This window comes from Humulus lupulus, chromosome 3 (assembly GCF_963169125.1).
Source record: "Humulus lupulus chromosome 3, drHumLupu1.1, whole genome shotgun sequence".
NCBI classification, from domain to species: domain Eukaryota; kingdom Viridiplantae; phylum Streptophyta; class Magnoliopsida; order Rosales; family Cannabaceae; genus Humulus; species Humulus lupulus.
The window spans coordinates 275,334,763-275,406,851 of record NC_084795.1 but is presented as its reverse complement, the minus strand read 5'-3'; the positions used below and the strand labels follow the sequence as shown (position 1 = coordinate 275,406,851).

Sequence of the window (72,089 nt, the reverse complement as noted above, 5' to 3'; positions counted from 1 at the left end):
TGATTCTTTATTTTGCTATGAGACATTTGTGTGAGACATTAACAAAGTTTCAAAATGAACTTGTTAAAATAATAGGTAAGTGTGTAGACCTATTGTTTCATAATGTGATTATTTGTTTGAGAAATTCTCACATTACACTTGTTTTCACATTTTATTTTGTGAAATATATAAAAGAAAACAACCAAGTGAAAGTTACTTTCAAATAAGTGTGCCTTGCTTTAGCAAGTAAATGAATCAAGACAAACATTGCGGTTTTTTATCTTGATCTATTGAGTGTTTATCATGAAGCTTAAGGACTCATCATGAACTTTGAGAATCATAGGTCTAGATTTATCTTGGAGAATAAATGACTTATTAGAAATGAGAGATTTCTATTTTTAAGTGATATTTTATTGTCACTATATGAGAAATGTGGGGGTGATGCTCCAAAGTTAATCAATTTATTTTGTTGTTAATTAATTGATTAATTTGGTCATTCTATCAAATAGGTGATTTGGAATTCCACATTCTAAATCACATTGGCTATATATGTATAGAATGGATAAACTAGACATGATTGGTGTCTAAAGTTACTGTTTGTAATATTTTGATTCAAGAAGGAATCAATTTAAAACATAAAGGAGAATTTTAGAAACAAAGAGATTTCTAGAATTAATATTCAAATGTTTATCTTGGATATTAAACTATAAAATAGTGGGGGTGTTGACTATGGTCAAAATCACTATTTTAAAGGGGTAACTATTTTAATCAAACTATGGCTAGCAGCAAAGTTTGAATAAAATAATGAGAGTGTCTAAGTATGCATACATGAGAAAAGAAATGATTCAAATGGAATCATTTCTACATCTCAAGGGGTGGGACTTACACTCCCTAAAGAGATTCACGGTTGATGGTAACCTATCTTAATACTAGTCACCAAACTAGTATTAGGTTCAATAGGTAATAACAAGTCAATCAAGTGAATAGATAGTAGTACTCAAATTTTTTACCATCTGAGATATGAGTACTAGTGTGTTACCAAAATGAGGGTTAAAACCGAAAAGTTTTTTAATAGAACTCAGTCTTGAAAAGACAAGTATTTTAGGGTAACAAAATATTGTAAGAGTTCTACCTATATAGACCTAGGGGTGGTGCCGCCCCTCATGAGAATTGGGAGTCATTCTCAAGAAAAGTCTATGAATGGAATGTGCACATGGCCATTAACGGTGCAAAAGCGAGACATTGAGGTCTCAAGTGAACATAGCAAAGGTGTGTGTGTTATCACCGGTTTGTTATCAAGGGATAATGGTTCAATGCTTCGGCAACCAAAATTTCAACAAACTTTGTGATAATTACACTAAGGTAAAATTCAAGTCGAAAGACATTTTACTTTATGCACCAATGCAAAGGTTTCTATAGAGAGTCATTATTTAATCAAGTGGGGGAATATTATATTTTAATATAATGTTTTGATTGATTAAATAAGTGTTACAAAAAGTGATTATTTAATCTAAGTGGGGGAATGTTATATTATTTTAAATAATATAATGTTAGATTAAATAATGTGACATAATGTGATTTGTCACACCTTGTAACATATTATTGAGAGTCACAAAATTGGACACATGTATGTGCCCAAATGTGACATATTTTGGAGTTACAAACTTGTAACTCCCAAATATTACCCAATAATGTGTAGATTTGATATTACACATTTTGATTTGAATTTCTTAAAGATATATGTGAAATATGGATGTTAGAGATGTGATTTTAACTCCCATAATGTGTATGGAAGTTACAAAATCAAGTGGGAATGAATTTGGAACGTTTTGGCAAATTTGGAAAATTGTTTGCTGAAAAAACGACTTAGGCCGCTGCCTATGTTTTTCAGGCCGCGGCCTAAGAGGCAAAAATAGGCTAAATCACACCGTAGGCCGCGGCTCGTGTTTTTCAGGCCGCGGCCTGAGCGGCTGACAGCATTTTCCAACTTCGGTTTTTATCCAATTTTGAACGTTTCCAACAGCCAAGTAACTCCCAAATCTCTATTTTAATTCCATAAAACATCCAATTAATCATTGGTAACAGCCATGGGGGTTGGTGGAATTTGAAATTCAAAGGGTGTCTCTAAACTCTATAAATAGGAGCCTAATACTCACTTGTAAGACACACCATTTTTTCATCCACAAAGCACTTGGCTGAAAAATACACCAAAAGGCTTGATAATTCGAGAGAGTTATTTCCTAGAGAGATCCCTTAGTGCTTAGAGAATAGGGGGAAATAAGCTTTTGGACAAAGGTCTTGAACCTTGTTCAAGTTGGTGATCCCCACTGCTCTACACTTTGGTTGTGTGAGAGTTTGTTTGTGTTTTTCATTCTTGTGTTCTTCTTATTTACTTGTATTGTTATAGTATTGAGTTTGTAATCTTCTTCTTCTACATCTTTTTATTTACTTGTATTTTGAGCAATTGAGTTGTAATACTTATTTAATAAATATTATCTTGTCCATTGTATTTTTGCATAGAGTTGTAATTGGTTTTTCCATATTTCCATTGAGCAATAATATATATTCTCTAACAGGTTATACCGAGGCTGGGAATTACAGCCATGGTTTGAGTTCTTCACCTGCTCCTTAAAATTTCCAACAGGTGTTTATAGATATGCAATTAAGATTGCAGAGTCAAGAGGAAGAGATTAGGTGTTTGAAACAGTAGCATAATCTATCAAGGAACACCTCTTCCTTTGCTATGCCAGGAGTGGCACCAGTATTGGTTCAGCCTAGGGATGAGAACAGGTGGGAATTTCTTTGTGGGAGATTCTAGGAGTATTACCCTCCAGTTTTTTAGGGAGGCCTAGATCCATTCAGAGCTGAGCAATGGATGGGCATGATCAGTTCCATCCTCGATAGTATAGGGGTGGTAGGTCACAATAGGGTGGTCTGTGCCACATTTGTATTGCGGGATGATGCCCGGATATGGTGGGAAGTAGTATCCCAGACACGAGATATAACAGTGATGGACTGGAAATAATTTAGGCACCTATTTAATGAAAGATATTACTGTAATGCAGTCAAGACTGCTAAGATGAATGAGTTTCTGAACCTCGTTCAGGGAAATGCAACGGTAACCGAGTATGTTAACATATTCGATGGGTTGGCCAAATTTGCTTTTGATATGGTACCCACGAATGTAGCTCGAAAGGAAAGGTTTATCCAAGATTGAATCCTAGAATAGCTCAAGGCATTAGAGTTGCCCCAGTGCATGAAATCTCTACCTACGCTTAGGTGGTAGGGAAGGCTCTTGTTGTTGAGAGCACAGTAAATGAGATTATAAAGTAGAGTGCCGGAGAGCACAGGGCTTAGACAGTGATACCTCCATTTGTTGGATCGAGCAAGAACAAGGATTGGAAAGTTTACCTAGAATGCACTCAGTGTATGCGGCATCATCTGGGAGAATGCCGAGCAAGGGCATGTTTCGTTTGTGGAATGGTTGGGCACCGTAAGAGGAATTTCCCAAGGCGAAGGAAGGATGAGCAAAAGGGGGTGGATAGCTCCACTCCAGCTCGAGTGTTCGCTCCGATGCAGTCTGAGACTGAGGCTGGTTCCTCAGTGGTGGCAGGTCAGCTTTCTAGTTCTGATTTTTTGTATTGTGCTGACCGGTTTTGGTGCCATGTTGTTCTTTGCTTGTTGCATGTAGAGAGGTATAGACTTGTTCTGCAGATTACATGGTTATGATGTGATGAGAATGTGATACTATATTGGTAATTTGAAGAGATGGGTTAGGTTATGGTGAAAAAGGACTCATCAGTTGGTTTAATAAGGTTGGTTATGACTGACTTCGATATAATCCTGGATATAGATTGGTTAGCCAAGTATGGGGCAATAATAGACTACAAGGAAAGGATAGTAACTCTTGGGATTGAGAGTGGGAGACCCTTGTAGTAGTTGGCACTGCACATATGACGACTGGAATTCGAGCTAGAGATCTATTACAGGAGGATGCATAGAACTCCTAGCTAGTGTGGTAGATACCACTTAGGTTGTGCCAGTGGGATCAAGACAGACTGGATTAGTCTGTGAGTTTCTAGATGTATCTCCAAGGGATTTGTTAGGATTATCATTTACACAAAGATATAGAATGGTAATTGGAATGGTGCCAGGGACGGAACCAAGTCTAGGGCACTTTATTAAACAGCTTCAGCAGAATTGTAAGAACTAAAGGCTCAGTTATTGAGTAAGATGGTATTCTCCAAAGTGGATCTTCGATCTGATTATTATCAGCTAAAGATCAAGAGGAGGGACAAGTAGAAGGTTACCTTTTATATTAGTTATGGGCACTGGGAGTGTCGAGTTATGTTTTGAGGATTTGATTAATGCTGAGTTGTTTTGATGGATTAGATGAACAAGGTATTTAAAGACTATCTGAATTGGATTTATGACTGTCATGATCGAAGATATTGTGGAATACTCTCAGTTGAAGATTTACCGAGTTCAAGGAACGCCTTAGAGGGAAGGAATTTCCTTGGATAGGCAGGATATTACATGTGCTTTGTGGAAGAGTTCTGAATCTTCTTACAGATCAGAACCAGTTTGTAGGTTATTATGACACCTCATTGACAGGAAAAAAAGGTGAATGCCCAAGCAACATGTTAGTTGAGGGGTGTGACCAGAACTAGAGCAGAGTTACTAGTGGGCCAGGTGGCCAACATTATGTTTGAGTTACTCTTTTAGAGAGGATCAAAAGGGAAAAACAGTTAAGTGAACCCATAAATGGGAAGAGCTGAGGGGAATGGCTTCGCTGGATTAGCTAAGGATTATGCAGTGTTAGGTATGATTTATTGTGGTATAAGGATTGGATTTGGAATCCGATGGAAACTGGGAATAAATGGGAGATTCTGGATGAATCTCATATTACCTCTTATTCTCTTCATCCAGGCATCATGAAGATGTATCAGAATTTCAAAGCTTTTTATATAGGTGGCTTGGGATGGAGAGGGACGTAATTGAATATGTGGTAAAGTTCTTAACCTGTTAGCAGGTCAAGACAGAATATCAGAAACCAGTAAGGTCATTACAGCCTTTGTGTAGTCCATAGTGGAAGTAAGGAAACATCACGATATATTTTGCGGTGGGGTTGCCCAGAATAGTGGGCCAGCATGAATTGGTTCGGGTCATTATTGACCAGTATATAAAGTCAGCTCCCTTCTGTTAGTAAGGACAAGTAATACAGTTGATCAGTATATAGACCTCTATGTGAGAGAGGTAGAACGCCTTCATGGAATTCAAGATATATCTTATTGGATGAGGACCCTGTTATTACTTCCAAGTCTTGAGGAAGATTGCAAAAGGCGATGAGTATATAGTTGGAGTTTAGTACAATTTATTATCCTCAGATTGATGGTAAATCAGAGAGAGGGAGTTATCCAGTTATTGGAAGGGCACTTTATGAGATGTTGTATGGTAGAGAATGTATATCGCCCAGTCATTGGGATGAGATGGGTAAGATGTTATATTTGGATTCTGAGGTAGTTTAGAGAACCATTGAGGTTATTGAAAGGTTAGAGCTTGGATGCTCACTTCTAAGAGTAAATGGAAAAGTTATGTTAATTTGAAATGTAGGAACATGGAGTTCCAGGTGGAAGACTGTATCTCCTTAGAATGTCACCATGGAAAGGGTGACGAAATAAGGGCAAGTTGAGCTCTAGATTAGTAAGGACTGTTTGAATCCTGGATAGGATTGGTCAGGTTGCCTATGGATTGGCTTTATCTTTGGCACTGTCAGCAATACACAATGTATTTCATATTTCCATGTTGAGAAAACGTGTGTTAGATGAGACTCATGTGTTGAGTTATGAGGATCTAAAATTGGAGGCTAAGTTATCCTGTGAGGAATAGCCAGTCCAGATATGAGACAAAAAGAATAGAGTTCTGAGGAACAAAGTTGTACCTTGGTTTAAGGTATTATAAGGAAACAGTAGGGTCGAGGGAGCGACCTGGAAGCTGGAATCAGATATGCGGAATTTATATTCTGGGCTGTTCAGATGATCATATACAAACAGATCTTAATCCTGAAGTTACTATGAACTCTTTTTTATGTTATATGAGTTCTTTGATTCACTCGTTAGGGTTTTTCAGAATGATCAGGCTAGAAACTTTTGTTTTGGGAACTCATTAATGTAAATGGCTAAGGACATAGTGTAACGACCTGAATTCGCTAATAGGGCTTAGGGCCTTGATTAGCGTGCCCGGAGGGCAATAAATGAGTTAATATGTGAATTTATGTGAATATATGATAATGATTCATGTTTAGTTGAGTAAAATGTGCATGTGGGCCCTGTTTGGATAGTAGGGGTATAACTGTGATAAATGCGATATGTATGTGATTTATCTGTGTAACACGGCCTGAGACAGTCCTAGGGAGCGGTTAGCCTGAAAGTGACAACGGGGTTGAGAATCCAACTCGGGGCGAGTCAAGGGGTAATTAGGGCATTAACTATTGTATGGGGTTATCGGGTTATGGAAATAAATATCTGGAGATATATTTGAGGTTAGAATGTCTAGGAGGGAATATTGGGGAAATTTACCATTTTGCCCTCGGGGACGTTTTGGTACCCCGAGCCTTGAGGTAACTGTTGGTTTTTATTGATCAAATCAGAGATTATGCGCAGCGGAACAACAATCAAATTGTCAGATTAATCCCATAAGATTTCTAGATCTACTTCTTCACACTCATATATGTATTGAATCAAGGACAAGAATAGAAAAATTACCTCAGGTCCTTCCTTGCTGCTATCTTTTCGTATGGCTGAATCCTTGAGATCTCACACCAAGATCTTCCAAAATGGTCTCAGTCACACAAAGAACGAGTGTGGGCTCGCTATACAAATAATAGGCAATAACTATTTATCAGATGTTCTCAACACATGAGATCTGATAAAGTTTGGACCTAGGTTTTGTGAAGAACAATAACCTTTATTTTTGTCACTGTTCTCTTTTCTCTGAGAGAATCCTAGATATTTTTCTATCCCTGAAAACTTACGTTCTGTGAAAACTGATATCCAATATTTAATAATATATAATATATTAAAATATTTGTTGTTTTAAACAAATTCAAAATAACTGATCAGTTATCAGATTTTTGTTTAAATAATAATATTTAATCATATTAAAATATCTCATTATTTATTTAATATTTAAATAACTAAAATTGTGGAATTAAGAGACTAAGTCCATCTCTTATGCGTGTAGCACAGTGCTTGTGCACTGTGCCACACGTGTACCACATGCCTGTGGAGGCATGTGATTTTTCCCAATTTTTATTATTATTTAAATACCAAAAATCCCAAAAATAAATTAATTCAAAATTAATTATATTTTTGATAAATCAAATAATTAATTAATTAATTACACATAATTAAATAATAATTATGTTTGATACATAGAAAAATATTTTACTTATCACATAAGTCCTTTTTGCCCATTTTTGTATTTGCCTTTGACAGTGATTGTTTGAGCCATTTTAGGGACCATGGACCTATAACATTAAGCTCCAATAAATTGAAACTAAATAATTAAACTCTTGTAGAGTCCAAGAATTTTACTTAGCTAAGATAGATAATAGTATGATAGTACTTATAGCATTATCTTTGTTACTATGGATTTTTGGTTCAGACCGGGAATTATTTGGACACTCATAGTAGTACTTATAGATTTTCTAAGTTTAATCTATAGTTTAAGAATATTAAGTATAACCTAAGGTTTGATTAAAGTGACTGATATTAAGGATTATATTTATTATATTATAAGGTTTAGACATCAACCAATAGGATTTTAAACACATGTTATGAATGGTGATTAAGGATTAAGTATTTTTGGGGATTAAATCTAATAAGGAGTAAAGTTTGAATGTTATAGGGTCAGTCAGCAGCTTTGAATACGTTGAGGGCTTAGTCAAGGCTGTTTACCCCATTCAAACTTAGCTAAAATTTGTGTAATTTCGTGTTTAAATATTCAGCGTATGCCGATATATCGCAGCTATAGGGGGCGATATATCGCAGCACGTAGATACGGAAAACACGAATCAATGCACGGTCGCCTCGGGAACAGTGGTCCAGGCGATATATCGCCTATAGGGGGCGATATATCGCCTCCACCAGCATGTTTTCAAACACTTTTGAATTCTTTTCCTTTCAGCCATTCAAACTTCTTCAAAAGTCTAGCATCTTTTGAACGAGTCTTCAGCCTCTGCTGAACGATTATTCAAATGATTTTCACCTAAAAAGCCATTATTTTTATTCAAGTAAAATCAAGATACTTTCATTCCCAAACTCTATAAATAGGACCTAGTACCCAGCCATTATTCACCTTTTGCTCTAAGTTCAGAAGCTGCTAGTGTTAAGTGAGTGTGAGAGTGTAAACACCTGGTTTGGGAAAAACTATAAGCTTAAACATCATAAGCTTATCAAACACTTTGGGAAGTGAGTTCTATAGTATTTCGGTGGAGGTGTAGATTGGTCTTTCAAGTCTTTGAGGTAACCAAAACTATAGTTCCTTTCTGTATTATGTTATTTTCTTTCCCATAGTCTTCTACTCAATCTCTAACCTTAATCTTCATTTTGGTTAGGGAATCTAAGTTCTTGAGCACTTAAGTTTGGTAAGTGTGACTTTCAATGGTTTAGCCTTCCTATTCAGTTTCATTTCTTCTTCTTCATAAGACTCACTCTTTCTCATATGGTTTTAGGAGTGTTCCAAAAGTCCCAACTCAGTCCATTATAACCAGGTAACTTTGGTAAGGAAAATAGGCTAGAATCAATATGTTATGTGCTTATGTTATCTATATGTTTTATGTTATTAATGTGTTATGATATGTATATGTGTATGTTTGTAGGCTTGGGCATATGACCCATATGACTAACAAGACCCCAAAAGGGTTATGGGCATATGACCTACTTAGCTAGTAGGACCCCACTAATCCCATGGGCATATGCTTGTTTAGTCTATGGGACCCCAAGTAATAATGGCCATTATAATAAGTGTATGTTATATGTATTATGTTAAGTCTTTATGTTTCTTATGAAATTATGTATATGATTAAGTGTTAGATTTTTCCTTGCTGGGCATTAGGCTCATTCCTTTCTGTTTATGTGCAGGAAATAAGCTTTAGAGGTGGAAAGATTCGTGACGCTTAGAGGATGTGTATCGATGGTGAATGGAGTCAAGGAGCCGAGCGTTATTCGATTCGAGGATGTAGTCTTGTTTATGTTTTTTTATGGTTTTAAATGTATTTTCCGCATTTTCTATGTAACTCTTTTCACTTTAAGTTATTTTTGTTTTAAAGACAATGGGTACCCATATCCTACTTATTTTTATGAAAGTAACCTTTGTTTCTACAAGTTTATAATAAATTATGGTATTTTCGCAAATGTATGTTTTAGTAAGAATTTGTATGTATAGTTCGATAATGGTCCAAGAGTCTAGATTAGTGGGTCATTACAACTCTTTAATTATAATAGTTAATTTATTAATTCTGATATTACTCCACTATGAATTCAGAATTGCACTCTTTATGTTATAGATATACTTTTACAGAAATCTTTTTCTTAAGTCGTCCATTGATATAACCATCTTACAATAGTTCAACCCTCTAATTAATTAGTTCATAAATTAGAATGGGAGAATTACCATTTAACCTTTCTAATTTACTTATTATTCCTTAAGTACCATTAATTCACTAGTGAATAATTAATCTATAATCTAATTATAGATTTGAGCTCAAAATCATTCAGTTCCAGAATTAACCCTTAAGGGAACTAATATACGATCCGTTAGAAAAGATTAGATTCCGTATTGTTGATACATGTTCCCAGCCATCCATGATATTAAATCTCCAAAACAAAAGTCATTAGCCTCATTCTTTGAAGAGACCTTAACGAATGAATCAAAAGATTTAATAAACATGAACAGGAGTTCATGAACACTCAGGATTTAGGTTGATCTATAAATGATCATCAGTTGTGATATGAATTACAAGTCTTTATTATTAAATGGTTTTTGGATAAAGACTTTAATTCATATTGGTCCATGTCATATATAATCATATTATATAAAAACACATTTACTAAGATGTCTTACCACATCAATAATCTGAATCTAGATTATTTGTATCATTATGATACTCAGTAAACCGTACTTACAACTCCAATTAAAGAATCCCATAACTTTAATTTGTTGTTGTTGACTATTTTTATTCATTCATGTGATCTTAATTCTCTCGTACTAATACAAGATCACATCCTCAATAATGAATATGGAATTTTTCTGATATTTACAAAATTATTCAAACAATAATTTAACAATCTAAATATAACAATAATAATAAACTATTGTATTTATTTATTCATAGAAAATCAAATGTCTTTACATGCTTTTAGGACACACTCCTAACAATCTCCCACTTTTACTTAAAGCAAGTGAGGCATTTCTCTCAATCCCATATTACGTACATGACCCTCGAATTGCTTTGCTGGAAGCGTCTTCGTAAACGGGTCTGCGAGGTTGTGTTCTGATGCAATTTTCAGAATGATCACATCTCCTCTATGTACGATTTCTCTGACTAAGTGATATTTGCGCTCTATATGCTTTCCCCTCTTGTGGCTTCTTGGTTCTTTAGAATTGGCCACTGCTCCACTGTTGTCACAGTAAATAACAATTGGTTTCTCCACTTCTGGAATTACTTCCAGATCTGTGTAGAACTTTTTCAGCCAAACTGCTTCCTTAGCTGCTTCACAAGCTGCTATGTATTCAGCTTCCATGGTTGAATCAGCTATACTGGATTGCTTAATGCTTCTCCAGACAACTGCTCCACCACCAAGAGTGAACACTGACCCAGAAGTAGACTTTCTACTATCCTTGTCAGATTGAAAATCTGAGTCAGTGTATCCAGTAGGTTCGAGGTCACTACCCGAATATACTAGCATATAGTCTCTCGTTCTCCTGAGATACTTGAGAATATGTTTCACCGCAATCCAGTGTTCCAAACCTGGATTTGATTGATAACGACTGACAATTCCTACTGCATAACATATGTCAGGTCTAGTACATAACATTGCATACATTAGGCTCCCTACAGCTGATGCATAGGGATACTTTCTCATGTCCTCTTGCTCTTGTAGTGTCTTTGGACACTGATCTTTGCAAAGAGAAATTCCATGTCTGGTCGGCAATTGACCCTTTTTGGAATTCTCCATAGAGAATATTTCAAGCACTTTATCAATATAATTTTCTTGTGAAAGTGCTAGGAGCTTGTTCTTTCTATCTCTTAGAATTTTAATGCCTAGAACATAGCTCGCTTCTCCCAAATCTTTCATTTGGAATTTGTCAGCCAACCATTTCTTTACATTTGATAATGTCTCTACATCATTCCCAATGAGTAGGATATCATCAACGTAAAGAACTAAGAAAACCACAATTTTTCCTTTGATGTATTTATAAACACATGCTTCGTCTACATTTTTTTCGAAACCATATGTTTTAATAGTCTCATCAAATGTTAAGTTCCAAGATCTTGATGCTTGTTTCAATCCATATATGGATTTCAACAATTTGCATACCTTTTGATCTTGATCCTTCTTTATAAACCCTTCTGGTTGTTCCATATAAATGGTTTCATCAAGGTGGCCATTCAGAAAAGCTGTCTTGACGTCCATTTGCCATATCTCATAATTATAAATGGCAGCTATGGATAAGAGTATGCGAATGGACTTAAGCATGGCCACAGGAGAAAATGTTTCTTCATAGTCCACACCCTCTCTCTGTGTGTAGCCTTTGGCCACAAGCCTTGCTTTATAGGTTTCTACCTTTCCATCTGCACCCCTTTTCTTCTTGTAGATCCATTTGCATCCAATGGCATTAACATTGTCAGGCAAATCTACAAGTTCCCAGACTGAATTGGAATACATTGATTCCATTTCTTGATTCATGGCTTCTTGCCACTTATCAACATCAGGGTCTTCCATTGCTTCTTTAAAAGTCAATGGATCGTCTTTTTTAGTATCTGATACAAGAACGTGTGCCTCATGTTCGTAGCGAATAGGTTGTCTCACAATCCTCCCACTACGATGTTGCACCGGTTTTTCCTTTTCAAGAATTGTGGTTTCTTTGGTTGTTTTATCATTAATTTTTGCTGGTGACTTTGTGATTTTATTTGAGACCATCTCCTCCAGTACAACCTTACTGCGAGGTTTGTGGTTATTAACATAGTCATATTCAAGAAAAGTTGCATTTGTCAATACAAATGTTTTATTTTCTTTTGGACTATAGAAAACTCCACCACTAGTCTCTTTGGAATATCCCACAAACATACACACTTCATAGCATGTTTCCAACTTCTCGGTCTTTCCTTTAAGCACACGTGCAGGACACCCCTAAATTTGAAGATGGTGTAAACTAGGTTTACAACCATTCCATAATTCTATGGGTGTCTTTTGGATAGACTTAGATGGAACATCATTCAATATGTATAGAACACATTGAATCGCATATCCCCTGAATGACAGTGGTAATGATGAGAAGCTCATCATTCATCTAATCATATCTAATAACGTTCTATTCCGTCTTTCTGAAACACCATTTTACTATGGCATTTCAAGTGTAGTGAGTTGGAATTGAATGCCATGCTCACGTTGATGGTTCTTGAATTCACAGTCCAAGTACTCTCTTCCTCGATCAGATCGAAGTGCTTTTTAGTGATTTACCTAATTGCTTTTAGCCTTTGCTTGAAATTCTTTGGACTTTCCAAAAGTCTAAGATTTTCATTGCATTAAGTATAGGTAACCATATCTTGAATAATCGTCAATGTAAGTGACGAAATATTCACAACCTCCTCTTGCTTGTACATTAAGTGGATTGCAAAATCCATATGTATTAGCTGAAGTGGTTCTGTGGCTCTTGAACCTTTAGTAAAGAAAGGTCTCTTGGTCATTTTGTTTTCTAGACAGGATTTACAAACAGGGAGAGATCCAATAGATGGTTCTCTTAAAGGACTATCCTTTAGTAGCCTATTTATTCTGTCCAGACCAATATGGCCCAATCTCAAGTGCTACAGGTATGTTTCACTATTGGAATCAGTTTAATAGATTTAGAATTAGCTGTTTTTAAATAATTCAAAATTATAAAAATTTGTCATTCATTATAAGTATGTAAACTTTGTTTATCCCAAAGCATTTGCATAACAAGTAAATAAATAATTTCTTTAAATAATAACTACTTTATTAATAAAAGAAATAAATGTTATGCAAAATTAGAAATAAGTTTCCAAACATTAATAATTAAAATTATTAACAATAAACTGAATTTCTAGACTGTAGTTTTCTTTGTTTAAAGAAATCTAAAATTTCTAAAACAAAATAAAGAAATTTAAATTGTTCAACTAACAATAAAATTACTAAATAAAACTACTGCTCTCCAACTTCTCCAGCTCCTTACTTGCTACCAAAATCCTCATCAGTCTCTTCTTCCTTTTCAGGGTTCTGATTCTGCAAAAGGAAAGACAAAAGAAAAATAGATTAGTGGCATATATTTTTGAATCTACTATCCAAAAATTTGAATATGATATTCATAGTCTTTGAATCTATTATTCAAAGTTGAAAAATATATATAAATCTTATTTACCTTTTTCGTTTGATATAAACGATGACTCTCAGCATAGACTTCCTCTGTCATTGCTCGCCACATCTCATGGGCTGAGTCATATTGTATATATTTTTCCTTTGTTTCGTCAGGCATGGTGGAAAGCATGCAATAACGTGCCATACGATCGGATTTCATCCAATCTGCATATTTTTCTTCTGCTTCGTAGCTAGTAGCCAGAGGTGGTTCTGTTGGAGGTTTTTCACAGACAGTTGATATCATCTTCTTATAAGAAAAAATAGTCAACATGGCTCAAAACCAGTATTTCATATTTCCAGGTTCAAAAACCAAGGATTTGAGAAAGACATCGGTGTGTGATTCACCAATAGACATTTTGCTGGTAATAAATAAGTACAAATAAATATTATTATTATATTTAGAAAAATAAATATCAAGGTTTCAGAAATTAAACGTGATGCATGAGCACAATCAAAACACATAAAATAAAGATTAATTTCCACGATAAAATTTTCTAACAATTAAAGTGCCGCCTTAGGGTCGGTCAAATTAATTTTAGAGAATTTATAAGACATTCTTATCTTTATTGTTTAATACTTAAAATAACTCTTTATTTTCTCTTTTAAACATTAAAGTACCGCTTAGTTTGGTCAAGTTATGATTATCCACTCTCAAGCTTAATCATAACTTTGTGAGTATAACCCATTATTTCGGAGTTCATGACTTAACTTAGGACATGCCGCCTTAGGGTCGGTCAAGCCTAAAATACATCATTAGTTCCTATCTATGTAAGAAATATAACCTTGCTATTGATATGTCCAGACACCTTCCTTAGGGGGACGAAAACAAAGCCGTCGCGAGGCGCTATTCATATTTCACGGTGTCATATTAATAATGGAGACCATGGGTTATGTTTGAGATATCAACCCTCTCCCACTCACTATTTTGAAATAAGTGTTTTTAACCTAATTAATTCCAAATTAATTATAGTTTCTTTAAACTTTATGAACACAATTAAAATTGGAAAGAAAGCGAGTTTCTAGGTCCATATCCAATTTTAAATTACCAATCATGTTCATCTAAACTTTACTAAAACACTTTTAAAATAAAGTTAGTTTAAAGAAATTAAGTCATAAAGACTTAAAAATTGGTGTGATATTTTACCAAGTTTTCAAAATAAAACTAAGTAATTTACATGCAATTGATTTCACAAAACAATTCATATAAACATATAGGACAATCCTAATAATTATGTTTCTACTAATGAGATGCATGATTATGATTGTGTGGGTTTTCATGTATGGCATACAATGCATGAACATGTTATCAATCACATTAACCACATGAAAATAATTATTTAAATAAATAAATAAACAATAAATGTTGAACCGGGTGCTTTTGGGTATTTCTAATTTTACAACTACTTTATAAAATTAAAATAAATAAAATAAAATGCCTTGATCTCCATCGGGCTTCTTTACTTTACTGTCGGTAGGATTTGTGGCATTGTTGGTCCAGAACAATAATAAGAAAACAATTTTCAAATTATTTTTGATTAATTAAAATAAACTTTTAAATAATCATTATTTTTATTTTTCTTTTTAATTAAAACAACTTTTAATTAAAACTGAAATGAATTTAAATTAAAATCTGTTATTTTGAAAAAAATAAATTTTAAATAAGATATTCAAAAAAGTTTGTTAAGACAACAAAAATATCTCATTATTTGAATATAAAATTTCAAAAATAGGATATTTAAACATTTAAAATTTTAAAAAAAATAACAGATTAATTTCAGAAAAAAATAAAAAAATAAAAAAAAAATCTGGACCGTCAGGCGGGGCCACACGACGTCAAAACGGGGCCGCCGGGGCCAGACCGTACGGCCGTCCGTACGGCGTCCGTACGACGTCGGGCAGTGGCTCGGAGGTTGGCCTCGGAGGTGCGGTGACTGATTTCTGAATTCCGGGCTCCGTTCTGACTTTTGTGTGATCAGAATTACAATTTTATGGTATCGAAAACCAAATAAAATTACATAAATCCTATGCCCTTTACTGGCTTACACAATGATCTAATCATAAACAAATCCTAACCCAAAAACACCATACAATTAACGATTCAACATTCACACGCATTCAATCACATTAAGCCATCCATTCATAAATAAATGCATAAAATTAAACCCACACAGATTCAATACATATATATGTGAAGATGTCTCTGATACCATTTGTTGGTTTTTATTGATCAAATCAGAGATTATGCGCAGCGGAACAACAATCAAATTGTCAGATTAATCCCATAAGATTTCTAGATCTACTTCTTCACACTCATATATGTATTGAATCAAGGACAAGAATAGAAAAATTACCTCAAGTCCTTCCTTGCTGCTATCTTTTCGTATGGCTGAATCCTTGAGATCTCACACCAAGATCTTCCAAAATGTTCTCAGTCACACAAAGAAAGAGTGTGGGCTCGCTATACAAATAATAGGCAATAGCTATTTATCAGATGTTCTCAACACATGAGATCTGATAAAGTTTGGACCTAGGTTTTGTGAAGAACTATGACCTTTATTTTTGTCACTGTTCTCTTTTCTCTGAGAGAATCCTAGATATTTTTCTATCCCTGAAAACTTGCGTTCTGTGAAAACTGATATCCAATATTTAATAATATATAATATATTAAAATATTTGTTGTTTTAAACAAATTCAAAATAACTGATCAGTTATCAGATTTTTGTTTAAATAATAATATTTTAATCATATTAAAATATCTCATTATTTATTTAATATTTAAATAACTAAAATTGTGGAATTAAGAGACTAAGTCCATCTCTTATGCGTGTAGCACAGTGCCTGTGCACTGTGCCACACGTGTACCACATGCCTGTAGAGGCATGTGATTTTTCCCAATTTTTATTATTATTTAAATACCAAAAATCCCAAAAATAAATTAATTCAAAATTAATTATATTTTTGATAAATCAAATAATTAATTAATTCTTAATTAATTAATTACACATAATTAAATAATAATTATGTTTGATACATAGAAAAATATTTTACTTATCACATAAGTCCTTTTTGCCCATTTTTGTATTTGCCTTTGACAGTGATTGTTTGAGCCATTTCGGGGACCATGGACCTATAACATTAAGCTCTAATAAATTGAAACTAAATAATTAAACTCTTTAATTATAATAGTTAATTTATTAATTCTGATATTACTCCACTATAAATTCAGAATTGCACTCTTTATGTTATAGATATACTTTTACAGAAATCTTTTTCTTAAGTCGTCCATTGATATAACCATCTTACAATAGTTCAACCCTCTAATTAATTAGTTCATAAATTAGAATGGGAGAATTACCATTTAACCTTTCTAATTTACTTCTTATTCCTTAAGTACCATTAATTCACTAGTGAATAATTAATCTATAATCTAATTATAGATTTGAGCTTAAAATCATTCAGTTCCAGAATTCACCATTAAGGGAACTAATATGCGATCCGTTAGGAAAGATTAGTGTTGACGCCGTTTTTCGTCAAACAGTGAAAGAAGAGCACAAAAACAATAATAGATAATGGCCAAATACAATAAAACAAATCAAACACACGATTTTTACGTGGTTCAGCAGTTAAATCTGCCTAGTCCATGAGTCTCTGTTATTAATCTCAAGATTATCTCTGAAAATTCTTAAGCATTAATTCTTCAGAGTTTTCTCTCCAGGATCAGAATTTCAGTCCTTTACAATGGTGCATGGCCTCTCTATTTATAGAGAAGGCTGCAGAATACTATCCCACATATTTTGGGTAGTTACTCTTTTTGTGTAAATAAAATAAATGGCTTTAAATGCCTATAATCAGATATAAAAGGAAACGTCCCTGAAGACCAGGAAACGCATAACTGATCAAATAATATCCCACGATTCCAGGGGATTTACATTAATAAATGAGGATTACATCTCATATTTATAATACTTGTAGATATTCAAGATGGTGATCGCGTATCTCTGAGGCTTTAGCTTCCCAGGTTTCCCGTCATCTGTCGAGCTGAAGATATCTTTCGAGTTCACGTGGTTTTCGAGATCGCACGTTCATCGAGCTCGCGACCCCTGATCCGAAGTCGTCCCTGAAGATGAGGGTGTTCTCAGAGCTACCTCCCGATATCGCGATCGTTTCGAGGTCACCATATTCGAGGTCATATATCGTACTTTTCAGGCTCGATATACAATCCTGGAGCATACTCTAATCCTTACGAGACCGTTTGTTGCGAATCCAACTTTCGAGGTCACATTTTCCATGGCTCGAAATCTGGGTATAACATCTTGCCCCCTCAAAAGTATTTGTTCGAATCCTAAGAGAAGGAAACTTTTGAACTACTTTCTTCGAGAACTGTATCGTCATACACTCTTGAAAATGGACACGCGTCAGCTGGGCATTGCTCACTCTAGGTACTTGAGTACCTGGGAAACACGCCCACGATCGTCCGTCTGACAACTTTTCGGCGCCTTCTTGTCATTGATCCCCATCCGTTCGATCTAGTGAGAATTTCATCCGACGCTCCTGATTAATTCCTTTTCCCCACCTATATATACAAGCCCCCACTCTTCATCTTCTTCTTCACTTTTACCTTCATTCGCCATAAGCAAGAAAAGAAGAAATACAAACCCAGAGACCCCTTTGCAAAGTTCCTATTCTGTGCATGTTTTCTCGACCAAAGAAACAAAGGAATCCTGGTCTGTTCGAGTCAGTGAGTTCTTTCCTGCAACCTCTTCTTCAATCAACAATCTCTCTGCAATCGCCATTACTGTGTAAGTATGCCATTTTTGTTTTTCATTTTGCCAGTTTTTATTTAAACTGTTCTTGATGTGTATCTGTTTATACTGGTTTGCATCCACGATAGGAAGTTTTAACCCGATAGGTTTCCATGCCTTTTAGACTTTCATTCTGGATTTTCGTCTCTGGTTCATACCCCGTTTTGACGTTTGAGTGTGGTTCCCATTTTCTGGGTTTTGAAATTTTTAGGCAACGTTTCTTGTGCACTAAGCTTTCGGATAAAAACGTGGGTCTTGATAAATGCACAAAACCCAAAGACGCCTTTCCTGGTTAACCACCACTCTTCTTTCCCTTGAATTTCGGGGTTTTCAAAAAATTATCCACGCTCCTTTTCTTTTTCGTGGAATACACGCCCCTGACTCTTCAATAAGGATCTTAGTATTTAGTGTCTCGTTCCTAAATTTCCGAGCTCATTCCATCGAGCTCGTGATTCTTGCATGCATGGCCCTCACCATATTTTCTTTCTCGTTAGATGTCATAGAATCTGGAAAGACGGTGGGGGTCATTGCTGGCAATCCCTTACGAGCCAAAATCTCCGAGCCCAGAATCGCTCTTCGCCCGGAACCAACGTCGGATAAGAGAATACGAGCTTGCACGCGAGCAGGAAGACATTCGAGCCCACTATCGCCGCCAGATAGACGAGGTCATTGAAAAGAAGAGGAGAGTTCTTCGGGAGGGCCTCTATCCGGAGCTCAATTCAGGACCTAGGCCAATTCCCCTCGACCCTGCGTTAAGAGTCACTATTGCATATCATCCAGGGGAACTCCAGTTTTCCTTAATGGGGGAACCTTCCTCCTCACAGCCGAGGAGAGAGATGTTCGAGGCCGAGCTCTACTGGAGCACGGTTACCACAACCAGCCAAATATCTGAAATCCTGGCCTTCCATGGCCTTCATTTGTCAGGCACCTTGAAGTGTCGAGCTCCGACTGGTCAAGAACGGAGCTTCTTCGCCCCTGGCGACCGTGACGCCACAGTGAAATATGCGGCATGGAGCCAAGAACATATGAGGGCAGGAGCATTGCTGCCCTTGAAGTCTTTTTTCAAAGACTTTACTGATTTCGTTGGGTTGGCTCCGTTCCAACTCAACACCAATTCGTACAGGGTGCTGTCTTCCCTGAGGTCCTTGTTCCACGAGCTGGGGTGGGAAGGACCTTCACCTCAAGAGATTTTATATCTCTTTTGTTTGAAAAGTAACCCCTCCCGAGCTCGGGGAGGGGATGGTTTTTACTATCTCTCGAGCTACCCCAAAGAGACGAAGGTTTTTGGGGATCTTCCCAACCACCCGCCCGATTTCAAGAGGGCCTTCTTCTAGACAGATGGTCTGTCCCCGTCTCGACATTATTCGTTCAGGCGGATTTGAAAGTATTCTCGTTACTTTTATTCCTGAGCTCGAGACTTTAGTTCTTAAATCCACATTTAGTTGAAATGTATTTCGTTTTTCAGCTAACTTTCAGCGTCCCACCCCTAACGAAGCGATGAAGAGGCACAGGGAGGCCTTGCTCCAACTCCCTTATGACAGGAGGTCTCTCTCGTACCTATTACATGAGGGCAAGCTCCGAGCTTGTGGGCTGTTGGGAGAGGGCCAGTCAACCTTTGACTGGTCCAGTAAAAAATATGAACACTGGGAGGAGTTGCCCCTGCCCACAGGCGCCCTTCCTCCGAGGAGAGAAAGGAGGCCACCACCTCCAGCTCGCCCAAGGAGCCCGCTGTCTGGGAATGAGGCCAATGATGAAGCCTCGAACTCAGATTCGGATGAAGGTAAAGTCCTTCCTACCTCGAGAATGTGGTCCCCGACCTTACTGAAACACAGGCCCAATAGGTTAGTCTCGTGCCCACAGGATAGATACCACTTCTACATATGGAGTTGGGTAGACGACTGCGTCCATAGGTTTGATAGTGGGCTCGGGAAATACAACACCATGTACACCACGGATGAGATGTGGAACGGGATAGCCGTTCAGTATGGGACCAACAATTATAGGGACCTCTCGAGGTTATCACCCACATATAGGGAAGGCACTCCCCCCGCCTCCCCTGAAGACGGGGGAATTTCATGGTCCCCAAGTTCGAGCTCGGGGGAGAGTTCCAGTTAGGTTTTTTCTTTTTTCCTTTACCTGGTTTCCCTCTCTTTTCAAACTTGTTATTATTATCTGACTCATTTTTACTGTGCAGGCGCCATGAATCCCGACCTCGACGCTGTGCTCTTTAGCGATAGGGGGCTGGCGCCCAGAGGAGCAAGCGTCCGAGAATACCAGGGAGGTCCGACCGACCGTCCAAGGTACCCAGACGCTGCGAGACGACCCCCACGACCCAAACTACTGCGAGCACGGCCAAGGAACCGACTGTTCAGGTTGATGTGTCCAGCTCGACCAAGCCTATCTCGCTACCTCCCACCGAAACCCAATTAGCAGTTGTTCGACCCCCGAAGAAACCTTCTACCTCCAAGGTTCAACTACCAACGGCCCGAACTCATATTGAGGAGTACGTGCTTGATGGCGCCGTTGGGACAGAAGGGGCTGTGCTCAGCTCGGATGTCCTTTCTCGGGTGGGTCAGAGCTTTGCCGACTTCGGCACCGACCATTGGGATCTCGTGCGCAAGGCCTCGGACTGCAATACTCTTTATGATAAGAGTATCGAACTCACCGCCGCGGTAGCCTTTACAACTCTATTTTAAGTATTTATATTTTAGTTCGCAATTCTGATTCGTTCTTTGTGTTTCAGGCCCTTGTCATTTCAGCACAGCTCAACTATAAGCTGACCAACGAGGTGCAAACGAGCATGTCTCTGGCCCAAAAGTCGAAGGATCTCAAGCTCAAGATGGCTGATGAGCTCAAACACTCGAAGTCTGAACTTGAAAAAATGAAGACCCGTCTCGAGGAGCTGGAAAAGTCGTATGCCGAGCTCGAGAAGGCCAATGCCAAGCTCGAAGAGGAGAAATTTGTCACTTTCGACTTCATGGAGAGCGAGAAGGCCCGCCTCCTGGACGAGTATAAGGAGCAGAAGGAGAAAGCGGTCGACCAAGCCATGTACAAACTTTGGGCTGATAATGCCGACCTTGACACCAGCTTCCTGGGCCCTCTCGAGGCCACGTATGTTGAGCGGTGGAATGCCCGTCTTGAGGCAAGTGTGGCCGCTCGAGAGGCGGCTCAGAAGGATAGTCATGCTATTCGTCCTGGAGGGTCCGGTGATACCGATGCTGAGAAGGCCAAGGATACTCCTCTTCCTTAAATCTGACCTCGGGGGAGTCATTTATTGGGGCTGCGTCCCCCTATTTTGTAATTACTTTTAATTTATGCCCACGGGGCTGATACAGTTTAACTATTCTTTTACATGCTTTACATTTCTTGGCTCGAAATATTTTGCACATTTTATGTTGGTGAATCAGTTATGTTTATTTATTCGTACAAACATAGTTTGGATTTTAAGCTCGAAACTCGATACATTCATGCATAGTTTGTTCGAATTATCCGCTTTCGATCTTGTTATTTATCAAGGTCGGATGTTACTTTAACCATGAACCCGGAAGTACTTGTGGTATGTAACGTAGATGATTTGGTTATATCTTTTTTGTTTAGTCACTTTTACTCATCCTCAGCTTTTGCTCCGAGGTTAAGAGTTTGAAACTATTTTTCTCTTAAGATATTCCAGCCTCGATCCCTACTTGTCTCGGAATAGGTTTAGGTTCCTACTTACCATCGATTAGTTTTTTGGCTGGTTTATTCCAAACTTGTTAAGTTTGCACATCTGGTTAACTCCAAACGTTTTAAGTTTTTGGTAGTTCGGTTTTGTCCGAACTATCTAAGCTCGCGTATTTGGTTATATCCAAATACTTTATATGTTTTTGATAACTCGGTTATCTAGGCTCTCGTATTTGGTTATCTCCAAATAATTTATGTTTTTGATAACTCGGTTATCTAGGCTCGCGTATTTGGTTATCTCCAAATACTTTATGTTTTTGATAAGTCGGTTATGTCCGAACTATCTAAGCTCGCGTACTTGGTTATATCCAAATACTTTATATATATCTTTTATTTTTTAATTTTCAAGCTAATGGTATGTATACCAATGATGCCCCCTTAATATCCTATGAGTTTGACCATAGGTTATTAAATTAAGAGAGATTGCAAAAATTAAAAACAAAAAGAGATTACACATTGAACAAAATAGATCATTTATTTGATGGAATTCAAAAACAGACAAGCAAATTCAAGTAGAAAATCATGGTTATAGGCAACACACTGCCTACACTACTGATAGTAAGGTCTAAGGTGTTCACCATTCCACGCTCGGGGTACTAGGCTTCCGTCCAATCTCGCAAGTTTGTATACGCCAGGTCGGACGACTGACTCTATCTGGTACAGTCCTTCCCAGTTTGACCCGAGCACTCCACCTGCTGGATCTCGGGTTGCCAAGAATACGCGTCTCAAGACCAGATCTCCCATTCTGAACTTTCGATCTCGAACCCTCTTATTGAAATATCTTGTAGTTCGTTGCTGGTAAGCAGCATTTCTCAGCTGAGCCTCTTCTCTTTTTTCTTCAATCAAGTCTAGGGTTTCTTCGAGCTGAGTATGATTGGAACTTTGGTCGTAAATCTAAGTTCGAATCGTTGGGATTTCGACCTCGATGGGCAACATTGCCTCGCAGCCGTATGCTAGAGAGAACGGTGTATGCCCTGTTGAGGTCCGAGCTGTTGTCCTATACCCCCAAAGGACTTGAGGTAATTCCTCAGGCCATCGTCCCTTTGCTTCTTCCAACTTTTTCTTCAGAGAACTCTTGAGAGTTTTGTTAACGGCTTCGACCTGACCATTCGCCTGAGGGTGAGCCACATATGAAAAACTCTTTATTATGCCGTTCTTTTCGCAAAAGCTGGTGAACAAGTCGCAGTCGAACTGGGTTCCGTTATCGGATACGATTTTTCTCGGCACTCCGTATCGGCATACGATGTTCTTTACCACGAAATCAAGGATCTTTTTTGAAGTTATGGTTGCCAATGGTTCAGCCTCCGTCCATTTCGTGAAGTAATCAACAGCGACTACAGCATATTTTACTCCGCCTTTGCCGGTTGAGAGAGAGCCTATGAGGTCGATGCCCCATACTGCGAAAGGCCATGGGGATGTCAACATGGTCAGTTTGGATGGTGGAGCTCGGGGTATCGTGGCGAATTTCTGTCATTTTTCGCACTTCTTCACATACTCGAAGGAATCTGTTTTACGGGTTGGCCAGAAATATCCTTGGCGTATGATCTTCTTGGACAGGCTATGCCCCCCAGTGTGGTCTCCGCAGAACCCTTCATGAATTTCTTCAATGATCTTCTTTGCTTCGAGAGGGGTTACACATCTGAGCAGCGGCATGGAATATCCCCTCCTGTATAGCTTTCCGTCTAAAATGGTGTAACGAGGAAGTTGATACATAAACTTTCGAGCCTGATTTCGATCTTTTGGAAGAGTTCCATTTTCGAGATAGTCAATTATCGGACTCATCCAGGTCGGCTCCATCTCGATCATACAGACATCTTCTGGCTCGTTAATGTTGGGTGCTGATAGGTGTTCTATGGGTACAACATTCAGCTCTTCATTTTCGACGGAGGTGGCGAGTCGAGCTAAGGCATCTTCATTTGAATTTCGTTCTCAGGGAACCTGTTCGATTGCATAAAATTCGAAATGCTCCAATGCAGATTTTGCCTTCTCCAGATAAGCTGCCATTCTTGTGCCGCGAGCCTGGTATTCTCCCAAGATTTGATTAACCACGAGCTGGGAGTCACTGTAGCAATGTATGGCTTTAGCCTTGAGCTCCTTTGCTATTCGTAGTCCCGCGAGTAGAGCCTCGTACTCGGCCTCATTATTCGATGCTTTAAAACCGAATCTCAAAGTGGAGTGAAATTTGCTCCCTGCGGGGGTGGTCAGAATAACCCCTGCCCCCGCTCCATTTTCATTTGACGAGCCATCGACATAAAGTTTCCACAGCTCGTGGGCCGTGGTTATTTCCTAGTCGTCGGCTATACCAGTACATTCCACTATAAATTCCGCCAATGCCTGTGCCTTAATGGTCGCTCTTGGATGGTAGGTGATCTCGAACTGTCCGAGCTCAACAGCCCATTTAAGAAGTCGACCTGAAGCCTCTGGTTTAGACAAGACCTGCCTAAGTGGTTGATCTGTCAGTACATGGATGGGATGTGCCTGAAAATAGGGGCGGAGCTTACGAGATGAATGAATTAGACTGAGGGCGAGTTTCTCCATCAACGGATACCTTGACTCTGCCCCCAGTAATCTTTTACTGATGTAGTAGACAGGTTTTTGCACTTTTTCTTCTTCTCGAACGAGCACCGCGCTTATCGCGTGTTCGGTGGTTGAGAGGTATAGGTACAATACTTCTCCCGTCTCAGGTTTTGACAGGATGGGTGGTTCAGCTAGGTGCTTTTTGAGCTCCTGAAAGGCCAGCTCGCACTCCTCTGTCCATTCAAACTTCTTACTTCCTCTCAATAAGTTGAAGAATGGAAGGCCACGATCCGTTGACTTTGAAATGAATCTGCTTAGGGCTGCCATCCTGCCGGTTAAGCTTTGAACATCTTTGTGCTTCCGAGGTGAAGGCATGTCAATCAGGGCCTTGATCTTGTCGAGGTTGGCCTCGATTCCACGAGAGTTTATAATAAAGCCCAGAAATTTTCCCGAAGATACCCCAAAAGTGCACTTCTGAGGATTTAGCTTCATGTTGTATTTCCTGAGCACGCCAAAGCACTCTTCGAGGTCATCAACATGGTTCTTGTTAAGTTGAGACTTGACAAGCATGTCATCAACATAAACCTCCATGTTGTTCCCTATCTGCTCTGAGAACATCATGTTTACGAGCCGCTGGTACGTGGCTCCAGCATTCTTAAGTCCGAATGGCATGACATTATAGCAGTAGAGCCCTTTATCTGTGATGAAGCTCGTATGTTCTTGGTCAGGGGCATGCATGGGAATCTGGTTATATCCAGAATAGGCATCCATGAATGACATCAGGCCATGCCCCGCCGTGGCGTCCACGAGCTGGTCAATCCTTGGCAGCGGAAAACAATCTTTTGGGCAAGCTTTGTTGAGATCTGAGTAGTCAATACAGGTTCTCCACGTCCCATTGGGCTTTGGGACCAACACTGGATTGGCTACCCAGTCAGGGTAAAAGGCATCCCTAATGAAATGGTTTGCTTTTAACCTGTCAACTTCCTCCTTTAATGCTTTCTTTCTGTCTTCGTCCAGCTGTCTTTGCTTTTGTCGCTTCGGGGGAAAGCTTTTGTCTATGTTCAATGCGTGGTTCGCTACATTCGGGCTTATCCCCACCATGTCTGAGTGTGACCATGCGAAGACATCCTGATTTTTCTTCAGAAAGCAAATTAATTGCTATTTTGCCTCGTCTTGGAGGTGTTTTCCGACCTTCACCTTCTTCGAGGGATCAGCTTCCTCGAGTTGAATTTCTTCGAGCTCCTCTAAAGGTTCGAGGTCAACTTTCTCCTCAATCCTCGGATCGATCTCCTCGTCAATTTCTAAGACTGTTCCGTCTTTATTTTGTATGATAGCGAGTGTTTGAGCGCTCGTTTGTTTCTTCCCCTCAAAGAAATGCTATAGCATTCCCTTCCTGCCAATTGATCTCCTTTTAATGTCCCGACCCCGCTTGGAGTTGGGAACTTAAGGGTCAGATGCCTCACAGATGAAACTGCCCCCAGCCCGACCAGGGCGGGTCTCCCGAGCAGTACATTGTAGGCAGATGGTAACTCTACTACCACGAACTCCATTATCTTGGTCATCGAGACCAAATAGTCTCCCAAGGTCACAGGGAGTTCAATGGATCCCATACAGGCAGTTCCTTCTCCTAAAAATCCGTACAAAGTAGTTGCACAGGCCTTCAGGTCGCGAAGGGAGAGTCCCATTTTCTCGAGGGTCGCTTTATAAAGAATGTTGACTGAGCTCCCGTTATCTATGAGAACTCGGCGCACTCTTTTGTTGGCAAGCTGAAGAGTAATAACCAACGGATCATGATGAGGGAACTGAACATGGGAGGCATCCTCCTCAGTGAAGGTTATTGGTTGTGCTTCAATCCTCTGGCTTTTCTGTGCCCTAGGTTTGGGTTCATACGGAGACCCGTCCCCTGTCTTCAGCTCGTTAACATATCTTTTTTGAGCATTTCTGCCCCCTCCTGCGAGATGAGGTCCTCCCGAGATGGTTATCACATCCTCTCCATCTATCGGCGGGGGCCTGTCTTCTTCCCGAGATCGGGAGTTATTATTTTGTGCAGTCGAAGGCGCGGCTACTCTCTGGCTTGCAGTAGTCTGTCTAGTACTCTGGTTTTTGACATACTGCCGGAAATAACCTCTCGAGATCAACCCTTCGATCTCGTCCTTCAGCTGTCGACATTCATCAGTTGTGTGTCCGGTGTCTCTGTGGAACCGGCAATACTTACTGGAATCCCTCTTGGATTTTTGATTTCTCATTGGGTCCGGACGCCTGAAGGGAACCTGGTTTTCATTAGCCAGGTATATGTTTTCCCGAGACTCGTTGAGCTCGGTGTGTACTTTATACACGGAGAAATACCTCTCTCCTTTATTTTTCTTTCCTCCCTCAGCCTCGGGGTTATTTCCCTCGCTCTTTTTCCTCTTTGAGGGATTTTCCGAGGTAGGCTGTGGAGCTGCTGGGTCAGCCGAGGTTGAGGCGGAGTTAATGTTTATCGTTGTAGTTTCGGTCTGCGAGGTCACCTTGAGCGTTGACCTCGCCTCCTCTACATTGACAAACCTCTGTGCTCGTCTGTTAAACTTGGTTATTGACCTCACCGGTTTCCCTTGCATGTCATCCCAAAGGGCACTTCCGGGTAAAACACCAGCTCGGATAGCCATAAGGTGCCCACTGTCATCCACATCTCGAGCTCGGGCGACCTCCAGATTAAATCTTGTCAGGTAGCTTTTCAGTGTTTCGCCTGGCTGTTGTCGGACGTTGGTCAAGTGGATGCCTCTGGCCTGACTCCCACCATAGCTCGGAACTGCTTCTTGAAGTCTCTAGACAACTGTTCCCATGAAGTTATTAAGTGTTTCTTGTACTTTTTGAACCAACTTTTGGCAGGTCCTGCCAATGATGTTGGAAACAACATGCATCTGAGCTCGTAACCCACGTTACTAGCTCTCATAATAGTGTTGAATGTACTCAGGTGACTACATGGGTCGGTTTTTCCTTCAAACGCTGGGACGTGAGGAATCCGGAATCCTTGAGGAAATTGGGTGTTGGAAATATGTGGAGCAAACGGCTCGAGCTCCTCATCAGAGTCCTCATATCGACCATTTCCTCGTTCATTCTTTAAAAGCCTAAAGGCTTTTTCGAGCTGATCGATCCTTGCTTGGACTGGGTCAGTAGGAGGTGTTGCCTGGAATTGACTGTCATTGATCATGATTCCAGGCTCACGTCTCCGTGAGGGATCTCTCCGCCTATTCAAGCGATCCCTTAGGTCCGGATTTGTCTGATCTTCCTTCCCCCTACTCTGATTTAGATGACTTCGCAGGTCATGACGATTCTTGCGACTTCCAGTATTTTTACGACCTCGGTCGTGTTTACTGACGGACCTGGTCTCTCTGGACTCGTCACTGGTGAAACTCATTGATCTGTCATTTCGTGATGTATTCTTCCCATGTCGCCTCGTCTCCGCAGTGCGAGACCGAGACGTCTGACTTTTCTCAGATGGTGCGCCTCTCCGCTCCTGGAACGTCTCCCTGTTTCCTTGTCTTTCCCTTGTACGCCCTTGATCCTGATCTCGAACAGGTTGAGCGTTTCTGCGGGGAGGTGAAGGATATCTTATGGGAGACGGAGGGAACCGTATAGGCGACGGTGGCTGTCGCCCTTGTCGCGGCCTAGAGGGGCCAGAATTTGCCCAAGATGGGTCAGTTGCATTTGGTGCACTCCCAGGTACCTGAGTCCGAGCCTCTGCAGGGGTTCGGTTATTCTCAGTTCCTGCAAGCACTTCCACAGGTGGGTTAGGCGGAACCCGAGCTCGGGTACTCCTCTAGGGCCTAGGAGGAGCAGATGGCTCTGCTGGCGCTGAAGGTTGAGTCGGCCTCCTTGTGGCAGCATCCTTTCATGGACGCCCACGGGGCCTCCGGGGAAGAACATGCACGTCCTTTGGAGGAGGGACTTGGTTTTCGCGCGGAGGCGAGGGCTGAGCCATCTGCGCCTCTGCGGCTATCCTAGTCAGCTCCTCATTCCGTTTGTTGGCCTCTGCCAACAGCTGTTTCAACTGCCGGTTTTCCAGTTCTACAATAGGAACGTAATGCTCTGGATTGTAGTACATGTCCTCATCCCTTGGTGGAGGCGGTGGTCCCCGAGAATCAGAAGACCCACTTCTCTCCTCAGCATCCAGATTCTCCATTGGTTGTTTTCCAGGACGCCTTGGGTAACTTTCATCAGGCGTGTTTTGATTGTTCGTGGCCATGAATCTCTTAGGGATGAATGCTTAAGGCTCTCAATGAAAGCACCAAACTGTTGACGCCGTTTTTCGTCAAACAGTGAAAGAAGAGCACAAAAACAATAATAGATAATGGCCAAATACAATAAAACAAATCAAACACACGATTTTTACGTGGTTCAACAGTTAAATCTGCCTAGTCCACGAGTCTCTGTTATTAATCTCAAGATTATCTCTGAAAATTCTTAAGCATGAATTCTTTAGAGTTTTCTGTCCAGGATCAGAATTTCGGTCCTTTACAATGGTGCATGGCCTCTCTATTTATAGAGAAGGCTGAGAATACTATCCCACATATTTTGGGTAGTTACTCTTTTTGTGTAAATAAAATAAATGGCTTTAAATGCCTATAATCAGATATAAAAGGAAACGTCCCTGAAGACCAGGAAACGCATAACTGATCAAATAATATCCCACGATTCCAGGGGATTTACATTAATAAATGAGGATTACATCTCATATTTATAATACTTGTAGATATTCAAGATGGTGATCGCGTATCTCTGAGGCTTTAGCTTCCCAGGTTTCCCGTCATCTGTCGAGCTGAAGATATCTTTCGAGTTCACGTGGCTTTCGAGATCGCACGTTCATCGAGCTCGCGACCCCTGATCCGAAGTCGTCCCTGAAGATGAGGGTGTTCTCAGAGCTACCTCCCGATATCGCGATCGTTTCGAGGTCACCATATTCGAGGTCATATATCGTACTTTGCAGGCTCGATATACAATCCTGGAGCATACTCTAATCCTTACGAGACCATTTGTTGCGAATCCAACTTTCGAGGTCACATTTTCCATGGCTCGAAATCTGGGTATAACAATTAGATTTTGTATTGTTGATACATGTTCCCAGCCATCCATGATATTAAATCTCCAAAACAAAAGTCATTAGCCTCATTCTTTGAAGAGACCTTAACGAATGAATCAAAAGATTTAATAAACATGAACATGAGTTCATGAACACTCAGGATTTAGGTTGATCTATAAATGATCATCAGTTGTGATATGAATTACAAGTCTTTATTATTAAATGGTTTTTGGATAAAGACTTTAATTCATATCAGTCCATGTCATATATAATCATATTATATAAAGCACATTTACCAAGATGTCTTACCACATCAATAATCTAAATCTAGATTATTTGTATCATTATGATACTCAGTAAACCGTACTTACAACTCCAATTAAAGAATCCCATAACTTTAATTTGCTGTTGTTGACTATTTTTATTCATTCATGTGATCTTAATTCTCTCGTACTAATACAAGATCACATCCTCAATAATGAATATGAAATTTTTCTGATATTTACAAAATTATTCAAACAATAATTTAACAATCTAAATTTAACAATAATAATAAACTATTGTATTTATTTATTCATAGAAAATCAAATGTCTTTACATGCTTTTAGGACACACTCCTAACAGTAACCACATAGACTAAGTTAAATAAAACAAAGGGAAGAACCATTTAGAGGCTTGTGGAAACCGACACCCACTTTCCTTTCCAGCTAAAGATAGCTCTCATCTCCTTCTTTCTTTCACTCTCTAAGATAGACTCAAGGAAAATTCTGGAGGAAGCTAGTTAAAACAAGGAATTGGGCTGGAAAATCTGAGAAGCTAAAATCTTGAGGATTAAGGATCAAACTCAGCAAAGGTAAGCTCTAACCATGGGAATTAAGTGTAACGACCCGAATTTGCTAATCGGGCTTAGGGCCTTGATTAGTGTGCCTGGAGGGCAATAAATGATTTAATATGCTTATATGTGGATTTATGTGAATATATGATAATGATGCATGTTTAGTTGAGTTAAACGTGCATGTGGGCCCCGTCTGGATATTAGGGGCGTAAGTGTGATAAATGTTATATATATGTGATATGTCTGTGCAGCACGATCCGAGACAGTCCTGGGGAGCGGTTAGCCAGAGAGTCACAACGGGGTTGAGATTCCGACTCGGGGCGAGTCGAGGGGTAATTTGGGTACTAGGTGTTATGGGATTGTCGGGACATGAAAATAAATATTTGCAGATATATTTGAGGATAGAATGTCTAGGAGGGAATATTGGGAAAAATTACCATTTTGCCATCGGGAACGTTTTGGTACCCCGTGCCTTGAGGTAACCACATAGATTAAGTTAAATAAAACAAAGTAGAGGAATAGTTAGGAAACTTGGAGAAACCGACATACACATTCTCTCACAGCTGAGATAGCTTTCATCTTCTTCTCTCTTTCACACTCTAAGGCAAATTCAAAGGAAAACTTGGGGGAAACTAACTTAAAGCTAAGGGATTGCAGCTGGGGGATTTAAGGGAGCTTGAAGCTTGATGATTGGAGCATAGGGAAACTAGTTCTGAAGCTTAGTCCAGCAAGGGTAAGCCTTAATTATAGAGATTATGTTTAGATTTGCTGCTGATTTGCTAGTGTTTGCATGTTGGTTAAGTTTGATCTGTTTTGAGTGTCTTAGCTGAGTTTTGGAGCAGATTTTAATGGGGTTTTGGTGCTGTTATTGAGCTGAAATAATTGTGTGGGTTATCTAGGATTGTTAGCCAGGTTTTGGGTTGATTGGCTTGAGGAAAGGTGTGGGAAGATGGTGAGAAAATCTGGGTTCGGAGGTGAGGGCCGCGGCCCTAGGAAGGGCGCGCCGCAGCCCGTGTGCGCGCGCGGCTGAGGGAGGCCGAGGAGTTCATGCACGCCGCGGCGCTTGGTGCGCGCGGCGCAGCCCGTGTGGGTGACACTGGGAAGCTAGCCTCTCTTTTGAGGCTAGCCGCGGCTCTTAGTGCTAGTTTGTGTTCTTAAGGGTGTTTAGGCTTGGGAACTCAACGGTTAAGGCTCGGGATGGATTTTATCACCCGGATTGATAGAATCCAAGGTCCCGGAGGTTAGAGTTATGGCTCAAAGTTATTTATTGGATTAGAACTTGATGGATGGATATTGTTAATGTGTTGTGACTAGGGTTTCGGCGAGGCTCAAGTTAGAGGACTGTGCTCAGGACATCGGTGCTCGGTGAGCTCGGGACTCAGGTAAGAAAACCCTTGTTCCCATAGAGCTTGTATGCAGGGCTGAGCCCAATGTGTCTGAATAGAACTGATATGCAGGGCTGAGCCCAATGTGTTTAAACTGCAGGGCGTAGCCCTTTGATTGAATTAGCTAGTATTTTGTAAATGCTTGTTATGCTATGAATGTTATTGTGTGAATGATCGGCAAGAGCCGGGAACGGTGTAGGCCGAGGACAGCGGAGGCCGAGAACAGCAAATGGTAAGTTGAGTGCGAGGCCGAAAACGGCAAGGGGCCGGGAGCAGCGTTGAGCACGTGGGGTGCAAGTTGCCAGGGCGAGTCCCTAAAAGGATACCTGGGATATCCTCACGGCGTGGTCCGCGAACCCAGAGCTTGGTAAACGCCTGGGACGGCTAGGCCGTAAGTGTTTAGCCCATTGGTGGCCTGTTTATATGCTTGATATATGTGTTGCATATGTTGTTTATTTGTGGGTTTTCTTGCTGGGCTTCGGCTCACAGATGCTCTGTGGTGCAGGTAAGGGTAAAGAGAATGTCAGCCAACCATGAGTGTAGCAGGCGTGAGGCGGCGTGTACATGTTTGGCCAGCCTGGCTGTCAGAGCCAGAGGATTTTGGGAGATGCTTGTAAACAAACTTAGATTTTGTCGTTTAGTCGACTTGGTTCAATTTTTATGTTGTAAATATTTCTAAACTGTATTTTGGGATCCCATGTGTCAAACTTTTATGATTTTAAATGCTATGATGTTATTTCTAAAGTTTTTCCTCTGTTTATGGCTTAATTACACTATTTGACCTAAAATCTCGATTAGCGAGTTGAAAGCACGTTTCTAAACTCACTTAGTAACGACTCTAAGGAAATAGGGCGTTACATTAAGCTTGAATTTCTGATGTGCTTTTAGGATATGCATGTAATTGGAATTTGATCTGTTCTTGGGTATTTTAGTTGAGTTTTGGAGCACGTTTTGATGGGTTTTTCACTTATATATATATATAAAATAAATTAGGAAAACAGCTTAATTGGTGGGGTTGTGTTTATATAATTATGTTTAATAAAATGGTATATATTGTATATAATTTTGTAAATAATATATGTAATATTATTATAGTAAATTCTTTATGTATATAAGTGAAAAATGTCATTTGAAAATTCCCTTGAAATTAAGTGATGCTCATGTCATGCTTCAATTAGACCAAGGCCCAAGGCCCAATTTGAAAACTTAAGACCAGGCTTAGATTTGGGTTTTGTTTGGATTTATCATTTGAGTAAGTTTTTATATTTATCGCTTTTGCTCCAAACCTGAAAATTTACACAAAGTTAGATTAAATTAAATATTTTCAAGTAATTTTTGCATCTAAAATTATGAAAATAAATAATTTAATTCTAATTATTCATCCAATTAACGCTTAAATGTATGCAGTTTTAAACACCAATCAAAGAAAAATAATGAAACGTAACATAGAGATTAAAATTTAAAGTATTTAAATGATAATTTGAAGTTTGAATTTTTATTAATTAAATAAAAAATATGAAATTTTAATACAATCATCAATATAAATTTTGAAAAACTAATTAAAAAATTACAATAAACTTATCTTTATATTAAACGAGTTTTTAATAAGAAAATTTTATTATTGTGTTGTTATATAATTTTAAGAGAATAGAAAGACTTGATTCAAAATAATAATACAATAGAATTTTAGTTTTATTGTAAATGAGGTGTACTAAGCCTAAAATTTTATAAATAAAATTAAAATTTGTACATTATAGATATTTTATTTAAGGATGAATGTTGATGCAAGATTTTATTTAAATATATTATAGGATTATAATGTCAAATATAAGGATTATACTTGTTATTTTATGATGTTAAATATAAGGATACTTAGACGGTGTTTGGTTACTTAACTAAAAAATAGTTTTTTGTTTTTAAAAACTAAAAACTATTTTTTGAAATCAAATTAGGATGTTTGACGTTGTTTTCATAAAATAATTTTTAAAAGCAAAGTTACAAAAAACAAAAAAAATTGAGAACAACAAAATGTTATTTTCTATTGTTCTTAACAAAATTTTGTTTATTATTTTTTTTTCACACAACATTTTTAATTATTATTATCTAACATTATTTATTGTCACATCATTTTCTCTCTCATTAGTTTCTTTCTCTTCATTTTCTCTCACATTACTTTCTATCTCATTTTTTTTTCTCTCATCACTTTCTCTCTCCTTACATTTTCTCTCTCACTATTTTCTCTCTTCTCACTTTCTATCTTTTCATTTTCTCTTTTATAATTTTTTATCTCCTTATTTTCTCTTGCATAACTTATTATGTCATAATTTTCTTTTTCATTACTTAATATATTATCATTTTCTCTCTTATCATTTTTTCTCTCTTGTCATTTCTCCTCTCATCAATTTTTATCTACTCACTTCTCTCTCTTCACTTTCTTTCTCATCACTTTCTCTCTCATATTTTTTTGGATCAATTTCTCTCTTTTCAATTTCAATTTCTTCAAATTTTCTCTCCTTACTTTCTCACTCATTATTTTTCATCATTTTTTCTTTCAAATGATTCTATCTAATTATTTATTACAAACTTTAAAAAAAAATTATCTTTGTAAATATATTTGTTAATTTTTTATTTAAGATTTAAGAATAAATAAAACTAAAAAAATAGATTTTAGAAAATATTAACCAAACACCTTTTGTTTTTTGAAAATTACAAACACTGTTTTATTGTTCTCATTTCTGAGAACACAACTTTAAAAACAAAAATCAGAAAACAATAACAACCAACTAAAAAACATCTCAGGAAAAACAACTTAAAAAACATCTCACCGCATCAATCCAAAATAAGTTAAAACAAAAAAACAAATTTTATATATATCTTCTATATAAAAGTGTGTAGACAACATAAATTATTGGCTTTAACAATTTCTTTTGTTAACTTTAACGGAATATTCTAAATATTTAACGGAATATACTTTTAAAACAAATTAAAAATAAATATTTATTAATCATATTATTATAAATTTAAATATTATAAAACATCATTATTATAACTAAATATTTATTAATTATATTAATATAAATTGGAATGTTATAAATATTATTATAATATATAACATATAAAATATTATTAGCACAAAACTAAATATTTAGTAATTATATTAATATAAATTACCATGTTATAAAATATTATGTCTTAGTTTGATAAATGCTCGAGAGTTGAGAGCCAAACACTGACCTCAAAGGTAGGTTCAAGCCAAAGGCCTCTTGATCTCCTCGATTCTCCCGGAGAAAATATTGTCAATATATTATCTTGATGTAATTGTTACTAATTTATTTTGTAATTTTGCAAAAATAATATTATATTACTTTTCAGTAATTTTGTGTTATTATTTTTTAATTTATTATTTATAACATAAGTAATTTTTTTCTTTGCATTTGTGTTAACAGTTTGGATTTTTATAATAAATAATTAATTTGTTGTTGTTTGACAATCTAGTCCTTAAGAAATATTGTTTAGCAAGAAAATTTTTAAGTTCTAAAAATAATAACAAATAAGTCTTTATTGTTTGCTTTTCACAAAATTCTTATTTTTTGATGGAGAATTTTGGTTTTTTTTTATACACTTTGATGTCTAAAAAACTTTGGCTCATAAAAAAATTAAAATTTTGTGAAAAAACAAACAAAAAAGACTGAATTATTACTGTTTTTAGAACTCAATAATTTTATTGTCAAAAAATTCTTTGGAATTAAATTTACAGACAGCAAAAAGCTTAAAAATAAATTTACTAATTTGTTTTTAAATTTTTAAAACCATTTAATTTATATGATCTATAATCGTCCAATTATTTTTAATAATTTAAAAATATATTATATTTTAGGTTCAATATCGAAATTTAAGTTGGAGATGTGATTGTACATGGAATTTAAAAAAGGTAAGGTAAATATTTTCTAAATTTTTTTAATGTAAAATAATATTTTGAAATTGTTATTTTTGGTTAAGATTTAGTGTTATATTTTAGCAGGTACCATCAAAAGCCATTCAAACTCTAAATATCTCAATTATTATAAAAAGTTGTAACATAATTTTGGACTTTGGACTTTCAAAATAGTTTGTAAAGTTTAGTGGTTTATAAAAATGGATTTGGAAATTGAATTAAGTACCAAATGGGACCTATACCTCTTAAGGAAGTTCAACACTTTCAAAACCGGATATGGCAAGGTAAAACTTGCTCTACTTTGTTTTGGTGTTTTAGGCATTTAGTGAGTAATTATCTCTTCAAACTCTAATGATATGTGCACTTAAAATATATACTAAAATATTACGGGTCCGTTTGGTAAAATTTTTGTTTTTAAATTTTTTAAACACAAAAATAGAAATATTATTTTATTTTTGTTTTTTTATTTTTAAAAAATAAAAATATGTTTGGTAACTATTTTTGTTTTTAAAAACAAAAAATAATAAACGTGATTGATAACTTTTATTTTTATTTTTTTGTTTAACAATGTGATGTGTTAATTTGAAGAAGAGAAGGAAAAAATGAAAACTGTTTAAAAAAATTTTGAAAGTGAAAATTTTCTATTTTCAAAATTTAATAAATTTTGTTTAAAATTTAAAAATATAAAAAATAAAAATAGAGTTACCAAACGCTATTTTATGTTTAATTGTCAAATTTTTAATTAAATAAATAAAAAACTATTTTTTTAATGGTTACCAAACAGCACCTACACACATTGATTTGACAGTTTAGCTTAGTCAATCACATTTATTAAAATTGAGACACACTGTTTTAAAAAAAACTGTGACATGTCACTATAAATTGTAATGTTTAAGTGCATATTTTGGATGCACATATCATTACTCTTGTATTAATTGCCAATAATTATAAACCCACTTTCCATATTCAAAAGTGCCTATGTTGCATTCCGAGAGCTCTAACCAATGCACCAAAGTAGACAATGCTTTAGTTTAGGTATGTGCCTAAGTGTTTTTTCAAGCTCTAACTAATGCACCAATGTAGAAAATGGTTCTACCTAATCCACGCTATCAACTCCATCTACTTATTCCCCTACTACTCTTCCATGCCACTACTCTCTACAGTATTCAAAAACTATATAAGCTCGAGCAGACCACCTCAACTTTCAAACCATCACCATCATCTACATCTTCACATAAGAAAGAACCTCAACTCACCAACAATACCATCTTCCATTATTTTCTTAAACTTGCCCATATCTCATCCCAAAAACTCATGGCACCCCACAAGTCAACTCCCAATTCTCTTATCACGGCCATAGTATGGACTCTATTCCTTTCTCTAACAATCTCATGCACTTTCTCAACTCGAATCCTTGAAGAGGATGCACCTGGCCTTGATTCACCTCAAACCCCTGTTGTCCCCACCAATCCAGTGGGCCCCATCGCCACCCCAGTAGGCCCAGCTGCATTACCAGTAAGCCCAGTTCGTACCCCAGTGGGCCCTGTCAGTACCCAAGTAGCCCCGGCTTTAACACCAGTAGGCCCAATTGCAACCCCAGTAGGGCCGGTTGCTACACCTGTAGGCCCAGTTGCAACCCCAGCAGGCCCAATCGGCACACAAGTGGGCTCAGACCAAGTTGGGCCGGCTGCTGGTGCCGCAGTTGGCGTTGCTGATCCACACGCCACACTCTCCTTCTTCATGCACGACATCGTTGGCGGGACAAACCCATCGGCCATAGCCATGACCGGAATCGTCACGAACCCTGCAATGAGCGGCCAAGTCCCGTTCGCCAAGCCCAATGGCGCAAACCTTCCAGTGAACAATGGCGTCCCTCAGAATAGCAACAACAACGGGATCGTGAGCAACAACAATGTCCCCTTCTTCACCGGCCTGGCTGGGAACGCAGGTAACTTTCTCCAGAGCCAGAACAACGGCAACAACTTCATCGCGGGAGGCTCCGGTTTCCCATTCGTGAACGGTGCACAACTTCCTCCAGGCATAACCCTTCAGAAACTCATGTTCGGAACCTTGACAGTCTTCGACGACGAACTGACCGAAGGGCACGAGCTCGGGTCTGGCCTGATCGGAAAGGCTCAGGGGTTCTACGTAGCGAGCTCAGTTGATGGAACAAGCCAGACGATAGCTTTCACTGCCATGTTTCAGAGCGGTGGATATGCTGATACACTGACCTTCTTCGGAGTTCATATGACGGCGGCGGCGGAGTCTCATTTGGCTGTCATGGGAGGGACCGGAAAGTATTTGAATGCAAAGGGTGTCGCCACTGTGAAGACTTCTCCGGCTTCTGCTGATCAGCACAACACTGATGGAATGGAGACTCTGCTTCAGTTCAATGTGTATCTTGTTTACTAGTAAGGTTCATAATTGTTTGAAATCTGCACACTTTAGAGGTTTAATTATTCCTTCTTGTCGTTTTGATTTGATTATTGTCTTGTTAAGTATTTATTAAAGTGTATGTGAATTATATTGTAATGAAATTTGTGGAGCTTTTATTGTTGTGAATTAAATTGGTAAAACTTTGTCAATTCTGAATTTAAGATCTTTTTCTTATTTCCTGAGCAAATTAAACAATTAATAATTTACAATAAAGTGCTAGTTAGCAGTTTATTTTGTGTATATTTTAATAAGGGTTAAGATTTTTTTTTGGACAAATAATAAGGGTTTAAACTCTGTTAATTAACCTGAGCATAAGGAATGCTATTACCATTCACGGTGTGTTTGACATGAATTTGAAAAGAAAAATATATTATGAGAAAACAAAAATCGTTTTGAAACATAGTTTGATGATTTTTTAAAATGTTTTATTTTAAAAAAAATTAAAAGAAAATATAATATAACCATTAAGTATAAACTAATTATACTATTTTTTCCCATAAAAATATACAAATATACGGGGAAATAAATCCCATAATGTTAATTAAAATGTGTTAATTTTGTAAAAAAATTTGATAAAGTTAAAATTTCAACATTTTTGTAAAAAGTCGAAAAAGGAAAATAAAAGAAAAGAAGAAGCCATTCTTAGTGTAAGTTCTACTTTTATTAGAGTAAAACAGATATTGGACTGGCTTTGCTTGGTGGATTTTAATTTTAGAGTAATGAAATGGGCACCCAAAATATGCATCAAAACATTACACAAAGTGACGTGTCACTGTTTTTGTCAAACTGTCACATCACTGTGTGTAATATTTGAGTGTATATTTTGGGTGCACATATCATTACTCTTAATTTTATGGCTACAAAGAAATAAAAGAATATTAAATAGAATACTATATGTAAATGAAAGAATCAATAGAAAAAAAGTGAAACTTCTTTATTAAGTTGGGTAAAGCTCTAATTTTTCATAATATTATCGAGAATACAGTGTTGAATCATAAATATAAATGTTGCTATTTTATTTAAGAAAATACCATAAAGCAAAGGGATCTCATGTTTTTTTACAAAATAAATAAGGTCTTTAACAAAATTAACTAAGCAACATTTGAATTTAAAGAAATAAAAATACTTAAAAGAAAATGTTTCATAATCAAAATTATAGGCCCTTGATCATTCCAGTAACTATATGATCCTCACGAATACATCACTAAGCTCTTTAGGTCCCACTTACCACCGACCATTCTAACCTCAACTATCTGCACAATAATATCATAAGAAGTGAGCTTCTATGCCTAGTAAGAAAAATACAAACAACAGTCAGATAAACATATAATCATAACAAACATATCATACATTCATGCAAAAGTTCATAACATAATCATACAAGATCATAATATATCATAGGTCATAGGTCACAATCATAGGTTATAATAACAAGACATGTATAAGAAAAAGATAAGTGCTTATACAGGGGGTGGAAATTAAGCCCTGGACATCAATTTAGTTCTGTCATACAAGTTTGGCAACCGTGCCTACCGGACATCAACTTAGGTCCGTCATACATTTCTGAACATCTTAGGTTCAGCCACACTTATCACTTTTTGTACCTGAAATGTTAGTGTAACGCCCTAGTTAGCCAAGATTGTTACATTGTGTATTTTAAATAGTACTTAACTCGCTAAGCGAGTCATTAGGGCATAAACGTACATCCAAATATGATTAATGGTCCAGGGTTAAAAATTTCGGTCAAAAGGAATGGATATTTCATTAAAACATTAAAATGTACATGGGAACCCATAATAAACGTTTACAAATTTGTTTACAGTTCCAAAAATTGTCATTACAACTCAAAAGTTACAATCTGCTGACCTAAGCGGCAAAAATAAGGTTTAAACCCACTTCCTCTGAGAAACCTTGGTCGTGGTGGTCAAGCGGCCGCATATGTACACGTCGCCACCTAAGAATCCAACTCATGGCTGGTCCAGCTTTCCTTTCCCTTTACCTGCACCACATAGCACCCGTGATCCAAGGCCTAGCAAGAAAACTTAACATGCTCATAAATAGTTAATAATATATTACCAAACATAATAAGCATGTCTAGCTGTAATAACCCTACTCATGCATGCATATTGTTCATATAAATGACTACAATGTCATATGGGACCAAATGCCCTAAATAAATGATTAACTGAATCATATCAGGGCCTGTTGCCCAAGTTCCATGATTAATAAATCACACTGGGGCTCAACGCCCTAGGATCTGGGACTAATACGTCATCCCAGGGCCAATTGCCCTATCTTCTGTATAACCAGCCTTGGAGCTGGTCCAGCATACCTGGCGCTTTAGTTTTCTACGACCCTTGGGCTGGACAAGTGCATAATGCGCTTCCTGATTAGATTTAATCATATCGACCAGCGCTCAGTGTGCTATTGCCTCCCTTGACTAATAAGTCAATGTTTTTTTACCAGCGCTATTGCCATCCTTGACTGATAAGTCAATGCTTTTCGACCAGCGTTCAGCGTTATTGTCGTCCTTGACTCATAAGTCAATTCTTTTTCAATTATATAATGCTAATAGGCATATATCATATAGCACATATCCATATACAGAGCACTCAACATGCTTAATCAATAATCACAGGCATAATCATAATCATAATCATACACATTTACAAGGGTCCAATCCTTAATCAAATCTATATTAAACATTCGACCAAGCCCTAATCATGTACATCACATATTAGGTGCAGTTTTCTTACCTTTGGTCTGAGCACAAGTTATATATAAATGACCCTTGAGCACGATCTTGTCCCAAGCCCTTAGCAATAACTTGGTCATAACCAAATAATAATCTCATAAGATTCAATCCTTAAAAATAAACTTCGAGACCACTCCCGTGCTCTCAGGACTTCCAATCCTACCCAACGGGGTGGTGGAACCATCCCCTTAGCCCCCAAAATCCTCCCAAGCCCTAAAAATGGGCTTTACTGAAACAAGACAAGCGCAGGGGTGTTGAAAACAGTGCAGGGGCGCCATCCAAGTCAGGGAGCCACCCTTGCCTAGTGTTGGGGCACCTAGGACAGCACTGGGGCATTATCCTTATAGCCTAGAACCTTCTGGTTCTTCCCCTGCGTTTTCCCCCGAGTTCCAATCACCAAAACCTTATCTAAACACCATCCAAACTTACAATTTGACCCCAAAACCTCATTAATACACCAACATCATCAAATCCCAAGTTTAAACACAATCAAAACACCACTAATACTCAAAACCAACACCTTGAACCATAAAGCTCAAGAACAGCCCAAGAACACCCTTAAACTCAGAAAAATCATGAATCAAACACTACAAGAAAATGGAGTCTTTACCTACCAATTGTAAGTGTAGGTAAAACTAGTCTAATGGTGGGTAATATGGTTTACCTACCAATATTGAATTGGTAGAGATTGGTAGGTAAAGGTTAGTGGGGAAAGAGTCTTTACCTACACTTATTAATACTGGTAGGTAAAAGAATCAGTGGACCCCACTAAGTTATAAATCAATTGATGAGTCAGCAGATGACGTGTTTGATGATATGGCATCCTACATGTCTGCTGACATGGTGTCCATAGTTTATGTGTCTGATGACGTGGCATCCTATGTGGCATACATCAAAACCACCACTTGGCATCTTGTGGTTGCGCCACGTGTCAAACAATAATTTGTCCACGTGCTACGAGAAATTCGAATGATTATGTTACTTATCCCTTTTTTATCGGTTATGTGGCACTAAATGATTGGTCCACGTGACATGTTGTAGTATACTTATTTTTACCTACACTTATTTATTTGTGAGTAAATATAATATTTCTATGTAGTTAATTTTAATTATATATAAATTTTATTTAATATAAATAATAAATGAAAGTAATTAATTTGAAAAATATTTAACATTATTAATCAAATAAATTATTTAAATTTAATAAAAAAATAAGCAAACATATATTATACAATATTCATTGCTTATTAAAAAGCACATTTCATAAAAAAAATATCTATACATTATTTTTAAGTCATTGAAAACTCAATAATGTCATTTTTCTTGACATTCTTCCTATTCTTCACTTTGGGATCATTGCATGAGAGCCTCCTTTTCTCTGACTGAACTTATTGTGAATGTCGATGATGACTTTGGGAGGTGGACACCGACAATGGCCGGAGGTGGGGTTCGAATTGGTGCCAGTGAGAAGGACTTTATAATTAATTTCAGCAAAATAAATATCCCCAAAACACGTCTCTTAATTGGGAACCTATATTACTAACACAAAACCATTGAAAAAAATTCAATTTCAGCATCAAGTGGAAAGAAGAAAATTGGGTTTACATAAAAAAAAAATGCTCGACAAATATGTAATAATCAGAACCTAACCTTTTTGCAAACAAAACAAAGAAAAAAGATGAGGCTTTCACCAACAAGTTTCAACCCGAGCTATCATGGGATCAAAACACATAAGCCAAGCATGACAAATGAGATTTAGATGCAGAAAGCAAATTGGAAAAGATAAACAAGTAATTCAGGTTCAGTTAAATCAATCGTGAAAAGCACTTTAGAAATTATTTATAAACACCTTCTCGAGGGAGTAGTTTAGAAATTATTCATTGTTTAAAGTTGTTAAAAAACAATTTATTTTTACATTAAAAAAATAACATATAGATAGGTTCAATGCAATGCAAGTCTCTCTTCAATTATACCCCTATCGCCCAAGTAGATCCAATTGCAAACAATAGCAAAAACTTTTCTTTTCTAAGTGTTATTCTTTTCATAGGGATTCCCTAAGTCAACCATGCATATTAACATATACTATAAATATTATTTTCATAGGAACACACAAACACATACAATAATGAGCTCTTCAAGTATAAGAGATATACAAACTAAGTAAGTACTACTGAAACTGAATAATATATTATACTAAGTACTACTTCCAATACTATATTATACTAATAATGACTCCTAGTTCAATCTTGTCCATATCCAAAAATCTCTAGGACCAAAGTCAACTTAACAGTTAACGCCTAAACAAATGGTCAGATGGGCATCCCTCTTCTAGTCATCAATCAAAACTTGCCATAATAAGACAAGAAAAACTTTCACTGAAAATGAGCAGCTAAGTATTAAGCAAATAATTTATACTTCACTGATTCAACGTGATGTATCAATAATAGGAAATTAAATTAGAAGGGTACCAAAAAAAATCTCCTAACATGGCTGAATGTGAGATCAAATGTTCATTGTCAAGCAGGTGGGAGAGCTGGCAGGAATCGCGGTAGGAGAAACTGTTATGCTCAATATACTTGTTGTAGGGTATGTTTGAACTCCGACCTTCTATCTAGCTTCATGAGTAAAGACATAAGTACACATAATTAACTACATTAGCACATTTTTAAACTCATACAGACAAAGCAGATAGCATATATACATGCATGTGGGATAAGAAATATAATTATATATTTTTTTGAAGGAAGGTAAAGATGTCTTCAACTATGACTTGAACTCATCAACCTTTAATTTTGTAGGGAGACAACAGGAGCTTCAATGAACCCTGTGAGGACTTTAGGGCCTGCAGTAGCTGCAAACAACTATGAAGCAATATGGGTCTACCTCACTGCTCCTATTCTTGGAGCACTTTGCGGTGCAGGGGTCTATTCTGCTGTCAAGCTTCCAGAGGAAGATGGAGACAATCATGATAAGCCTTCAACTAGAAGGAGCTTCAGGAGGTGACTGATTAAGTCTATCACAAGAAATATCTATGAATAACTCAGGTTCAGAGAGGAACACAACTCTAGAATGAGCTCTAGTACAGATAGAAGTCCATCTGGGTACATAGACATAACGAATAAACTAAAACCAATCATGTGCATCATTAACAATCAAGTAAGGAATTCCACTCACTCCTAGTTGACCTTTCTCCACTTAGTATAGAAATATAGTCTTTTTATAATTAAATTGGAAGCAGAGGAAGCTTATATTAGGAGGCTCAATTTCACAATCCTAGTAATCTTGGGCTCTTTTTCCCTTTCATAAGTATGGTTGATCATGTATGTAGTAATGCAAGTTACAGTATACTAAAGGATTATCTTAACATTATGCTTATAACACTCCAATCGGTGTGCTTATTTATTCTATGAATTGCCTTCACATAGATAATAAATTTTAAAACTAACAAATCCAACAACATTTTCTTTCACTTTTCCAATTTGGACACTGGAATTAAGTTATACTAAAGGCACTATATTACTGTCTCGATTGAACACACAAAGAATAAAAATCAGACTTCATTCCCACTTTTTTCATTCTTCCTGATGGGAAAACACCAGTAGACTGAAGATGAAAAAAAAAAGTCTACAAAACTATGCACATGAACTTTTTCTCCTAGTTAATTATATCTCTTCTTTCCCTATGTTGTTTCTCACTTTTAAACACTTTGGATCCAAAAGCCTTGATTGGTTTCTTCTTCCTAATGTTTGCTTGTTCCAAAGTCAACATGCAACATACTGCATCAATGCACATAATATCAACTAATATCCTCCCACATAAGATAGGATTGAGCTTACATTAACGTTATGGCTGCATTTAATACAAACGAACAGCCATACTATCCAATATATATCACTAAAATAGAGGTTTACATTCAATCAGCTACAAGATAGACATGACCCCTCGCTTAACCCTGAGTTTAAGAACTTGAACAACTTCACCTTTACTGATATTACCTTTGGGTGTGCACCAAAAACAGTCAGCATCTGCATCAAAGTTCAGACCTAAGAATGAGTAATGCTAAAGATAAGTATATGCTTCAAAACCGTTCCTTTCTTTTCTTCTCTTTATATATTCTAAATCTATTAAAAAACTATATAGAAAGGTTGATGAGCCAAGTACGCAAAACAAAGAAAAGAAATATACTTTTCGTCTTTCTCTTTCGGGTAACTCTCAAGATCAAACTCGGAAAAGATACAGAAACCCAGAAGATTAACATGATTTCAATAATAGTAAACCAAATATGAAATCTCATTGAATCAAGAAATTCACTCCTAAGATCAAGAATTAAACAAAAACCCACATTCTAAATCCTCCCTAATCGAACAACTGACTCGAAGTCAAATCAAGAAATGCCGAAAAGTATGAAGAACCAATTACCACTAACTAAATCACAATCATTGGCAAAGTGCGAAATCAAAATAAATAACAGAAACCCAAATCAAGAAAAAGAAAAAATAAATAAACAAACCACATCGGTAGAACTGTTATCAGCATCCATCTCGGGTCGGAGCTTGGCATAAAGCTGAGGGCTGCGATACAAAGAACCAGTCGCGGGTCGATGCTTGATGATCGGAACGACGTCAAAGGAGACAGAACCCATGTAGAGCAACATGCCAGAGATGTAAGGAAGCGGAGCGAAGAGAAAAACTCCCTAGCGGCGAATAAGTACAGAAAGAATGTGCCAGGTGAATCTCTGGAGCAAGCTCCGACCAGGCAGATTAAACCGTGGCACAACCGAGGCGACCTGAGCGGCGACTGAGGCGGCGAAGGCGTGGTGTGGCCACTGCTCGGCAACCTATTATATGGGTGCATTTGGGATCGATTGACTGGGTGTTTGGAAGAGAGAAGAGGCTTTTGAGAGACAAGTGTTAGGTTTTAGGTTTATAAGTATATATTTATATTTAATAATAAATTTATCTATGTTTTTATTATATTATATGTATGGATAAAATGATGTGTAAATTATAAAATAAGTATGGTTAGACATTAAGATAATGTTGTAGACACATCAGCATTAATTTTAATAAAATTTTAAAAATCAAAATAAAATTAGAGGGAAAAATGAGCTCCAAAAGCTTAATTTTTTCCCTCCAATATATACATAGGTAAAAATCTTTACCTACCAACTTTATTGGTAGAGAAAAATATATTTGAAATAGTTTATATATTTTGTAATATTTGCCTACGCATAGTTCGTACCATTAAATATTGGTAGGTAAAAGTCACATTTACCTACAAATAAATATAAGTAGGTAAGGAATTGGTAGGCAAATATCGTACACATCATATTATTTACTCCACATAAGCTTCCAAATAAGCATTTATAATAATAAAATAATATAATGAAAATAAAAAATGGGGGGAAAATTGAGCGGGAATGGTTAAAAAATTTCCCTCCATAATATACGTAGGTAAAGATCATTACCTACTGATATTATTGGTAGGTAAAGCTATGTTCTGAAATATAATATAATGGACTAGCATTTACCTACTAATATTATCTACCAATAAATATTGGTAGGCAAAACATTACTTTACCTACCAATATATATTGGTAGGTAAAATATTGGTAGGTAAAGATCAAATTTCTTGTAGTGAAAGTAGGGTTAAAGCTTACCTCAGTGATGGAATCCAATCTTTAAGTTCTCCTAACCAAGTCCCCAACTTAAGCCTCAAACTTCTGAGCTTTCTTCCTCAAAACCTAATAAAATCCTTAAAGCTAAGAGAGAGGGAGAGAGAAACATGCTGCACAGCTGAGAGAGAGAAGGTTGTATTTGGCATACTTTGTTTTTCTGAGGTTTCCTTTTGCTGGGGAAAAAAAGTGATGAGTCATTGGTTTTGACTCAAAATGACACATATGCCCCTAGGGTCAAAACACTCTCCCAAAGCCCTTCAAGGGTAATTTTGTCATTAGCCACTTACCCCGTTAATCATAATTAATGTTTCACAATTGTCGTTATTTCTAATATCCTCAAATAATTACCAAATAATTTTTCCATTACCCGATTCCGATAATGTACTAAATTACCAAATTACCCCTAGGCTCACCCCGAGCCCAATATTTGACCCTGTTATGACCAAACCGCTAATTTGCTCGCTAGGATCGTCTCATGTCGAATAATCCAAATATATCCACACAATAATGTGGTCTCAATCCATATACACAAAAATATACAAATATGCCCTCATTGGGCTAAAATTGCGAAAATGTCATTCTAATAAGAAACGGGCCCACATGCATGCAGATACATCCATATAATAATACAACTCACATAATCATGCATTTCATCACATAATAATACTATAAACCAATTATGGCCCTCCTGGCCCCCTAAACAATACACTAAGTCATAATAGGGAATTTGGGACGTTACATTTAGGGTCATACAAATCACTTAATAGGTCATAAACTAAACTACCTAATTTTCGTTACCTTGAGTGTAGAAAAAGAAAAGAAAAGAGTTTGCTTGTGCTAATAGATCTCACCCAAAACCTTATATATGACATAAAAGATTTAAATTAAAGACTTATAATAAAACTATACTTCCAAAAATTCTAAACGTCATAAAGTCTTATCTTCACACTAGAACCAAAAGATCAATACTTAAAAAGATCAATACTTTTATATATGACATAAAAGATTTAAATTAAAGACTTATAATAAAACTATACTTCCAAAAATTCTAAACGTCATAAAGTCTTATCTTTACCCTAGATAATAAGGCTTAAGCGGGCCTTGATTAGTGTGCCAGGAGGGCATTAATGGAATAATTGTGATTTAAATGAGTAATTATATGTTTAGAAATGTTTATATAATAATTGATGATATTATGTGTTAATGTGATATGAAATAAATATGTGATATATGTGAGAACCACATTATTATGTGGACAGGTTCGCAGAGCACGACTCAAGACGATTCTAGGGTCAGATAGCGGGAAAAGTCACAACGGGACTTAAGATAAGACTTTGGATAAGTCGGGGGTATTTTTAGATAGCGGGTAGCGATTTGGACTATCGGGTCATGAAAATAAATATATGGAGATATATTTGAGGTTAGGATGTCTAGGCGGGAATATTGGGGGATTTTACCATTTTGGCCTCGGGGACGGTTCCGGCACCCCGAGCCTCGGGATTAACTTAATGAGTGAGATAGACATAAGGAAGCCTTTAGAAAATACAAACTGACTAAACCTTTTATCTCAGCTCTCTCTCACTCTCAAGGAAAACAAAGGAAAGGAAAAACACAGAGAACTTAAGGGGAACAAGCTGGAATCTTTGAGATTTGTGGTGAGGTTTGGAGGTTTAGCTCAGGAGTAAATCAAGAACTCAAACAGGGATTAAGGTAAGCATCTAATATTCTTTTCTGTGGTTGAATTCTGAGTTCTAGCTGGGTTTTGGTCAAGTTTTGAAGCAAACATAGTTTTGATGTCTTAAGGCAGAATTAAGGAGGAAACTTGGAAATTTAGCTTGGATTTGGCTTGGTGAGGTGATTCAACAGAAGAGGTAAGTTTCAACTCATGGTTTAGAGTTTCTAGATTGGGTTTGAATGGCTGGTTTGAATGTTTATAGCTCTTGAGTTTCAGAAATTGAAAAGAGAAGATTAGTGTGTGTTGAGTTGAGTTTTCTGTGGAATTAAGTTGTTTAAGTCATGTTAAAGGTGTTGGATTTGTTGGGTGTTGAAGTAGGGAGCTTAAGGGTGGTTGTGGCTGAGGTTTTGAACTTTGAAATGGTGTAAATTCTGGGTTCGAAGGGGAGGGCCGCGGCTCTGTTCTAGAGCGCTGCGGCCCTAGCATGCAAAGGAGCCAAGGAGGTTCGTCCAAAGGCAAGGGCCGCGGCGCGTGTCCTCCTTTAGGGGTGGTGTTGGTTCTGTTTTGGGGAAGGGCCGCGGCTAGGCATTAGGGGCCGCAGCCCTTGGTTGCACACATGAGTTTTTGAGGGTTTTAGGCACGAGAAAGTGGTCTAGTGTGCTCGGGTTTGGTTTCACCACCGTGTTTGGTGGAATTTGGAATCCCGGGAGTTAGTTTGTAACTGGAAACCTATATTGAAGTATTAATGGAACCCTATACTTTGGTTGTGACTAGGTGATAAAGGCTTAGGCTTGGGACCGGATCGTGCTTGAGAGGAGTTGCTCGTAATCCAATAACTGCACAGACTAAAGGTAAGAAAACTGCACCTAGTTGAATATATGTGACGGGACTAAGGGCTCCCTATTGTAAATGCTTGAAAAGGTGGTATTACGCCATGCAAGCCATTTAGTGAACCAACGACCTAAGGGTGCCAAGGGTTTCACTAGCGCACAGGGCGCGGTTCGGCCACTGGTAGCCGAGGACAACTTATTATGCACTGAGCTCGGTTTAAGCGGGCCGGAGTCAGTGGGTTAAACAGAGGGTGCGACCTAAGTCGTCGGCCCTGAATATTATGTGATATGAGTGTTATATGTGATAGAATGTATCTTGAATCGGATTATATGCGCTGAATATCTGTTGGGGATTATCTGATGGGAATACATGCATAATGAATTAATTGTCTGTTTTCATTGATTGAGTTGTTTAAAGTGTTTTTTTGCTGGGCCTTGGCTCACGGGTGCTACGTGGTGTAGGTAAAGGCAAGGGCAAGTTAGACCAGCCTTGATTGGAGAGCTCAGCGAGCGGAATGTACATAGCCAGGTGCTCGGCCGCCACGGTTGAGGTTTGGGCAAGGACATGAAACCTGAAGCCTGTCTGTTTTGCCTTAGTATGGCTAGTGAATACTCATGTATTTTTGGGAGTCTGTAATCTTATTTTAACTTTACTTTCTTATGGGATCCCGTGTTTATTACAGTTTAAATATATGAAATGAGTCTTTTGAGACCAAAACCTTTTTAACCCTAGCTCTTACATGTTTAGTGACATGTTTTTAAAATGTTGACTTGATTAGCGAGTCTTGCACCTTTATAAGTACACAGGTAACAGTCTTGGCTATCCAGGGCGTTACAAAGGCTACGAGCACGGTCCTCTGACCCGAGCCTCTCCAAAGACCTAGTCACAACATATACAAAACACCCTTTAATGCTAACCAATCCAAAACCACTTCCCAGGGCCAATCCCACACTCTCGATATCCCCAAATTCCTAAAACAATACATCAGAAACATTCCCCGAACCCCCGGAGCAAAAGCTCAAAATTGCAAAATTCCACGCTCTGAAACTAGCCTAGCGCCGCGGCGCTGCCCTAGAGGGCCGCAACGCCCAACAAGTCAGAAAACCTTCCCCTGTCCTGAAACAACCTCGCGCCGTGGCGCCCAAGAATAGGGCCGCGACGCTCCTTCGCGAACCCAGAAATCTAGGTTTTTCCCCTGCATTTCCCCGAGCCAAAACACTCCCAATTCAACCCAAACTCATACCTAAGCCCCAAAACCAATTTAAAACCCCAAATAGACCATTCAACAACCTATAAACATCGTAACCCAGTTCAATTACACAAACACTCCCATAAATCACACTTTGGTTTCATGCCTCAATAATTCAAACCAGAAAGTTAAAAGCTTAGACCCAAACCTAAACCACACTTCAAATTCCCTAATTCATAATAGAAATAAACTTTATAATTGCATAGAATCCTTACCTTGAATGGAGAATCCAACCTTAAGTTCCCTTGCTTCCAGCTCTAAGCTAAGCCTTCTAATTCCACAAGCTGAATTCTCACAAAACCAGCCATAACTATCCTTAAATTCCCATTCTTACTTCCTAAAATCAAGCTTAAAACTCAGTAGAACAGGAGCAGTACTTACCTCAGAACAAATCTTGACTCTTATTTGGCTTCAATTACTTCAACCCACCTTGATTCCTCCTCTAGGTTCCAAACTCAGCTTCCTTCCTTTTCTTCTCTTTTCCTCTAGGTTTCTCCCAATTTCAGCATAAACAACACATGCCCCAAATGAAAGAATGTGTATGATCCTTTTCCTTCAGCTAAAGTGATCTAAATTTCAGCCAAATTACCATCCTATCCTCCCATAGTTATCCTCTCCTAACTAAACCTCAAGGGCACTCTTGTCCTTTCACCTATATTACAATTCTACCACTTCTTCCACCCAAACTTGTTACTCTCTGCAGTTACTAATAGTTACCCAGGTTACTCAATCACCAATAACCACTAACCACAAATTCTCAACTCTTCTCACAAAATTCCCGAAAGTACCCATAGGCTCCTCCCGAGCCGGGTAACAAATCCCGTTGCGACTTTTGAGTTATCTAGCTCTCTAAGACCGTCTCGGCACGTGTATCACATTAATATCACCACACCCACGCGGTACAAATCACATAATACAATTATCACGTTTATGCCCTCAACGGGCTAAAATTAGCAATTTACCTCTATCATGCAAACAGGGCCCACATGCATATTTATACCACCTAAACATGCATTCTAATCACATATTCATTTAAATTCATATATTATCATATAAATTCACTTATTTCCCTCCAGGGATGCTAATCAAGGTCCTAAACCTTATTAGCAACTTGAGGTGTTACAACAGTGGTTCAGCTATGATGTGTTTATAGGAAAAAAAAATGAGAGCTTTTGGGAGATATATAATTCGAAAATGAAGAGCACTTGAAGGATTTGATTTGTGTGAAAAATAGTGAGGGGAAATGCTCTATTTATAGGCTCTAAACCCTAACCTCTTTTCTTAAACTTCTCCACTCTTCTTCAACAACAAGTTTAAATTTTGAACTTCCCTCTCAAAGGAAGTTTCGGCCAGCCCCATGGTGTACCGATTCAAAATACTACAAATCCTCATTTGATGCCATATACACTCAAAGTTAACAATATGTAGTCAAAGTCCTTACTAATCTCTCTACAATGTCTCCCACACCTCCACCTATGTGTTTTCAAGTTTAAAATGCTCCAACAAACTTCAACTATCACCTATTTTGTCTATATAGTTGTTGACTCTCACAACTTAGTTTTCTAATCTCCATTTAACTAGCTTTTCTTAACACATAGTTACTTACTCTATCTATCGATCTTATCTTAACTGGATCATGTCCAAAGATACATATGATGGTAAATTGACAGTTGGTAATAATGATAGTTTGAAGGAAACGTTGGCTCAAAGCAAGGGTAGTATAGAAATATCTTCAACAAAGAAAGCTCCTTTTACATATGAAGGTGGTGCCACATCACTTAATGAGGCACACGGGGAGCACGTGATGCTAGAAATTAGCAAAGAAGCAATGTCGGTGTCGTTCTCTTGCATGGTCCAATGCACGTTACCAAGTTGGGTCAGGTCATTCATTCTTCGATCTCGACATTGACAAATCGTGCTGTGTCACCGGCGGGAATAAGTGATAAGACAGAAGCTACTCGCACCACAAAAAATGAGAGAGTCTTATCCATGGTGGCTGCCCTGAAAATAAAGATCCCAAAGAAAAAACAAAGGCATTCCCGAAGCCTCACCGAGTTGACCCTATAAAGCATGAGGTTGTCAAAATTGTTTCTCCTCACCTATCTTATTACTTCCTATGGTTGGGGACGATGAACCATCTATTTCGATATCAGCGATGCCTGCGGAGGAGCAGGACTGTCGGACATCATGAATGATATGGTGTGGAATGTCTGTGGGATGTGTAATGAACAAAAATTCCAAGCACTTCACACCCATATAAGGGAGCATAATCCCAACTTGGTCTTCCTTTCAGAAGCATTAAGCTACCATCATCATCTAGAGTTCCTTCAAATTAAGTTTGGTTTTGTTGGTAAATTGGTTGTGCAAAGTGTTCGGGGAGAGTGAGATAACACCACCACAAGAAATATAATCTACAAAAAATTTGGATTGACAAAGACTTGAAAAAGATTGAGAAAGAACATGCAAACCCAAGTAGAACAATGGTGTTCTTCAACTTTGATGAAGCTTCAAACCCTAGGCAAGATCACTATTTTGAGCAAATCCTTGAGCAAACCAAACACAAACTAAGGCTTATACATGTTGCAAAACGCTGTCCTAATACTCTATTTCCTAGCCACCATTGATGCTTGAGGCATTCTCTTGAGGAAATGAGCATTGAGATTGAACAAGTCTTCAACTCCCAAAGTCAAGCACTTTCTTGGAGAGTTCTTGGAGCTAGAGAGAGAGAGAGAGGGTAAAGAAAGATTGGAAAGAGTGATCAAGTCCTCCAAATCACTGTTTTTGACCCTTATATAGTGTAGGCACCGTCATTATGTCAATAAAATTATACTTGAAAACACGTCATTTGGAACAATTATGATATTTCATGAAATATAGCAGGCAACATGTCGCCTGTTAGGGTTTCTTGAAGCCCTAGCATTTAGGTGATGTATCACCTCTTGGGTGGCGATATCGCCACCCTCTCTAACTTTGGACACTTCCAAATGTCCCAAAATTGATCCAAATTCCACCAAACTTTTTGGGAAACCTTAGATACTATCATGTATCACTTTGGACCCAAATTTGCAATTTATAAGTGCCTAAAATTGAAACACAAATTCACATCTTCATTATGTGAATTCTACTAAGTGTTTATACCTTACTTGTATTTTAACACTTATCATTTGTATTTAACCAATCATAACAGAAAGGGTCGGTCATAGTGGTGGTTTATGTCTCTTTTGGAGCTCAAATGTTATGATGGACCTGATCAATTACTCAAATCACCTTATTGATGTTTACGTTAACAATTTGAATGGCCCTTGGTGGAGGTTCATTAGTTTTTATGGGGATCCTGACACTTCTCAACGTGTATTCTTCTGGAAAGACTTCAAGAGGATAGCAGAATTGGTAACAGTACCGTGCCTGTGTGGCGGGGAGGGGGGGTTTCAATGAGATTTTGGAAGACAAAGAAAAGAGTAGGGGTCGAATGAGAGCTAGATACTTTATGTCAAAATTTCAGGATGCCTTAATGTAACGCCCCACGTCACTATGGCTGCTTTCTGGAATGACGACTGGCCCTATTCACCAACACGAGTCTTTTCAGCATGCTTTGTCCTCACTCACATGCTTCCTAGGAAAACTTCCCAGGAGGTCACCCATCCCTAGATTACCCCAGGTCAAGCACGCTTAACTTTGGAGTTCTAAAGTGATGGGCTACCGAAAAGAAGATGCATCTTGTTGATATAGGTAGTACCCATCAATCCATTTAAGCCCTCTTCAACTGTGTAGTCCCATACCTATACAGTCTTAGAATCATCACACTTGACCTTCCCCAAGCGGTGTGGGATTGCACAACTTACCCGGTCTTTCCCCTTACGGATCACGGGATTCTGACTGTCACAATCACCCCCCCTTACGGGCCCGACGTCCCCGTCGGCCACACTTCCGGCTGGGTCAAGGCTCTGATACCATTTGTAACTCCCCACGTCACTATGGCTGCTTTCTGGAATGACGACTGGCCCTACTCACCAACACGAGTCTTTTCAGCGTGCTTTGTCCTCACTCACATGCTTCCTAGGAAAACTTCCCAGGAGGTCACCCATCCCTAGATTATCCCAGGTCAAGCATGCTTAACTTTGGAGTTCTCAAGTGATGGGCTACCAAAAACAAGATGCATCTTCTTTTCGGTAGCCCATCACTTAAGAACTCCAAAGTCAAGCGTGCTTGACCTGGGGTAATTTAGGGATGGGTGACCTCCTGGGAAGTTTTCCTAGGAAGTATGTGAGTGAGGACAAAACACACTGAAAAGTCTCGTGTTGGTTTGTAGGGCCAGTCGTCATTCTAGAAAGCAGCCACAGTGACGTGGGGCGTCACACTTAATGACTGGTGGGATGATGGATTTAGGGTTCGCAGGTCCTCCCTTCACGTGGTGTAATCGCCACCCAAACAACACTTTTGTTGAAGAAAGGCTGGACAAAATGGTGTGCAATCTTGATTGGTTCAATATTTTTCCTTACTCAGTTGTCAAACACTTGAGTTATTGGGGCTTGGATCATAGACCCCTTCTTATTACAATATCTATAAATGTCCACGCTAATGCCTCACCTCAACTTCAGCGTTGTCACAGATATCACTTTGAAGAAGCTTGGTTGGGAGAGAGTGACTATGTTGAGATTATTAAAAGAGAATGGAATGAATAAGGAGGGATGGGCCTGTAAAAAATAATTAGAAATATGCAAAAAGTGGTGTCTCATCTCTCAGTTTGGAATAAAAATGTTTATCGGCGACACCGAAAAGCTATTAATAAGAAGATGAAAGAAATGTCGAAACTAGAAGCAAATTTGCACAGTGCCAATTGGTAAGAGTTCCAAACTTCAAAGAATGAATTGGATAACGTTCACTACAAGGAATAGTAGTATTGGGCAGCGAGGTCCAATAACAAATGGCTCAAACTCGAGAATCGAAATAGTGCATACTTCCATGAGTGCGACTATTCCGATCGCAAGAAGAACTTGATCTCTGGTTTATGCAACAACAATGAGGTGAGAGTGGATAATACGAAAGAGATAAAGTCAATTTTTTTGGATTATTTTAAAAAAATTCTCTCTTCGATAACCGAGATGCATCAAACAATTATTTGGTCCTCCAGGCTGTGGACACCAAAGTCACAAACAGAATGAATGAAATGCTACTCCGGCCTATTGAGGGAGAGGACATTAAGACAACGTTATTTCAAATGAATGCAAGCAAAATCCTAGGGATTGATGGCATGCTAACAGGGTTTTATAAAAAACATTGGGATACCGTTGGAACAGATGTTATACAGAAAAGTTTGGAGTTCCTGAATGGTGAGTGTTCCCTGGAAGAAATTAACAATACTATTTTAGTGTTGATCCCAAAGTTGAGTCTGTTAGGAGTGTGTCCTAAAAGCATGTAAAAGACATATGTTACTTCTGTGAATAAATAAATACAATGGTTTATTATTATTTTTATATTTAGATTGTTAAATTATTGTTTGAATAATTTTGTAAATATCAGAAAAATTCCATATTCATTATTGAGGATGTGATCTTGTTTTAGTACGAGAGAATTAAGATCACACGAATGAATAAAAATAGTCAACAACAATAAATTAAAGTTATGGAATTCTTTAATTGGAGTTGTAAGTATGGTTTACTGAGTATCATAATGATACAAATAATCTAGATTCGGATTATTGATGTGGTAAGACATCTCGGTAAATGTGCTTTATATAATATGATTATATATGACATGGACAAATATGAATTAAAGTCTTTATCCAAAAACCATTTAACAATAGAGACTTGTCATTCATATCATAACTGATGATCATTTATAGATCAACCTAAATTCTGAGTGTTCATGAACTCCTGTTCATGTTTATTAAATCTTTTGATTCATTCGTTAAAGTCTCTTCATAGAATGAGGCTAATCACTTTTGTTTTTTAGATTTAATATCATGGATGGCTGGGAACATGTATCAACAATAAGGAATCTAATCTTTCCTAACGGATCGTATATTAGTTCCCTTAAGGGTTAATTCTGGAACTGAATGATTTTGAGCTCAAATCTATAATTAGATTATAGATTAACTACTCACTAGTGAATTAATGGTACTCAAGGAATAAGAAGTAAATTAGAAAGGTAAAATGGTAATTCTTCCATTCTAATTTATGAACTAATTAATTAGAGGGTTGAACTATTGCAAGATGGTTATATCAATGGGCGACTTAAGATAAGATTTCTGTAAAAGTATATCTATAACATAAAGAGTGCAATTCTGAATTTATAGTGGAGAAATATCAGAATTAATAAATTAACTATTATAATTAAAGAGTTTAATTATTTAGTTTCAATTTATTGGAGCTTAATGTTATAGGTCCATAGTCCCCGAAATGGCTCAAACGAACACTGACAAAGGTAAATACAAAAATGGGCAAAATGACTTATTTGATCAAAAATATATTTTTATATTCATCAAACATAATTATTGTATAATTATGTATAATTAATTAATTATTTGATTTAACAAAAATATAATTAATTTTGAATTAATTTATTTTTTTGGGATTTTTGGTATTTAAATAATAATAAAAATTGGGAAAAATCACATGCCATCCCTGGAATGTGGTACACGTGTAGCACAGTGTACAGTCACTGTTCTACACGCATAAGAGACTCTGAGCAGTTTCTTGGTTCCATAATTTTAGTTATTTAAATATTAAATAAATAATGAGATATTCTAATATGATTATAATATTATTATTTAAACAAAATCTGATAACTAATTAGTTATTTTCAAATTGTTTAAAATAAATAATATTTTAATTTTAATATATTGGATATATTAAATATAGGATATCAGTTTTCAGAACATAACTTTTCAGGGATAGAAAAATATCTTGAAATCTCTCTCAGAAAAAGAGAACAGTGATACAAACAAAAGTCACTGTTCTTCACAAAACCTAGATCCAAATTTTATCAGATCTTATGTGTTGAGAACATCTGATAAATAGATTTTGCCTATTATTTTGTATAGCGAGCCCACACTCGTTCTTTGCGTGCTGAGAACATTTTGGAAGATCTTGGTGTGAGATCTCAAAGATTTTGCCATACAAAATGATAGCAGCAAGGAAGGACCTGAGGTAATTTTCTATTCATGTCTTTGATTCAATATATATATGCATGTGAAGAAGTAGATCTAGAAATCTTGTGGGATTAAATTAACAATTTGATTGTTGTTCCGCTGCGTATAATCTCTGATTTGAACAATAAAAACCAACAGAGTCTCCTGAGCTTCCCATTTATTTTTTTCCTATTAGTCTTTGCAATGTGTTGTATAAGATCATCACAAAAGCTATGGCTAACATAATGAAAAAAAGCTTGGGTGACATCATTTCTGAGGAGCAAAGTGCATTCCTCCCAGGGCGTTTAATCACTGAAAATGCGCTCATTGGGTTTGAATGTATGAATGCTCTCAAGAGGTGGCCTTGTGGTGCTAACGATATCCTAGCAATTAAATTGGATATGGTGAAAGCTTACGATAGGGTGGAGTGGTCGTTCCTATGTAAAATGATGAGCAAATTGGGTTTTCATGACATCTGGGTAAAAAAAAAATTCACTGCATATCATCAGTACAATACTCCATCCTTATTAATGGAGAGATCCATGGCTCTATTACTCCATCTCGGTGGCTCCGACAAGGTGATCCTCTTTCTCCCTATATGTTCATTTTGTGTGTTGAGGGTCTCTCCTCTTTGGTTTGCTGAGACAGTATAGCAGGTCCCCTTAAAGGAATTCTTTGTGGAAGGAATGACCCCATTATCTCTCACATTTTATTTGCAGATGACAACCTGTTTTTCTTGGAAGCTAATCATCAGGCAGTGTCTAGATTCATGGAGGTGTTGAGGTAGTATAAAAAGGCTTCTGGACAAAAAGTTAACTTTTCAAATCAGCGGTCTATTTCAGTGCTACTGTGCAAGAAAGTTATCAACATGGTTTGGCTACTCGGTTGGGTATCAATATGGTTCCTTGTTACGAAAAATACTTGGGTCTCCCTTACTTCGTGGGGAAAGAAAAGAAGAGCTTATTTCAAGGAATCAGACATCGAGTATGGAATAATTTTTTTAGATGGAAGTCAAAATTCTTCTCCATGGGAGGTCGGGAGGTCTTGCTTAAGAGTGTAATTCAAGCTATCCCAACCTACTCCATGAATTTGTTCAGACTACCAGCTTCTTTAATTAAATAGATTCATAGGCTATGTGCCAGATTTTGGTGGGGAGGGGATGATGAGAAAAGAAAGATGCAATGGTGTGGCAGTGGGAAAAACTTTGTTGGCAAAATTCAAATTGGGGCCTGGGCTTTCGTAATCTGTTTTTGTTTAACCAAAGTATGTTGGCTAAACAAGCTTGGAGGATCTACAACAACCCTCATTCTCTGGCGGCGAGGGCCTTACAAGGTCTTTATTTTCCCAACTCTAACTTTCTTCAAGTCAAAGCTAAATCTAGTGCATCGTTCTTATGGAGAAATGTCCTTTGGGGGAAAGAATTGATGTTAGAAGGATGTAGATGGAATGTGGGGATGGGAAATGATGTTTCCGTGTACTTTGAAAAATGGATTCCGAGGGGGGATGGCATTCTTTTGTCTTCTGAGAGAGTTTTGCCTCTTCATGCCAATGTCAATAGCATGATGCGCTTGGTTGGTCACTGGAATCAAGATTTGGCTGAACAATCTTTTAATAAGTAGGATGTTGATGCCATTTTATCCATACCACTATTTGAGTACACACCACGGGACAAACTGGTTTGGCACCATAACACAACGAGATTTTACTCAGTCAAGAGTGGTTATTGGTTGGCTACTAGAAGAGCGGGGTATGGGCAATCATCACCGTCAACTAGACACTCTGGTTGGTGGAAGAGTTTGTGGGATTTTAACATTCCCAACAAGGTAAAACATTAATGTTGGAAAGCTATGCAGGATTGGTTGCCTTGCAAAGTAAATTTAGTTGGCCAAGGTATGACAATTAAAAAAAGTTTGCTCTATGTGTTTAACGACGGATGAGATAACCTTTCATGTGTTATGGGACTGTCCAACTTTAGAATCTATCAAGAGGCTATTCCCAGTTACGCTAACAAGGAATCTTCCTCCTCGGTCTCAATGGCTAAACTTGTTTCTTGATAATATGAGTATTAAACAGATGGAGCAATGGGTGGCACTATCCTGGCAAATATGGTTTAGAAGAAATCTAGCCTTTGATGAGAACACGTATATGGCAGCTGAGATGGTTTCTCTTTGGGTACTTGACTATTTGGAAAAGTACCATGAAGCGAACAAGCCTAGTACCGAACTCAAGATAATGTCAAATCAGAATCAACATTGGTCCACCCCGCCAAATACTATTGTCAAAATCAATATTGATGCTGCTATTGATCAAGGGCAAGGTAAAGTTGGTATTGGCATTGTTTGCAGAAATGGTGGAGGTGAAGTTCCAGCGTTTATATCTCTCCCTTGAGATGCTACGTTCAATCCCTTAGTGGCAGAGTTGAAGGCTATTCTCCATGGCATCAAGATGGATAAAAGGTAAGGCTATTCAAATGTTATTATGGAATCGGATTGTTTGGTTGCCCTTAATCATATCAGGAACAGAGTTATGGAGGCTTCCACCCATAGTGTTGTAGTTAATGATATTCTTACATGTTGTAATAGACTTAATTTCATCAACTATAGTCATTGTAATAGAGATGCTAATAGGGTAGCCCACTCACTTGCCAAATTAGCTCTCTCCTTGTTAGATGAATGTATGGTAGCTTGGGTATCCCACTGAAACTGTAACATCCGTTATGGCAGTTCCCAATTATCAATGACATTTACAAGACACTCTTTTCCCTCTCTTGAACTTTTCTTAGTGGGTTTTTCTCTTGAGGGATTTTAACGAGGCCTATTCCATAAAACAAAACAAAAAACAAAAAAGTTGCCTGCAAATTTTCCTTATTAAAGCTCCATTGTAATTGTTGAAGCAACAATTTGTCTTTCTATATCTAGAGGTACAATCCAATGGTAGATGATGCTTTGTCACTATTCCGGTGATTAAGTTTGCCTTTGACTCGTCGGGGTTACCTGCAAGAAAGACACTCCGATGCTTAAGTCAGTCAAAAGTTCGATCCCTTTACTCTTCTATGAATCTTATATTTATAGGTCAAAATATGTAAAGCGGTTAGTTAGTTCAAGCAAACCCTGGAATGGAGGGAAAAAATAACCGAATTTCCCACCAAAAAATACTGATTTTGAATTTCTCGTTCAGAGGTCAGAGGCGCGGACTGCCTCTGACCCGTGGCTTCTGCCTTCGAAGCTTCTGCATATCAAAACGACCCGTTTTGAATGTTTGATAAATGAGGAAAGGATTTTCGGGCCGAACATTTTGGGCCCAACAGATGCCCCCTGGCCCAAGCTTCGAACAGGCGAGGCATGCTAATCTACTCGAATCTTCGGCCGACTCTTCAATGCCAAATTTTTTGCCTAAAGCCGTCATTCTCCGCAGATCGAGGCAATTTGTAGGTACATGATCATTTGATCTCCTGACAAGCTACACTTAATGAAAACACAATTACCGAGTGAAACGTTTGGTTTAGAATTTTACCTCTCATTTAAATAGTTTTAAAAAATAATTTTCATTCAAATTTTCAAACTTTATTCTAAACCTTCCAGAAAAAAGCTCTGAGGAAGAAACCCTAAAGATACCCGTTTGTTCAATCCTACAACGATCATCTCAACCTGCACAGTCATGTCTTCTCGTTCATCTCCCAAACCTTTGGATCGTGAAGGATACAAGAATGCGTATGAACGCATACGCAAATCGTTCGACATTCCTGACAATGTCACGGTGAGGATGCTTTCGGATGCTGAGCTTCGAGAATGGCGATTCAAGGACGTAGTCAAGCCCACCGAAATCTTCATGAGTTTGAGACATATCGAATGGCTCCGCTTCCCTCTTCCTGCTCTGCTGGTTCAGATAATTTAAAATTATGGAGCTCACATTTCTCAATTTCTCCCAAATTCCATTCAATCAATAGTCGGAGCTCAGATGATAGGGAGCCTCAGGAATGTCGACATTCAGTCAGACGAGATTTACGCGTGCTTTACCAAGTCCACAAACAAGGCGATAGAGGGAAAACCCTGGAAAACCTTCTACCTTTCTCCCAAAAAGGATCGGACAATCTTTACCGATTTTGATAGCTCCCATCAGAATTGGGATAAATACTTCTTTGCTGTTGGAGGAGCGTGGTATCCTGAATTCCTACCTCAAGAAAATTTTCCTTTGGCCAGGGTGTTTATAAAAGGTGAGTTACATTTTTCATTTTGTTCCTTATTGCTTTTAATGTGAATTAATCATATCTGGATGATTATCTGTTAGTTTAACTCTGTGTATTACTGTTTTGTTTCCTTGTATCAGATTTTTCTTGGCCTCAGGTTTTAACAAATAATAAAACCAAAACAAAATTGGCACAATAATCTAAAAACACTTGACAAAAATAAAGGATATATAATTTCATTGTATTAAGTTGAATTATGACAGAAGACATAATAATCTAACGTTAAAATTAGACAGCTAAAATTAATCCGAATAAATTTATACTTATTTAGGTACAATAATAATGGCACATCTTGAATTTATCCAATCTAAACCCAGCAGAAAAGATAAGTTTCACTTATTATTGTGTTGTAAAAATTTTTAAACTAAAAAATATAAATATAATTTTGTTTTATGTTTATTTTAACTTTATAAAATAAAATTGCTTTTGTTAACTATTTTTTTTGTTTTTAAAAAATAAAAATAAAAAATGTGTTTGGTAACATTTATTTTTATTCATTGTTTAAAAAATAAAAAACATGTTTGGTAAACATATTTTTATTTTCTAAACTAAAAAATAAAAATATTTTTTGTGACCACTATTTATTATTTTAAAATAAAAAATAAGAAAATTATAGTAAAAAAATATCATATTAATAATATCAAAATAATCTCAAATCTCAAAACTTAATATCTATCCATTAGATAACACAAAATCAATAAAGTCTATATAATAAAATAAAAACTTATTAACTTATAATTGTCTAAACTTAAAAAAATATATTAAATGAGTCATAACAATCAACAAATGTATTTAGTCAATCTCACTATCGTCGATTATGATTAGCAATTTCATCACAACATGAGTCATTTCACGTATATGAGTTCCGTAAATATTGAATTCTACACTATTAGTTGAAGTTCTATCTGTACTTTGTAAAGTAGTAGCCTGTACTTCAGAATTTCCTACACCTCCATCAAAAGACACATTTGTGTCTGCATTAGTCCTTATAAAATTGTGAATCCTACAACAAGCAATGACAATGTACTTTTGTATCTTAGATCATATGAAGGCATGTGCTTTAGGATTGCCTTCAACATGTCGAAGCACTGCTCAATGACATTTCTCAATAAGGAAGAGTGTCGAAACACCGCTGTTATCCAGATTTCCGGATAGCGTTTAGATGGATATCCTTGGGGAAGCAGAATTATCAATGTCTTTCACGGTAGGTGACCAGAGCTCGCGGATGGACGGAAAGGCTTCGCCTCTCCCGTTTAGTGTCCGGATTACTCTTTGGGGCAAACGCGACACGGAAGCTCGTCAACTCTCCCGGACTCCCAAAGGGGTATCCTTCGGGGAAGCTCCTTCCAGGAGAAACTCTTCAAGTGGTCTTCGCGGAAACAGTTCCGTGCCTCGCACGGAACAAGACCAGGGGGTCGAGTCATGGAGGAGGCATAGTTGGAATGATATCTGCTTGACACAGAATCCCGCCTGATACGCCCGACAGGTCAAAGCCGCACACATCCCAGCACGCCTAAAAGTACTATTTCGCCTACTGTTCCACTGACAACTTGGAAAAGACGGCTGCCTTTGTGCATTCCCCATACTTTCACGTAAATATACCCACATAGAGCCTGGTAGCCAGGTGACTACGGTAATTGTATCCCCTATTTATGGCTGGTGTAATTAAGACTCATGTGAGTAGAGAAAAACCCTAATCCAAAGCCCTAGCTATAAAGACCCCCTCATTTTACAACAGGAGGGACGGCCAACAAATCACATAACAAGAACTCTACTAAAATCTCTCTAGCTTCATCTTCTCCAAGAGAACCCGAGAGAAACACTGTGAGGTTGTGAGTTCCTTATACACCAGCTGTTTGACTGTTATTCTCTACAAGTATAATAACATCGACTCGTGGACTAGGGCTCGTTAACGCTTGAACCACGTAAAAATACTGTTTGTTTATTTACATTTCTGCATTTCTATAGCTCTTGTCTTTTTATTATTCCGTTCGTATTCGTTTCCGAAAAACTCGGTAAACAACCGCGGAAACATTTAATTAAATTTGTGCACTTACAAAATCCAACTCAAATCATAAAACAAAATAAGCTAAACAAATCATGCAATCAATAGCTAACAAAGTCATCCAGTCAATAACTAAACAAACTCATCTAGTCATTAGCTAACAAGGTCATCCAGTCAATAGCTAACAAAGTGTAACGACCCGGATTTTCAAGACTCGATAATGCGGAAATATAAATGTTTTCATTTAACAAAACGTCTCAAAAACCCATAGAAAAAAAACTTTTTAAAAAGTCGTATGGCCATACTTAACATTTAGTTACAAACATGTTTTATAAAGATTAGAGTGAGCCTAGTTTAGGAAAATTACACGACTTTTCCAAAAATAAAACATAGCTAACAAAGTGTAACGACCCGGATTTTCAAGACTCGATAATGCGGAAATATAAATGTTTTCATTTAACAAAATGTCTCAAAAACCCATAGAAAAAAAAGTTTTTAAAAAGTCGTATGGCCATACTTAACATTTAGTTACAAACATGTTTTATAAAGATTAGAGTGAGCCTAGTTTAGGAAAATTACACAACTTTTCCAAAAATAAAAAGGCTTCCCAAAAGGTCGGTCCACATGTACATTTGCAAGGAAGACTCCAGCGCTCACTGCTCTGCCTTGCCTTTGCTCTTACCTACAACATGAAACAACTAGGTAAGCGAAAATGCTTAGTAAGATCAACTTTCAAACAAAGCAGATAGAGAAATAGGGATCCGGACCCATCCGGACCCTACACAATCAATTTCAAGAACGCTAAAGCGTCCTGGAAAACTTATGGTCATGCCTGATAACCAAGGATAAATTAATTCATATCTAGATAAAAAAAATCCTGCACTCAGAAAATCCCAGAACAAGCAGATATATTATATCACAACTATATCTTACCAACAATTATATCCCTGCACTCAGAAAATCCCAGAGCAACCAGATATATTATATCACAACTATATCTTATCAACAAATATATCCCTGCACTCAGAAAATCCCAGAGCAAGCAGATATATTATATCACAACACAATTCGAGACCAACGCTCGACAATTTCCAACAATTCATGCGTAACGCGCCCTCCAACATAATTGCTAATCTGTAAAAGAGAACCGAGTCCCCACACTAAGATCTAGCCAATAAATATTCTCATCAAGGGTAACTATCGTGTTACCTAGGGCATCGCTACTTATTCAAGAGTGTAATCCAATTTACACGGTTTTACGGAGACTTCTATGTTAATCAGTGGTGCTGGTGAGCAGCTGCCCCTAGGGTGTTCAACCTCACTCAATCTTGGCAACCCCTAGTATCTCTAGGCACTCTCACGGAATGGCCAATATTCACGGCTGCTATCCGGGAATAACTTATCAGAGCACTTGCTCGAATTCTAACCGTCCAATGATTAAGTAAGCATGAGGGCCCCTAGGTCCCATTTATCTTGGCGCCCCTAGGTTTAACCAGCTTATCCTCATCTCATGGCCACTCGTCGCGGTAATGAACCGGACATAAATAAAATCAAGCAGTGTGACGGGGATCAACCGTCTAGGATATGACGGACTTCTACCGTTCATATTTTCTAAATCAGCACTCACTAGACTAACGTCTCTAAGCAACTTTCTATGACAGTCTATATATGTGCATGTATCCCTATACTAACATACAAGACAATAATCATTTCATGTTGCAGCCATACAATATAAGTTGACTTACTTGGAGTCCTTAGCGCTCAGCAGGTTTTCACCCTCCAACGTTCAGTCCAGTTACGCTTAGCCAATACTGTAGTTATCCATACAGTATACTCGGATTAATTATGGCATTAATAATTCATTATTATTATTTTGGGCAGTTTGGTCATTTTAATAAAAGTCATTTGTAAGGATTTATAATCCTTATTTGGTTTTAAACCTATTAAAGAAAGTCATACAAAATATTCGAGACTAAACCCTAAGTCTCGGGGAGACCTATCCTAAGGTCTCGATACCTAGGCTCGGGTATCACAATGGTATTTCCCACAATCCGCTAAAAATCTTATTATTTCAAGGTATCGCTATTAACCCGCACTTTCAACTAGTCGGTTAAAATATGTAAGATTTTAGCCGGTATTATATCCAGAAAATACAAATAAATTCCTTAATTATTTTTAAAGAAAATAAACTCTTTAAATTTTCCTTTTATTTTTCTCAAGGTTTTAATATCTAAAAACCGTTTTAAGAAAATTGCCTAATTTGTCTTAATTAGGAAAACCGTTATAAATTTCTCATCTTGACTAATTAATTTTCCAAAAGCAATTAATCAATTTTACTTACTAGGAAAATAATTTATTTAATTATTTTCTCAAAATATAGGGTTTTAAACCCTCTTTTAATTTATTAACTATTAATAAATTAAATCTCTTATTTTTAGAAAGAATAAAAACTCTTTAATAAAAATAATTCATTTAAACTCAAAGGGATAATTTTAGTGAAAATATGATTTTAAGACTTACCAATTTATATCTTGAAATAAGCAAAATTTTACTTTTTACCTTATGTTCCAAAATCTCATTTTTACACTAAGTGTGAAAAACCCAATTTTCACATTTTTAACTACATACTTCGTTAGTTCATAACTTGAAATTTACTTACCCAATTGTTACCAAAATTTCCCAATTCCATTTTTGTTATGCCATTTAGGTCTTTGTAAAATCTTAGGTCAAAATGAGCATTTTTGATTGGTGAAATCATTTTCCAACAATGAGGTAAAAATGACCTTATTTTCAAGTCCTTATTTTTTCCAAACTTTGACAGTTAATAACTTTGAAACCGTTCAATATTTTCTTACCAAATTTTACAGTGGAATAATAGGTTATTCCAGAAATATGTCCACAAAATTTTAGAAAAATCTGGGTTCATTTTCTCTATACAGTGGCTGTCCAAACTTGGTTCCGAAAATAAGAATACGAAAAAACAGTTTTTTTACCTAAACTTTGAAATAGCATAACTTACTCATTTCTAAACATTTTTTAGTGTTTCAAAAGCTCAATTTTATGTACTCAATCTCAACAACATCACAGTACAATTTAATTTTACAAAAACAATATACATTGGCTGCTTGACCCCTTGGAAGTCACAGCTTAAAACATGTTTTGTTTTAGGGTATCCTACAAAACCCTTGGGGGTTTTGGTTCCCATTTTCAAAAATCAATACACATGCATCATAAAAATTATTAAACAACTACCATAACCTTATTACATCATCAACAAGAAACTCTAAGCATTAGATATACAAAATAATGTTTAAAACTAAAAACCCTACAACAAAATCATCAAAAGTAAACTTTTTACCTCTTTGGTGTTCTTGCTTAAGGTTTGGACCTTCCTATAAGCTTTGACTCCTTCAAAACCTTTCAAAAACCCTAACCAACTTCCCCCAACAACATAGTCAATTAGCTATTTGAAACTCTATGCTTAAAACTTTACAAAAGCCTAGATTAGTGAAAGTTTACCTTAGGGAAAATACTTCCTAGACCAAGACTTAGCCTCAAAGTTTCCTTGGTGTTCTTGGGCTTGAAAAATGGAGAGAACACTTTGAGAGGTCTTCAAAAAAGATGATAGTGAATGAGAGATGGAGAGTGATCGGTTCTTAGTGTGGGAATTGCTCACAATACTCTTCAAAATATCACAAGGTACTTGAGTGCTTTTCTACCCACTTGCCCACTTGACCTCTTAATTAAATGGCATTTAAATTTTATAAAATTTGGGTTCACACCACTCTAAAACACCACATGGCCGGCCAACCCTTGCTATATATAACCATTTCATTTTTTTTTTTTAATAAAGGTTAAAAAAGGTTTCATAAGAAGAAAAGTCCAAATTGGCTTTTGACACATTTTTCACTCTTATTAAGTTTTAATCACCAAACTTAACATTAATTAATTAAATTAAATGTCTCTCACATTTAATTTAATTAATCACATAATAAAATTTAACCTAAGGTCCATTCATGGAATAAAATTCCCCATTTCGACAAAATTAGGCATTTAACACAAAATGCCCTAAAATTTCCATTTTCTTTTAGGTTTATTATTTTTGACCAAACTTTAACTTTTATGAATGTATTTTATGCCCAAAATATAATTGCCATGATTTTTCATTTTATTTTCCGAGATTTTTACCCGATCAGGGTTTTTGTATCGGTCCAGGACCGAAAGTCTTATCTTGACTTTTAAAATCACAAAATTCATATTTTGGCTAGAAATAACTCATGGAATACTTACAAACAAAATATAATATTATTTAAAATAATATTCTTAACCCGGGGGAAAAATCCCGACCCGAGTCGTTTAAAGGTACCCGAAAATGCAGGACGTTACACAAAGTCACCCAGTCAATAACTAAACAAACTCATCCAGTCATTAACTAACAAAGTCATCCAGTCAAGAACTAAACAAACTTATCCAATCAATCGCTAAACAAAGTTATAGTTAATAGATAAACAAAGTCATATTGGTCATTGCTAAACAAACTCTAAACTTCTCACTTCAAATTCAGCAACCAATCTATTCTTCTATGCTCTGATATCTTTAGAAACAGTGCTCTGGACACCTTGTTCTCAAACTTCTCAATAGCTTTTGTGTATACTTCTCCACTAATTCTATCAATTTGATCAAGAGCTTCAACACTCTCATCCAATAAGTAATGTGATGTAGATGTTGTCATTGATCTCTTTATCAACTATGTCTTTCGCTTTGCAGTTTCATTATATGTCGCAGTGCGCCAAAGCTAATGAGAAATTTACTCTTTTTACTGATCGAGAGTTCGAAGTGGCTGTTGATTTACCTCTTCTTTTGCTACCATCCTCATCAAAACCAGTTTTTCTTCCTTCCTAGTAGAATGACTTATCGACGTTGCATCATCATCATTGTAACGCCCTGGTTACTCCAAGACCGTTACTGTGAACTTTAAATCGTGCTTAACTCGTTAAACGAGTTATTTGGTCATAAATGTGCATCTAGGTGTTATTAATAGGCTAAGGTGAAAAATCTTCATCAAAAGAAAAATATATATTTTATTTAAAACATAAAACTGTACATGGGCCCATAAAAGTGTTTTCAAGTTATTTCCAATCCAAAATGGTCATTACAGTGTAAAAATTACAACCTGCCGACCAAAGCGGTAAAAATAGGTTTAACCCCTAGTTCCTCTGAGAAACACCTTGGTCGTGGTGGTCAAGCGGTTGCATATGTACACATTTCCACCTAAGCTCTCCACTCAAGGCTGGGTGAGCTTTTCTTTCCTTTTACCTGCACCACATAGCACCCATGAGCCAAAGCTCAGTAAGAAAACTCACTACTGCATGTACTAAATATCAACAGATGATTATCATAATCATACTGGGCTTGTAGCCCAAATCAGATAAATGAAGATCAATAAAGATTATGATAATCATGCTGGAGCTTGCAGCCCAATCAGATAAGTGACTATTAAGTCATACTCTGAATAGATGACTAATAAGTCTATCTCTAGGGCTCTGCACCCTAATCAGATAAGTGACTATTAAGTCACACACTGTGCAGGTGACTAATAAGTCAATCTCTAAGGATCTGTTCCCTGTATAGATGACTTCCATCTCTAGGGTTTTGCTCCTTAAATAGATGGCTAATAAGTCCATCTCTGGGGATCTGCTCCCTAAGCCATGTGACATGTTGGTCACCTTAGCCATTTGGTTATGGCTCTAAGTAACTAGCCTTTAGACTAGACAAGCGCTTTTGCTTTCATCGAACTTAAGGTCGGTCAAGCATTTCATGCTTAGATTAATAATGCTTATGTCAATTAGATCTAATCATTTTGGCTTGCGTTAAACACGCTAATACCGTTCTTGACTCATAAGTCAATACCATACGACCAGTGCTCAGTACTACTGCCGAACTTGACTAATGAGTCACAACTTCACAGTCAATACTGACACCATTGCCGATTATGACTAATAAGTTAGTACCACTCACAAGTAAGCAAGATTGCTAAGCATTTAATATGCAATCAATGTCCACATATAGAGCACTCAACATGCCTCATTAATAACCATCCATGTCACATACTGGGTGCAGTTTTATTACCTCTGGATCGAGCGTGAAATAGTAAAAGAACAACCCTTGAGAACGATTGATCCTTTGGATCCTTAGCGGTCACCTAGTCATAACCAAATATGGAATTCCATTAATAAAATAACTCAATAAAAGGTTCATGGTCTAAAACCTCGCTCCCGAGACCTCAAATCATACTAAAACAGTTAGTAGATTCAATCCCGAGCCTTAGGAATTGAACCCCCAAGCCAAAACCCTTGAAAACTCCTCCCTGGCACAAAAGGAAGGGCAAGTTGCGTCGCACCCCAAGTCAGAGAGCATGTGTAATGCTCCGAATTCTTCGATATGGTTTAGTGGCAGTTTAGTAGGCCGGGAGGGCCATAACTGTTTAATTACGCCATTAAATGAATATATGCATGTTTATGTGAATTATATTATAATATGATGTTATATGCATGCATGTGGGTCCACATTTGAATAATTATGATGTTTTGATAATTTGGCCCGTTGAGGGTAAATTTGTGTATTTGGGTGCATAATGTGATTTGTGAATGAGATTCCATTATTATGGAGATATATTCGAGCTATTCGGCATGAGACGGTCCTATTTAGTGGATTAGCGGTTTTGTCATAACGGGGTCAATTATTGGGTAGTAAGAATGCTTATTTGATGATAAATTGGGAGTTATTGAGATCAGGGTAAAATTCTGGAGGTTTTGACTATAATGTCCCCGGGGGTGTTTTCGGGACCCCGAGCATTAGGTTTTATTTGAGGTTAATTAAGTTTGAAGTAGCTGTCAGATAGAATGTACGATTAGAAAACCTCTCATTCTCCCTTTCAATAGTTCGTTTTACCGTTTGAGCAATTTCGAAGATATCTCGAGTTCTAGGAGTCGGAATCGAGCGAGGATCGAGGCATAGCGATCCTAGGAAAGATTATAAGCTTCTTGACCAAAGGATTTGACAAGAAACAACCCAATCGAAGGTAATCTAAGTTTAAAGTTCTGAGTTTTTAGAGTTTCTAAGCTTTGAATTGGACTTTGTAAATTGTTGAGTTTTCGGTTCATTTGAACCTTGGGTTTTGAGGGTTTTGGGGGTTTTGGAGCATTGGGAAGCTTGGGAACTTTGATTTGATGATTGGGGAATGTTTAGGTATGATTTTGGAGGCTTTGGAATGTTAAAAATGCGTTTGGGAATGGCCCAGAGTTGAGGGTCGCGGCCCTGTTTTTGGGGTGTCGCGGCCCTGCTTTGAAGAAGCTGGTGGGGGGAAGGTGTACCTGCTGGGAGCCGCGGCCCTTGATGGAGGGCGCCGCGGCCCTTGCTTCAGGGAAATCTGGGGGCCGCGGCCCAAGGTGCTAGGGCCGCAGCCCTTGCCCAGTTTTCGCCCCGTTTGCTCGTTTTGACCCCGGGAACCTAGTTTTAGGCCTCGAGAGTGTCCCATGCTACTTGGATTGGTTTGGATTGATGTCTTGGAGGCTAGATATTGGTTTGGGAACCTATGTTGATCATGTTATTGATGGTATCCTATAATGTGTTATGATTAGGTAACCGTTAAAGGACTGAAAGCTAAACCGTTCTCAAGGGTCGTTCTTTTGTTCATTCTAGCTCGAATCAGATGTAAGAAAACTGCACCCCAAATGTGACATGCATTGTTATTCATGAGGCATGATGGTTGTATAAATGTGGACTTGACTTGATTGTGGAATATTTAGCAAATCTTGCTCACTTGTGCATGGTACTAACTCATTAGTCAGATTTAGCAAAGGTGCTGGTATCAACTGTGAAGCTGTGACCTATTAGTCAGGTTAGGCAGTGGTACTTGGCACTAGTCACATAGTGCTAACTCATTAGTCAGGACGGCCTTAGCGTGTTCCACGCAAGCCAACAAAGATTAGATCTAGTCGACCTTCTGCATTGAATGACTCAAAGAGCATTAATGCCGGACCGACCTAAAGTTCGATGAATATTATAAGCGCTTGTGTGGCTTACCCATCAGTCACTCATTTGTTAAAATAGAGACTTATCCATCAATCTCTCATTTGTTGAAGGTTAGTGGCTTACCCAGTAGCCACTCTTCCATTTTAATTAGTGACCTGCTTGT

The 72,089-nt window shown here is 37.5% G+C and overlaps 1 protein-coding gene and 1 long non-coding RNA gene across 2 annotated transcripts; one reads left to right on the top strand and one right to left on the bottom strand.

Moving 5' to 3' along the window:
- The first annotated feature begins 37,614 nt into the window (after positions 1–37,614).
- LOC133821665 (dirigent protein 10-like) lies at positions 37,615–38,342 on the top strand. The gene has a single exon (XM_062253830.1). It carries the CDS (start codon positions 37,630–37,632, stop codon positions 38,299–38,301), a length of 672 nt encoding a protein of 223 aa, XP_062109814.1. The 5' UTR covers positions 37,615–37,629; the 3' UTR covers positions 38,302–38,342.
- A 25,900-nt stretch (positions 38,343–64,242) lies between these two features.
- LOC133821664 (uncharacterized) lies at positions 64,243–67,691 on the bottom strand. Its single transcript, XR_009887734.1, has 3 exons — positions 67,412–67,691; positions 67,251–67,329; positions 64,243–64,574 (listed from the first exon to the last, which is right to left on the bottom strand). It is a non-coding gene; the product is annotated as an uncharacterized LOC133821664 (long non-coding RNA).
- Between the last annotated feature and the right edge of the window lie 4,398 nt (positions 67,692–72,089).

Excerpts from the sequence above, each read along its gene's own strand:
- LOC133821665 (XM_062253830.1), top strand. The coding sequence starts at position 37,630 with ATGCACGACATCGTTGGCGGGACAAACCCATCGGCCATAGCCATGACC.